Raw genomic sequence first — 72,089 nt, forward strand, 5'->3', positions numbered from 1 at the left:
GTTTTAGCTCGCGAGGTGTGTGCCCAGGTGGCGCTAGATGTGACTTGTTGATTGGGGTGAATAGTTATGAGGTCTTCACATTTCTTGCATCATTGTTAGTGTTATGAAGGTTTGGAATAGGGTTCTAGCTGATATGGGGCTAATTGTCGGTGCTGGATTTGATTATGCGCAGCTATTGTGATCAGAGATGTTGCTATAGGCATATGTGTGATGTGTTACGTCGTGTGGTTGTACCTTGTGGGGGTAGGCATGAGTTGTTTCAGCTGGTTGAGGTTGATGTCGTGCGTTGATGTGGGAATTGGATCTTTGAGAATTGATCGGATGGTGAAAAACAATTGGTTCTAAGGTTTATCAGTGTGGGTGGAAGGAATAATTTTCAGTTGAGATGGTATTGTTGGGCTTGTGTGGATTAGGGTGACGTGGGGTCACCCGCGAGTGTATGCATGGTAAGTTCACTCAGTGATGACTTCAGAATGATTTTTGGCACGTTCGAGGGTGAACGTTTGCTTAAGAGGGGGACGATGTAACGACCCGACCAGTTGTTTTGGGAATTAGCATCCCATTCAGTGGTTTAAGATCTCGAGCAACTTTGAATTATATATTATGATGTGTGTTTGTGGTCGAGTTTGGTTTTCGGATGATTTGGGATTGATTTGGAAGAAGGATTCTTGCTTTAGAAGCTTAAGTGAAAAGAGTCGGCTAGAGTTTTGACTTTCGTGAAAACGACTCCGGACTGGAGTTTTGACGATTTCAATAGCTTCGTATGGTAATTTTGGACTTAAGCGTGTGTCCGAATTTGGATTTAGAGGTATGTAGGTTAAGTTGATGCAATTTGGCAAAAACTGGAAAGTTGAAGGTTTGGAAGGTTGAGAGGTTCGACCATGAGTTGACTTTGTTGATATCGAGTTCGAATTTCGATTTTGGGTGTTGGTATATCTCGATTGTGTCATTTGGAACGTGCATGCAAAATTTGACATCATTCCAGGTTGGTTTGATATATTTCGGCGCGCGTTGTAGAAGTTGAAAGTTCATAAGCTCCTTAAGTTCGATTCGAGGTGCGATTCATAGTTTTGACGTTGTTTGATATGATTTGAGGTCTCGAGCAGGTCCGCGTTACGTTATAAAACTTGTTGGTATGTTTCGACGGGGTCCCGGGGACCTCGGGTGTGTTCTGGATGGGCTACGGGCCATATCCTCCTATTTTTGGAAGGCTATTTGCTGGTGTCTGATGTTCTTCTCTTCGACCACGAAGGTTCAACCACGATCGTGAAGGCTGTTTGACGACTGGTCCTATTTCCTTCTTCGCGTTCGCATGGTATTGTCCGTGATCGTGTAAGTGTAGGTTCTGCTCCATCGCGTTCACATTTGTTATGTCGTGATCTCATAGTGGGTGATCCTGCTGGTAAGGCCAAGTTTATTGTTCTTCGCGTTCGCATCATATGGTTCGCGATCAAGTAAGCAGAGGTCGCTATGAACCGCGTTCGCGTTCCTTTTTCTGCATTCACGTAGTGCTTCTTTGTGGGGCAATGTCATTTCTTCTTTGCGATTGCATGAGTTCTTTCGCGATCGCGTAGTGCATTTTTAGGGCAGTCATTGTTTCTTCTTCGCGATCGCATGTATAATTCCGCGATCGCGATATGCAAATACCTGGGTAGCAGATATTAATTCCCAAATTGGGGGTTTTGTTCCATTTATCATCTTTTGAGCTAGAGACCTCGGATTTGAGCAATTTTTGAGAGGTTCTTCGCGTGTTGGATTGGGATAAGTTTTCTTCACCCGGAATTGATTATATTTCATGATTCCATCTTTATTTTTATCATTACATTAGTGGTTTGAGTTGGGGAAAAATGGAAATTTTGTAAAAACTTTCAAAAGAATTAATATCGGAATTGAAGTTGTCGCCTCTTTCATTGCCATGTTGTCTTTTTCGTAATTGCTTAATCTTAATTGAAGTTATTTTTGTCTTTTCCCGAAATTGCTTAACCTTGATTGAAGTTATTGTTGTCTTTCCCGTAATTACTTAACCTTAGCTAAAGTTGCTATCCCTTTCATTGTTGACTTATCCTTATTTCGGGTCATTGATTCATGCTATCTCTCTTATCGTCGATTTGTACTTATGTGGAATCATTTTTGCACATTATCTCTCCCCTTGTTGAGCTATTCTTGTTGAGACCATTATTCCCTGTTGTGTCTTTCTTTGTGAGCTTGTTCTTTCGTTTCTTTGTGAAGTCCTTGTGTTGATTTACTTGACGTACTCTCGTGTTATTGTTGTTGTTGTTGTACTTAGTGTTGTTTAGCCGAGGACTATATGTGGTTGTGGTATTGAAATGGTTTTGAGGAAAGGTTGTGGCATATGGGCACATGTGGTGAAAGACCTTAAATTGTGTTGTTATGTTTTTGGCACAAGTGATATTGTTGAGAGGATTGTCGGGGTGTTCGCACGTGAGTTGTCCATGCTATTGTTGTTATTATTATTTGCACATACGACGTGACAAGGCGGGCTATATATGTTGGTTTGCGTATGTGGTGAGACAAGGTGGGAATATTATTATGTGCGTGCGGCGAGACAAGGCAGGCATTTACTTTATTGTTGCGCACGTGACAAGAGAAGGTGGGTTATGTCAGGGATGATTTATGATGACCTGTGATGGCCTGGGGGCATTGTTATTGATAATAATTGTGTAGTGGTGTTCCTACCTTGTGTGAGTTATGCATTTTACGTCTTGTTGTGTTGTTTCCTATGTGCCATTCGTTGTCTCTACTCTTAGATGTTGATTCGAGTTGTGATAGGACACTTGCACAAACATACACGTAATTAATCACCCATATCGATTTGAGAAGATGAACCCTGATGTCTATTGATCATTTACATATATTATCGTATACTTGCCTTCTGTGTGAGGGTTATCCTGTTGGCAGATGAGTTATCCGTGCAGTCATGAGTCGTTGTTATTGTTGGCACGTGAGTCGTCTGTGCGGTTGCTAATTGTAATGTGGGCACAAGATGCCAAGAGATTAGGGTTCATGAATTGGGACCCGTGAAATGTGACTATGAGGTGAAGTACCTCGGGAAAGTACTTGAACAAATCTTGTGAGAAAGTGGTTGATCTTATTGAGTGATACTTGTTTTTCCTTACTTGGTTTCATAGGACCTAAACGGTGTTCAGCTTACTCCACGGCGTTATTACCTGTTGTGTCTCGTTGCTAATTGCTGCTTTAGTTTCCTATTACCAGCATTGTTTCATTATTGTTATCATGCTTAGCTTTATATTGATATTGTTCCCTGTTAGTTTCACATTCATACTTGTACAGGTTATTAAGTCTAGTAGGTGTCTTGACTGTCCCTCGTCACTACTCCACCGAGGTTAGTCTTGATACTTACTGGGTACCGCCGTGGTGTACCCATTCTATGCTTTCTGCATATTTTTGTGCAGATCCAGGTACCTCGGAGTTTGTTGATCATTAGCTAGCTGATCGGTCATTGCTGTGGAGACTCAAGATATATCTGTTGTCGCGTTCGCAGGCCTCAGAGTCACCTTCAGAAATTTTTACTTTGTACTTTTTATTTCTATTCCAGAACAGTTGTATTAAGAGATTTTCTAGTATTGTGTGTCAAACCCATGAGACAATTAAGGAAGACTACATAAACAAAATTATAATTCACGTAACAGGTTACAAATGCAATTGAAAAGATATGAGTGAAAACTTTTAGGTGGGCCCATGTTCTATGATAACTGACGAGCGTAAAACACACACTTAAATATGCTCGCTAGTCGAATATAGTATAATATAATATCGTATCCACTGGGATTGGAGTTAAACAGTATTTTCGTAGGTTATAGCTTGGTTTCTATCCAAGATGATCAACAGTTGAGAATTATGTGATTAAAAACTATAGTTAACTAAGAATCTAAAGCTAATTGACGAATGACACTCGAACAAAAGTAAGCAATGAAGATATCAATGGGAGAAAATAGGGATTGATTGGATAAGTGCAAAATAAATTTTTGGGATTTAACTCTAGTTAATTCACTTCTAATGTTCAACCGAGTCTCTCGAATTCACTCAATTATTAGTTCAAACATTTAGTAGAAACTCCTCTCTCGATTAAGTCTCAACCTCACAATATGAACCAATTTAAGCTCAGTGAAAATATGCAAGAATTCGAAGTGGATTGGTCTTTAGGAGAACCTCTCTTGATTATCCTCCTAACTAGGGTTAAACAATAATTCATTTAGCCTCTTTCGATTACTAAGAAGAATTAATGAATTCAACCAATAAGATAATGCAAAGATATCACAAGTATGCCTCTCTCGATTATATGAACATGTGAATATAGATGCAATAATTAAAACACCCAAAACAATTCAATGCATAAAAACTAGAGTTAATATCCATAAACTAATATCAATACACTAAATCCATCAATCCCTAAAGAGAACTACTCCATAGATATGGAGTAATTCATCACAAATAAGTTTAAGTTAAATAAAAACATAAAACAATTCAAACCCTTGTCTTGAGTTATGATTGAACGGTGAAATCCTTGTGCTATTGCTTTTCCCACTTCTCCTTAGCCTCCTTAGGTCTTAGATGTGTCAAAAGTCCCAAAAATACCGTTTTTCCATGTATATATACCAAGTAGGGTCGGGCCCAAACGAACACACCTTCTCCTACGTGAAATAGGACTCTTTCCGGAAGGGAATGTGCGCGGTCGCGCACCTGTAGATGTGCTCGCGCATATGGCCGCGCACTTTGGATGGTCTTCTGCCTCACATGCGCGCCCAGTGCACGATCGCGCACCTGGGTGACATCCTGCTTGATTTTTCGTTTCTCTCATTAAGTGCACTACAGTCCGTTGATCCCCGAACTCGATCCTAACTTAATCCTTGAGCTTTTACTCAGACTTCAAAGCTCCAAAATAGCATGAATTCATGCCACAACATCTACATAGCTTGAAATCACTCCTACAAGGCATAAAATACATAATTCGTGCAAAACACTAATGAATAAGGCTCAAACTCAATTAAAGTGTAGTAAATTAGAGTGCGATAAGCATCTACAACATGCAATTATAGCCTACCATCAATAACTTTTGAGAAATTTCCCTTTTCTATAGTGAAATAGTAAATCTCAGTGGACCCATGTTGCACGTTGACCTGATGTGTTATGATTTGTTGGAGAAAACAAATGAAGAATGTTTAGGCTGGGTGTGGCTGGACCCATGTTGCAAGTGATGATGATGACATAAGCATGGGGATAATTTAGTCGAAGTGCTCAGAAATTTAAACATGAATTACAGTAAAATTCCTATTTGGCCAGTCATATTGCTCCTATTTAAGTAAAATAATCAAATTGCTCTTTGAATTCCAAGCAGGCATGTGTATGGAGTAAAATTGGTTAACAACAACTAGGCGAATGATAGAGTGACGTGTGGCACTAAAGACAGGTGGGATGTGAGTTAGCTAACTATAACCGGATGCAAGCAAGCGATCAGTGCCGACCAAGTTCCGAAGACAGAGCAACCGGTAACAAAGATTCACAGCATTGTCATCGGGTAACATTCATTGGATAGCCGTTAAAGAGAATATCTACATTTAAAGCCAACCGTTATACACCCATCAATGATGATTTTATTCACATACAAGAGGAGCTTGATTTGAGAATCTTGTCTCCCTGAATAAGGCTATAAACAAAAGGAGTAACAACCATTGTAGACACAAGAAACTCTTTATACAAAAAGCTATAATCTATTGTCTTATTACGCTCAATTTGAACACTTGAACATTGCATTCATTCTTGTCATTAGAAAGGCTAAATTCTTAGTCTAACTTGTTTTCTCTTTTAATTTCATTTGATAATCTTATTTTTGTTCTCATTTACTTATCATTTTTGGGTCAAACCTATTCGCTTGTCTATAAACCTCGCTATAAATTCAACTGTACCGTTTTACGGGTAAATATTTTGGTGCCCACTGTGGGGCATAGACAACAGCGTAATTGCTTTGGTCCTTTTGTTTATTACTATAAAGTTTTGACTCTTTTCTTAATAAAAATCAGATATGGTAGCAAATGATGTCAAAAACGCTTATAATATTGGAGCACACTATGAATGGGAAGATGTGTTCCAGTGTGATGATTCAACTGGCGAAACCCGCATAGAATGGGATGAAGAGACCCCAGTTCGTAAGGGACAATATCCTTGGCATGGGGTCCAGACTACCAATGATCCGGAGGATGAGAATTTTGTCGAAACAGCAAGATCTTGAGAGAACAATAAAAGGCGATTATGGATCACCTTTCAAGGCAAGATCGTGTGATGACGGAATTAAAGCAAGCATTATCGGGTGATTTCAGTAACGCTAATGGAAGGGATCTGGTTCCTCCTAGCGTTCTCGCAAATAAGATGGCTCAAAGAACCAATAAAAATACTCCAAGGGATGAAATCGGTTTCGACGAAGCCGGAGGGACCGAAAGAGGATCTGGGAACAACAACTTAAATAATCCATTCAAAACTGAGCTCATGAGATTTATGAGAGAAATGAATGAATGAATGAATGAATGAATGAATGAATGAATGAATGGAGCTAAACACGAAGGAGTTTCATGCTTAGATAGATTAGATCCCAGGCGCGCCACCAGTGTTAAAATGACCAGATTCGAGGAAGTATACGTAGTTGCCATTTAAACCAAGCGCGACACCGATGTTGATCCCAAAGAGGTTTAACATGCCACATATTCTGAAGTATGATGGGATGTCGAACCCACAGGAGCATATCCCAACCTACACCGTGGCAGTAAAAAGAAATGACTTGGCTCAGCATGAGATCGAGTCGATTTTATTAAAAAGGTTTGGTGAGACCCTCACGAGAGGTGCCCTGACAAATCTCTTTTACCTGAGTATTCGATCGATTCTTTTGAAATGTTTGCATATTCATTCATCAAAGCTCATGCTGGAGCAAGAAAGGTCCAGGCTAGAAAAGCGAATATATTCTAAATTTTGCAAGGAGAATCTAAGTTGCTGCGAGAATTCGTGATCCAGTTCTAGAAAGAAAGTATGTTGTTACCAGTGGTTTCGGACAAGTGGGCAGCAGAGGCATTTACAAAGGACCGCAATCCGTCGATTTTCGATGCCTCCCGAAAATCGAAGGAGAGCTTGCTCGAGTTTCAGGCAACCACATGGATAGATGTCTACAATTGCTACGAGTTGAAGATAAGGATAGAAGATGATCAACTTGGCTCTTCAGTGCCCTCCAAGGGACGTGTCACGACCCAATTTCTCTCTCTGTGAACCGTCGTGATGGTACCTAGTCTCTACGACTAGGTAAGCCTAACACTTTGTGGAAATGAAACAAAAGCATGAACATTAACTACTAACAGTGACAAATATCTAATAAGCAACTGAATGCCACTCGGCATATACAATTATCACCTTTGAAATATACCAAACAATTCCAAAACCCGAAAACTTGAAAGTCACAAGCTGCTAAGAAGTCTTAACTGTTCTATACATCATTTCTACAGAAAGAGGAAAAATGAACATAGGGGGATAGATGGGGACTCCGAGGATCTATGGGCGCGAGCAGATGTACTTTGAAGTCACCAATAAGCAGCAGCTGCTGCAACTAGTGATGAGGCTAGTAATATGAACCTAGATCTGCACACGAAAAACATGTGCAGGAAAGGGCGTGAGTACACCACAACGGTACCCAGTAAGTGCCAAGCCTAACCTCGATCGAGTAGTGACGAGATCAGGTCAGGGCCCTACTGGTATAAATATAATGAAATAAGATAGAATGAAATATCGCAGTAAATATAAATACGGAAATCTAACAGAAATAGAATCAATGAAGGACAACAACTCAGAACATAGTGATAACAACAGGGGATCTCCCGAGATACCGTATCGAAGTCCCAAACGTAAATGTACAGGGGGATCTCCCGGAATACCGTTCCATAGTCCCAAAATAAATATGCTGGGGGATCTTCTAGAATACCGTTCTGTAGTCCCAAAATAAATATGCTGAGTAGGGGAATCTCCCGGAATATCGTTCTGTAGTCCCAAAGTAAATATGCAGTACAAGGGGATCTCCCGGATTATCGTTCCGTAGTCCCAAAGTAAATATGCAGCGCAACCAATCGAAACAGTTACAACAATAAATCCTACAGTTTAGACTAAGTTCGAGTCAAGGAAAGTAGGTAATTTCACTAAACATACTGCACAGAGTTCAAATAGGCAGTTAAACAAGTAGGCATGCTATTCTAATCTAAACAGGATAGTTACATATGCTAGTATGTTTCAAATAAGGAGAAAACAAGTTATGATTTAGTGAAAAACGGAGTTTTACAACAAATAGCCCGTGTACGTACGCGTCACCTCACGTACACGGCGCTCACATATCAAACAATACCAAATCTTAAGGGGAGTTCCCCCATGCAAGGTTAGGCAAGCCACTTACCTCGAACCAAGCTCAAATCAATCCGTCATAATGCTCTTTCCACGGATATCCGACTCCAAATGGCTTAAATCTAGCCAAAACCAATTACATAACATAAATATAGCTACAAGAAACTAATCTAGCTAACGAAATCAAAGCTAAGGCAAGAAATTAGAAAAACGCCCAAAAACGTCTCCCCGGGCCCACGTCTCGGAATCGGGTAAAAGTTACCAAATATGAACACCCATTCACTCACGAGATCACTCGTACCAAAATTATCCAAATTCGATGTCTAAATCCCACTCAAAACTCAGAAATTCGGTTGGGGAATTTTTCCCCCATTCTCCCAACTTTCTCACTCAAATTTTTTAATTAAATGAAGAAAACAATAATAGATTAATGAAATATGATCAAAATCAAGTTAGGAATTGTTACCCCAAATCTCTCTCTAAAAATCCCTCAAAGATTCGCCAATTTCCAAGCTCCCAAGTCCAAAAATGGAGAAATGAATCCAACCCTCGAAATTTTCTCTTTTCTGCCCAGCGAACTCGCTCCTACGACCTCATCATCGCACCGGTGGTGCCGCTTCTGCGGCTAGGACTCCGCACCTGTGAGTTTTCATTAAAGTTCCAAAGTCCGCACCTGCGCACTTAAGTCCGCATCAGTGGATGCGCTTCTGCGTCTACATCGTCCGCTTTTGTGGAACCTTGGGTCCTTCTCATATCCACATCTGTGACTACCCTTTCGCAGATGCGGCTCCGCTCCTACGGCTCACTCGTCGCATCTGCGACCACTGACTCCCAGGCCTAAAGGCGCACCTGCGATCCCATCCTCACTTCCGCGGGGCCGCAGGTGCGAAAACACCAGAACCAGCAAAACTTCAGATTATGTTCAAGTCCAAAAATCAACCTGTTGAGCATCCGAAACACACCCGAGGCCCCCGGGACCTCAGCTAAACATACCAACCAAATCCTAAAACACCATACGAACTTAGTCGAGCCTTCAAATCACATCAAACAATGCTAAAATCACGAATCATCTTCCAATTCAAACTTAAAGAACTTAGAATTTCCAAATTCGACAATCGATGTCGAAACCTATCAAACTACGTCCGATTGACCCCAAACTTTGCACACAAGTCATATTCAACCCTACGGACCTATTCCAGCTTCCGAAATTGGAATCCGATCCCGATATCAAAAATTCCATTACCGGTCAAAAATTCCAAAAATTTGATTTTCACCATTTCAAGCCTAAATGAGCTACACACCTCCAAAACACAATCCGGACACGCTCCTAAGCCCAAAATCACCCAATAGAGCTAACGGAACCGACAAAACTCCATTCCGGAGTCATCTTCACATAGTTCCAACTACAGTGCCAATCCTAAGGCTTAAACCTCCATTTAGGGACTAAGTGTCCCAAGCACTTCCAAAAATCAAAATGAAACCTCCTGGCAAGTTACAATAGCAGAAAAAGATACGGAGGAAATCAGTTAATAGGGGATCGAGGCTATAACTCTCAAGATGACCGGCCGGGTCGTCACATCCTCCCCCTCTTAAAACAAGCGTTTGTCCTCGAATGTGTATAGAGACATACCTGAAATTGTGAAAAGATGAGGATAACGGCCCCGCCACTGAACCTTTACTGATGCAATATTCTTTGACCTCAGCTTCCGAACCTGCCTGTCCAAAATAGCCACTGGCTCCTCAACATAGGATAGATCCTTGTCCAACTGGACTGAGATGAAATCCAACATATGGGACGGATCGCCGTGATACCTCCGGTGCATCGAAACATGAAATACCGGATAAACTCCTGCTAGGTTGGGAGGTAAGGCAAGCTCATAAGCAACCTCCCCAACTCGCCGCAATACCTCAAAGGGGCCAATAAACCTTGGGCTCAGTTTGCCCTCTTTCCCAACCGCATAACGCCCTTCATAGGCAAAACCCGAAGCAGGACCCGCTCTCCAACCATGAATGCAACATCGCAAACCTTCCGGTCTGCATAGCCCTTCTGTCTGGGCTGGGCTGTGTGAAGTCTGTCCTGAATAACCTTCACCTTCTCCAAGGCATCCTAAACCAAGTTCGTACCCAATAATCTGGCCTCGCCCGGCTCGAACCAACCCACTGGGGACCGACACCGCCTACCATACAGAACCTCATACGGTGCCATCTGAATACTAGACTAATAACTGTTATTATAGGCAAACTCCGCAAGTGGAAAGAACGGATCCCAAGAACCTCCAAAATCCATCACACATGCACGGAGCATATCCTCAAGAATTTGAATAGTGCACTCGGACTGCCCGTCCGTCTGAGGGTGAAAAGCCGTGCTCAACTCCACCCGAGTACCCAACTCCTGGTGTAAGGCTATCCAGAATCGCGATGTAAACTGCGTGCCCCAGTCAGAGATGATAGATACCGGTACGCCATGAAGTCTGACAATCTCACGAATGTAAATTCGAGCCAGTTGCTTGGAAGAATAGGTAGTAATCACAGGAATGAAATGAGCTAACTTGGTCAGCCTGTCCACAATCACCCAAACTGCATCAAACTTCCACTAAGTCTGTGGGAGTCCAACAACGAAGTCCATAGTGATCCGCTCCCATTTCCACTCTGGAATCTCTATCTTCTGAAGCAACCCACCTGGTCGTTGATGCTTATACTTCACCTGCTGGCAATCTAGACATCTAGCCACATACTCTACTATGTCCTTCTTCATCCTCCTCCACCAATAATGCTGCCTCAGGTCCTGATACATCTTTGCGGCTCCCGGATGAATGGAGTACCGCGAGCTGTGAGCCTCCTGGAGAATCAACTCATGCAAACCGTCCACTTTGGGCACACATAACCTGCCCTGCATCCTCAATGCACCATCCTCCCCTATAGTGACCTCCTTAGCATCACTGTGCTGGATCATGTCCTTAAGGACAAGCAGATGGGGGTCATCATACTGACGCTCCCTGATACGATCATAAAGAGAAGACCGAGAGACCACACAAGCCAATACTCGACTCGGCTCAGAAATATCCAATCTCACAAACTGGCTTGCTAAGGCCTGAACATCCAATGCCATAGGCCTCTCTGCTGCTGGTAGATATACTAAACTCCCCAAACTCTCTGGCCGACGACTCAAAGTATCGACCACCACATTGGCCTTCCCAGAATGGTACAAGATGGTAATGTCATAATCTTTAAGCAGCTCTAACCACCTCCTCTGACGCAAATTAAGATCCTTCTGCTTGAACAGATGCTGCAAACTCCGGTGATCAGTGTAGATCTCACAAGGAACAATAGCTGCTAGCTCAAGGTCGTGGACAGGATATTTCTTTTCATGCACCTTTAGCTGTCTGGACGCATAGGCAATCACCCTACGGTCCTGCATCAACACCGCACCGAGGCCAACTCACGACGCATCATAATAAACTGTATAAGACCCCGAACCTGAAGGCAATACCAATACTAGGGTTGTAGTCAAAGCTGTCTTGATCTTCTGAAAGCTCTCCTCACACTCCTCTGTCCACCTGAACGGAGCACCCTTCTGGGTCACCCTGGTTATAGGTGCTGCAATAGAAGAAAATCCCTCAACAAACCGACAGTAATACCCCGCCAAACCCAGGAAGCTCCGTATCTCTGTCGCTGAGGATGGTCTGGGCCAACTCTGCACTGCTTCCACCTTCTTCGGATCCACCTTGATCCCCTCACTCGACACAATATGACCCAAAAATGCCACGGAATCTAACCATAACTCACATTTTGAGAACTTTGCATATGTCACACCTCCTTTTTCCCGATGGGGTAGGGTAGGGAGTTTTTTCAATTAAAGTGAAATTAATCGAAATGGGATTATTTATTTAATTCAGAGTCGCCACTTGGAATAAGTTATGGTGTCCCAAGTCACCGATTTATTTTAAAATCCCAAATCAAGGAAATTGACTCTATTTATGGTCCTCGAACACATAAGACCGGGTAAGAAATTTTGTTAACCCGGGAGAAGGTGTGAGGCACTCCTGAGTTCCGTAGTTTTAGCACGGTCGTTTAACAATTAATACTTGGCCTAATTATCTGATTTATTACACGTTTTAGACCTATTGTGCATTTTACTCTTTATCGCTTTTAATTATTTACTTAACCGCTTTTTAGTATTTATGGATTTATTGTTTTTTTTAACAAGCTATGATGTCGTACACTTGTCGTTTTGGTACATATTGCGAATCGCGCCACGTGAAATGTACCCGCAGTTTGCAACATGTTAATTTTTATTATTATTTGAAGTTCTGGTCGAGTCACGTGAAATGCACACTCAAATTGGGATTTACGTATCGTGACCATGCAACGGGAACCGTACTCATAGTCTCGATAATTTATTAATCGTGCCTAAAGCAAGCTACGATGTTTATGAATTATTTGTCTTAAACTAATTTGAGATTTGTAAAGCCGTAAGAGTGTGTCATTGTAGAAAAGCATGAAATAGATTAAATTAATTATTCAAGGAGTACAAAAGGGGGCCACTGTATGAGATTAATGGGCCTAGCAGATTTCAAGTTTTGGCCTCAAAGATAAAATAACTTTCTTCATTTGCTTATAGTAACCTCACAACCCCAGTTCCTTCAACGACCCATGTGTCTAGGCCCAAAAATTGGATCTTCACCAGTGACATAATTCTATTTAAACTTGTTTAACAACTTAACTCTATACTTTAGACAATTGATAGCTTAATTTAAAATAAAGATGGAACTACTAAAGCACATTTATTAACACATGAAGGACTAAATAACCAAACAGAGACATAACCTTGCCTAAGCTTCCATTTCAATAAGATTTTTTTTTTATGAACAATCACAACTCACTTATCAATTAGCAAATTTCGTTAAATCATTCATGGATGAACCCTTTTTTAAGAGAACATGCTAATGAACTAAGATAAACATACAAAGAGGAAGCTCAAAATTTGGCAGCATGCTTAACATAAAATAATTTCATTCATTCAAGATATAAATGAACACCAAAAGAAAAAAGAAACAACTCATATCATTAATCAAAACAAAATAAGGAGTGGACCTCAAAAGTTGAATCTGAAACTTTACGGTTTTATAGCTTTGAATCTTAAACACATTCAGACCGCACGCAATACCTCAAACGAAGCATCGAAACTCGTCGGCAACCTCAACTAAAAACTTCATTGTTTCAACTTGGTCTGGATGGTAGTTTTTGGTGTTAAAAGGGCTGTTCTATAGAGGTTTAAGGATTGTTTTTGGGCGGTGAAGCTGCTGATTTTTTCGAAAGAAAGACGAAGAAAGAATGACACGAATAGAAATTCCCTTATCCTAGAAGAAAACAAAATTCTCTCAAATCCCTCCTCCCTCTTTTTTTTTCTCCTTCTCGTTTCTTTTCCTCACATTTCTCTTCTATTTATAGAAAAAAATTCGGAATTTTCAGATTTTATTTTTATTTTTTTTAATTAAAAATATTTCCACTTCCCATTTTTTTTATTTTTTATTTTAAATAATTACCCACTTTCCTTTACTCTTATTTTTTAATTTCTCACTTTTTTTACTTTTAATATATTTAAAATCCCACTTTTTTTACTTTTCTTTTTTTATTTCCCACTTATTTTACTTCTTTTTTTTTTTACTTTCCACTTACTTTTAAGTTTATTATTAAAAAAAATCAGATACCCTTACTTTTATTTTTTAATTCCAACTTTATTTTACTTTTCATTTTTTTAAATTTCCACATTCTTTTACTTTTATTTTTTTAATTTTTCACTTTCTTTTACCTTTTTATTAAACAATTTCCACCTATTTTTACTTTTACTTTTTAATTTTATATTTCTACTTTTACTATTTTTTAATTCCCATCCGAAATTTACAAATAATAATAATAATAATAATAATAATAATAATAATAATAATAATAATAATAATAAATTTATTTATTTTCGGTTTTTTAATTCATTTTATTTAAAAATAAAGATAAAAATAAAAATAAAAATAATACTAATAGTAATAATTGACCTTTTAAATTATTATTAATTTTTACCCTATATATAAAAAAAGTGCAACAAAGCTAATATATATATATATATATATATATATATATATATATATATATATATATATATATATATATATATATATATATATATATATATATATATATATATAAATTTTGAAAATATTTACATAGTAGAAAGTGATAAAAATTCAAATATAGTCAAACATTAGGTGCTCACAGCTGCCCCTCTTTTCTTGGAAACATGAAGAGTTTTTAGGCAAAGACTAGGTGAGCCATGTGATTAATTTTTGACCAAACCATTATTCAAAAGGAAAAGAAATAAAAGATAGGGTGCAACCGAGTCCTAGTTTTGGAAAGCCTACATATCCCGGGTTATAGGGGAATCAGGTCGCGTGTAGTTCAAGGAGAATGGTGGAATGATGAGTTGAGGAGTCGGGTGAGGTTCCGTCGAGGCTCTGGTCCGCTGTCCTGCTATTATATCAAAATAAAAAAAAGAAACTAAACAAGCCTATGAGTTATGAGTTACAAGATTCTTATCTATGAGTCTTCTGAAACTTGATCTTGAGTCTTGACTGGTTCTTCATGCAGACTCTAATCTAAACCTTGATGCTCACTAGTTGTGGGTTCCAGTTCATTGTTCTATAGCTTCTTCTAATCAAACCGGGACTCCAATGCTCGTGGCTTCAGTCATGTCTTGAGCATTCCACATCTTTTCAACTGCTGTTGCATTTCGGATTCACTTTTTTTTTTCTTTTCTTTTATTCTGAATTGAGACTTCTTCTTTTGGTCATCTCGAACCCTGTGCCTCGAGGTAAAACCTACTCAGACACCAAAATAAACAAACAAACGAAATTTTTTGCCCCAGTTTGCACTGGGAAAATTTCGTGAGTTATTGTAACAAAATTCTAATCTACTTCTTTATTGAAAGCAATAAAAGGTCGGGAGTGGTGTACCCCAAAAAATTCCCTTTGTTTGGATGGTGTTCCTTTATTGTCAAAAGTATGTCTCAACTAAGGATTGGTGTACCTTATGTTGGGAAAATATAGCTAGGGAGTGGGATACCCTATATTGGCAAATATATCAGGGAGTGGTGTACCCTGCATTTAAGATCAAATCAACTAGGGAGTGGAGATGTTATGTTTAAAATAAAAATCAACTACGGAATGGAGACCTTATGTTGGAACGGAGATCAGGGAGTGGAGACCCTATGTCTAAAATAACATCAACTAGGGAGTGGATACCCTATATCTCAAATAACATCAACTAGGGAGTGGAGACCCTATGTTGGAAAAGAGACTAGGGAGTGGAGACCCTATGTCTAAATTAACATCAACTAGGGAGTGGAGACCCTATGTTGGAAAGGAGACCAGGGAGTGGAGACCCTATGTCTAAAATAACATCAACTAGGGAGTGGAGACCCTATGTTGGAAAGGAGACTAGGGAGTGGATACCCTATATCTCAAATAACATCAACTAGGGAGTGGAGACCCTATGTTGGAAAAGAGACTAGGGAGTGGAGACCTTATGTCTAAATTAAAATCAACTAGGGAGTGGAGACCCTATGTTGGAAAAGAGACTAGGGAGTGGAGACTCTATGTCCAAAAATCATCAACTAGAGAGTGGAGACCCTATGTCTAAAAATCATCAACTAGGGAGTGGAGACCCTGTGTTGGAAAAGCGACTAGGGGGTGGAGACCCTATGTCTAAATCATCAACTAGGGAGTGGAGACCCTATGTTGGAAAAGGAGACTAGGAAGTGGATACCCTATATCTAAAATAACATCAACTAGAGAGTGGAGACCCTATATTCGAAAAGAGACTAGGGAGTGGAGACCCTATGTCTAAAATAACATCAACTAGGGTGTGGAGACCCTATGTTGGAAAAGAGACTAGGGATTAGAGACCCTATGTCTAAAATAACATCAACTAGGGAGTGGAGACCCTATGTTGGAAAGGAGACTAGGGAGTGGAGATGTTATAGCTAAAATAAAAATCAACTAGGGAGTGGAGACCCTATGTTGGAAAGGAGACTAGGGATTGGATACCCTATATCTCAAATAACATCAACTAGGGAGTGGAGACCCTATGTTGGAAAAGAGACTAGGGAGTGGAGACCCTATGTCTAAATTAACATCAACTATGGAGTGGAGACCCTATGTTAGAAAAGAGACTAGGTAGTGGAGACCCTATGTCTAAAAATCATCAACTAGGGAGTGGAGACCCTATGTTGGAAAAGTGACTAGGGAGTGGAGACCGTATGTCTAAAAAGCATCAACTAGGGAGTGGAGACCCTATGTTGGAAAAGTGACTAGGGAGTGGAGACCCTATGTTGGAAAAGAGACTAGGGAGTAGAGACCCTATGTCTAGAATAACATCAACTAGGGAGTGGAGACCCTATGTTGCAAAAGAGACTATGGAGTAGAGACCCTATGTCTAAAATAACATCAACTAGGGAGTGGAGACCCTATGTTGGAAAAGAGACTAGGGAGTGGAGACCCTATGTCCAAAATAACATCAACTAGGGAGTAGAGACCCTATGTTGGAAAAGAGACTAGTGAGTGGAGACCCTATGTCCAAAAATCATTAACTAGGGAGTGGAGATCCCTTATGTTGGAAAAGAGACTAGGGAGTGGAGACCCTATGTCCAAAAATCATCAATTAGGGAGTGGATACCCTATGTTGGAAAAGTGACTAGGGAGTGGAGACCCTATGTCTAAAAATCATCAACTAGGGAGTGGAGACCCTATGTTAGAAAATCGACTGGGGAGTGGAGACCCTATATCTAAATATATCAACTAGGGAGTAGAGACCCTATACTACCGTGATTTTGAACTTTTTTTTCTTTTCTTTTTTTCTTTTCATCATCATTTTTTTTCTTTTTTATTTCAGAGAATGAGTAAATGCGGGGAAAAAGGTTTTGGAGGAGACTTCCCTTTTGGAGTAGTTGCTGCAAAGCTGTTTCTAGCCTTTGCGCAATTTCGTTTTGGTTGCACCTGCTTCTTGCAAGGTTGCTTTTGGATTGCACCTGTTTCCTATTTTCTTTCAAACAAAAAACAATTTGTCAGTTTGAAACGGTAGTTGGTTTTGTGGCCTTGATTGTTTTAGTCACTTGGTCTCGGTCCTTTCAGGTGCAACTGGTTGTTTCCTGAATATCGATTGCATTTCTAACCTCGGAGAACCTCTGGCTTTTTCGGACTTTGCCATGATAGTTAGTCACGTGGGACTTAACCTTTTCAACTTTTATTTTGCCCTTTGTGGGCATTTGACTTTGAATTTCTTCTTTCAACAATTTTTGATTTCGAAACATCGGCCAACATGGCCAGTTGGAGTCGACTTGATGCCCCTGCCGAGATTGGGTGCCTTTTCTTTTGCATACTGGCTTGTATCAAGTGAGAACCCTGTAAATCAGTCCTGCCTTCCCTTCTGTGTCTTAGTTTCGGAACAGAGTTAAACCGTAAAGGATTCAAAGAAAAGCAAACAATAGAATGGACAAATGAATTTAGACAAGAGGTATCCCTTTCGGGGAAAAGAAAGAAGGACTTATCTGGAGTGTATACGGACTTCAATGAACATGAAATCCCTCTTGGACTAGATGCATGATCTGTGTAAACCGTCTAACTCTCAGAAATTCATCACAACTCTTGCCTTGAGACTGAGAAACTTTGCCCAGGATTGTGTCGATGCCAGTGACTGTGAGGATCCTCTTTTCGATCAGTGGCGCCCTTTGCGAGTTTTCACCAACTAACCTCTCTCATTTCTCTTCTATCCATTGCCTTATAGTGCTCTTTGCGAGTTTTTACTAACAAGACTCTCATTCTAATTTCTTTAGTTCCCATCGCCTTACAGTGCCTGTGAGGGTTTTCACCAACAAGACTCTCTCATTTTATTTCTCTCATTTTGGTTGCATCAGATCCTGTGACTATATCCTCCAATTCTTGAACATTCTCATCGATTGATTGGAAGGACTTTGAAAAAGGTTTGGGTGAAAAGGATTTGGACTGACTTACAACTTTGGAACTTTTCGGGCGAAACCATCGCCAAACCATTATAAATTCTGCCCCAGTTTCAACTTTTGGTGAATGTGGATTTTTATTTTGGTGTGACTGAACCCCAGAGAGAGGCTGCCTACATATCCTTTCGGAATCAAGTCAAACGTAGTTCAAGGACGAGAACTTTGTTTTTGATTCTCGTTTGTTTTGGTTTTCTTTTCTGTTTTGGTTTCTTCTCTTTCTTTTTCCTTTCCTTTTTTCTCTTTTTTTTTTCATTTTTCATTTCATTTTCTTTGTCTTTTCTTCCTTTTTTGTATATTTCTTTTTCTTCTCTTTTCATTTTTTTTTTCATTTTTCATTCAATATTGACTTCCGGGTTCCAATGAGGATAATCAAAGAATGGGAGCTGGCTCAAAAGGGTTTGCAAAGGGTTAAATGGTTGGATAGTGAGAAAGAAAGCCTTATTCATCCCAACCGGAGAACATTAATGCTATATAGAGGATCCAACATAGTACCTTTTGACTACACCTGTGTTGACAGTTGTTTTAGGGACATTTTCTTCGATGTGTCCCAAGTACAATGCTATCTTTTGGCAGTACTCTTGTTCAATGTATGGACCTTTCCAACCTGAAGCCAATTTTCCTTAAGCTTTTCCGATTCTTTATTTTATTTTCTTAAACCTATCTTCATTGCATTCTGATTCTTGATTCATTATTTCGATGTCTGACAGCGTTTTAGGATCGGGGCATGAAGTCCGCAAGCATGCCATGTTATTGAAATCTGCATTTAACAGAACTGAAAAAAGAATAAGAGAAGTGACAAAATTAAGAAAAGAGACATTCCTCGACAATGAAATATTAATTTCATTTGATTTTGTTCTTCTTTTTTTTTTTGATTTCGATTGATTTTTTATTTTGAATTTTAAAGATAGAAGGGTTTACACCAGAAAGTAAGACAATAAAGTAAAACATCCAGATCACACCCTGAGTTAATCCGGACGCAGAAAGGATAGCAAGACTGGCTACTAAGACTCCCATCTGATAGGGAACTTTCAGGCTTGGCGACCATTTTTGGCTTATCCTCTGTCTCGACAAGGGTTGTAAGGGCCTTCAGTGCCGTATCAAATTCCTCATCTCTCCAATTTCTGTTCATCAAAACCTCCGAACCACTCTGAACGGCCTGTGATGTGGCCTTAAAGGCAACATAACCTGAGATTTGGCCCGTTTTTAAACCATTTTCGACCATCTCCCCAATTTTGATAGCCTCGGCGAACGGATTACCCATAACAGACATCATGTTCTGAAAGTAGTTCGCCTCTTGGGCCTGTAGGAAGAACATAACCATTTATGTTTCGTCCATTGGAGGCTTTCCCCTAGCGGCTTGCTCGCGCCATATGACAGCATATTCACAAAACTATTCTGCGGTTTTCTTTGTCAATCTGAACACAGAGTTCTCTTTTTGGATTTTTCACTCTTGCTTTTTTTCTTTCTTTTTTTTTAGTTTTTTTTTTCGCTCTTTTTTTTTTGTTATTTTTGTCACTCTTTTCTTTCTTTTTCTTTCTTCTCTTTTTTTTTCACTCAGATTATTTGATGTCAATGATCGAATCCGATGGGGATTACCTACGTATCATGACACCACATGAATCAGATCTTGCGTAGTTCGGAAATATTAGGAATAAAGTAAATAAACTAACCCTTTTTTTTCTGGATTTTGATTTTTTTTCTTTTTTGTTTTAATTTTTGAAAGACTTATAAAGAAGAAAGAATTTTTTTTTTGATTTCGAATTCTTTGTTTTTTTTTTTTTTTTGAGAATTTTTGAAAAGAAAGAAAATATTATTTTGGATTTTTTTAAATCTTTTTGGGAGAAAGACTTCTAAAGAAAAGGTAAAAAATATTTTTGGATTTTGATTTGATTTGTTTCTTTTTTCAAATGAAAGACTTCTATAAAGAAATAAATTTTTTTTGGTTTTATTTTTTTTTTTTATTTGGAATTTTCTAAGAAAAAACTTCTAAAGAATGAATTAAAGAAAAATATTTTTGGATTTTGACTTTTTTTTTTCAATTTCCAAAAGAAAATCTTTTATAAAAGAAGGCAAAATTTTGGATTTTATGTGTCAAAGAAAAACATATAAAGAAGGAATTAAAGGAAAATATTTTTGAATTTTTGAAAATTGGGGCCGGAACCGATGATGTTTGCCTACGTATCTCACATCCGGTGAGAATCAGACCCGCATAGTTCGGTAAATTTTGATACAACAAGAAAACATGACTTTTGTAAACATTGGCTTATTTTCTTTCTTTTTTAAAAAAAAAAAGAAATTCGGTAGAGTTTCAAAAAAATTTAAATACCTACCTTTCACTCTTATTTTTATTTTATTTTTGATTTTTTGTTTTTCTTTTATTTTCTTTCCCTATTCTAGAAACCGGTCAACATGCAAGCCGAAACAAACATATGCACAAGTAGCACGTAAAAATGCATCAGAATGGTCTTTTATATTGGGTACACCTATCCTAGACGGGCATAACCCGTGTGTTGAGTCCCCAAAGTTAAATGCACGTGATACAAACAAACGTACCTACTAGGGATCCGACATGAGGTTATGTCATTCTAAGTTTAAATCCTGGGTGTATTATTCTAGACCTAGCTTACCCGAGCGGACAACTCGAGCCGAAGTGGGGCAGCGTACCGGGAATACAGAAGCTTCACCAACTTTGCAACTTGTCTGATCCTCGTTCTAAAATTAGAGTATGACTCTAACAGAAAATAAGCCACGCGAAGCGCACGCTTCCTACAAGATTTAGAAGACTCAGAGAGAATAAGGGTTTTCGTAACAGTTTATATACAGTTCACGGCAATATCAAAGCGGTAAAGAGCAGCAATTAGCACATTAGGCTCAAACACGTGAAAAAATCAGATAATAAACAAAACCCAACTATAAAAGTCATCTAAGCTCGAATTCTGAACCCTGAACCAGAAGTTCTGGGTTCGAATCCCCAGCGGAGTCTCCAGAGCTGTCACACCTCCTTTTTCCCGAGGGGGTAGGGGTAGGGAGTTTTTTCAATTAAAGTGACATTAATCGAAATGGGATTATTTATTTAATTCAGAGTCGCCACTTGGAATAAGTTATGGTGTCCCAAGTCACCGATTTATTTTAAAATCCCAAATCAAGGAAATTGACTCTATTTATGGTCCTCGAACACATAAGACCGGGTAAGAAATTCTGTTAACCCGGGAGAAGGTGTGAGGCACTCCTGAGTTCCGTAGTTTTAGCACGGTCGTTTAACAATTAATACTTGACCTAATTATCTGATTTATTACACGTTTTAGACCTATTGTGCATTTTACTCTTTATCGCTTTTAATTATTTACTTAACCGCTTTTTAGTATTTATGGATTTATTGTTTTTTTTAACAAGCTATGATGTCGTACACTTGTCGTTTTGGTACATATTGCGAATCGCGCCACGTGAAATGTACCCGCAGTTTGCAACATGTTAATTTTTATTATTATTTGAAGTTCTGGTCGAGTCACGTGAAATGCACACTCAAATTGGGATTTACGTATCGTGACCATGCAACGGGAACCGTACTCATAATCGCGATAATTTATTAATCGTGCCTAAAGCAAGCTACGATATTTATGAATTATTTGTCTTAAACTAATTTGAGATTTGTAAAGCCATAAGAGTGTGTCATTGTAGAAAAGCATGAAATAGATTAAATTAATTATTCAAGGAATACAAAAGGGGGCCACTGTATGAGTTTAATGGGCCTAGAAGATTTGAAGTTTTGGCCTCAAAGATAAAATAACTTTCTTCATTAGCTTATAGTAACCTCACAATCCCAGTTCCTTTAACGACCCATGTGTCTAGGCCCAAAAATTGGATCTTCACCAGTAACATAATTCTATTTAAACTTGTTTAACAACTTAACTCTATACTTTAGACAATTGATAGCTTAATTTAAAATAAAGATGGAACTACTAAAGCACATTTATTAACACATGAAGGACTAAATAACCAAACAGAGACATAACCTTGCCTAAGCTTCTATTTCAATAAGATCTTTTTTTATGAACAATCACAACTCACTTATCAATTAGCAAATTTCGTTAAATCATTCATGGATGAACCCTTTTTTAAGAGAACATGTTAATGAACTAAGATAAATATACAAAGAGGAATTTCAAAATTTGGCAGCATGCTTAACAGAAAATAATTTCATTCATTCAAGATATAAATGAACACCAAAGAACACCAAAAGAAAAAAGAAACAACTCATATTATTAATCAAAACAAGATAAGGAGTGGACCTCAAAAGTTGAATCTGAAACTTTACAGTTTTATAGCTTTGAATCTTAAACACATTCAGACCGCACACAATACCTCAAACGAAGCATCGAAACTCGCTGGCGACCTCAACTTAAAACTTCACTGTTTCGACTGGGTTTGGATGGTAGTTTCTGGTGTTAAAAGGGTTGTTCTATGGAGGTTTAAGGGTTGTTTTTGGGCGGTGAAGCTGCTGATTTTTTCGAAAGAAAGACGAAGAAAGAATGACCCGAATAAAAATTCCCTTATCCCAGAAGAAGAAAACAAAATTTTCTCAATTCCCTCCTCCCTCTTTTTTTTTCTCCTTCTCCTTTCGTTTCCTCACATTTCTCTTCTATTTATAGAAATATTTTCGTAATTTTCAGATTTTATTTTATTTAATTTCTTTTTTAATTAGAAAAAATTCCACTTCCCATTTTTCTTATTTTTAAAAAAAAAAAAAATTCCCCACTTTCCTTTACTTTTATTTTTTAATTTCTCACTTTTTTTTACTTTTAATATATTTAAAATCCTACTTTTTTTACTTTTCTTTTTTTATTTCCCACTTATGTTACTTTTCTTTTTTTATTTCCCATTTATTTTACCTCTTTTTTTTTCCACTTACTTTTACTTCTTTTTTAAAAATCAGATACCCTTACTTTTATTTTTTAATTCCAACTTTATTTTACTTTTCATTTTTTAAAATTTTCACATTCTTTTACTTTTATTGTTTTAATTTTCCACTTTCTTTTACCTTTTTATTAAATAATTTCCACCTACTTTTACTTTTACTTTTTAATTTTATATTTCTACTTTTACTATTTTTTAATTCCCATCCGAAATTTACAAAATAATAATAATAATAATAATAAATTTATTTATTTTCGGTTTATTAATTCATTTTATTTAAAAATAAAGATAAAAATAAAACTAAAAATAATACTAATAGTAATAATTGACCTTTTAAATTATTATTAATTTTTACCCTATATAAAAAAAATGTAACAAAGCTAAAAAAATATATATTAAATTTCTTAAAATATTTACATAATAGAAGGTGATAAAAATTCAAATATATATATATATAAATTTCTGAAAATATTTACATAGTAGAAGGTGATAAAAATTCAAATATAGTCAAACATTAGGTGCTCACAGCATACAATTTCTTTTCTCTCAAAGTCTGAAGCACTGTCCTCAGGTGTTGCTCATGATCCTCCCGAGTCCGGGAATACACTAGAATGTCGTCAATGAATACGATGATGAAAGAATCAATATAGGGCCGGAACACACTGTGCATCAAGTGCATAAAGGCTGCTGGGGCATTGGTCAGCCCAAATGATATCACAAGGAACTCGTAATGGCCATACCGAGTCCTGAAAGCAGTCTTTGGGATATCTGGCTCCCGAATCTTCAACTGATGATAAACTGATCGCAAGTCAATCTTGGAAAAAATTTTGGCACCTTGTAACTAATCAAATAGGTCATCAATACGAGACAAGGGATACTTGTTCTTCACTGTGACTTTGTTCAACTGGCGATAATCAATACACATATGCATAGAACCATCCTTTTTCTTTACAAACAAGACAGGAGCACCCCAAGGTGACACACTGGGCCGAATGAATCCCTTATCAAGCAACTCCTGCAACTGCTCCTTCAACTGAGGAGGAGCCATACGGTATGGAGGAATAGAGATGGGTTGAGTGCCTGGCAACAAATCAATGCCGAAATTAATATCTCTGTCGAGTGGCATGCCCGGAAGATCAGCCGGAAACATACCTGGGAAATCCCTCACTACTGGAACTGACTCAACTGTAGGGGTATCAATACTGACATCTCTCATTTAAGCTAAATACGCGTCGCATCCCTTCTCAACCATTCGTTGAGCCTTAAGAAATGAAATAACTCTGCGGGGAGTATACTCTAAGGTACCTCTCCACTCTAATCGCGGTAAGCCTGGCATAGCCAGTGTCACGGTCTTAGCGTGACAATCAAGAATAGCATAATGGGGCGACAACCAGTCCATGCCCAAGATAACATCAAAATCTACCATGCTGAGTAATAATAAGTCGGTTCTGGTCTCAAAACCACTAAGAGCAATCAAACACAACCGATACACGCGATCCACAATAAGAGAATATCCCACAGGAGTAGACACATAAACAGGGGAACTCAAAGAATCCCGAAATACGCCCAAATATGGGGCAAACAAAGAGGACACATATGAATACGTAGAGCCTAGGTCAAATAATACCGACACATCTCTATGACAGACTGGAACAATACCTGTAATGATAGAGTCGGAAGCAACTGCCTCTGTACGAGCTGGAAGAGCATAATACCTGGCCTGGCCTCCCCCTCTAGGGTGACCTCGACCTCCCTGACCTCCACCTGGAGCTGGCTGAGCAGGTGGGGCAATAGCTGGTGCTAGAATCGTGGCCTGAGGACCTGGTGGAGCACGTGTTGGATGAGAAGTCTGTGGAGGTGCAACCCTCCTAAGTCTGGGGCAATCCCTCACCATATGGAGGGTGTCTCCACACTCAAAACAACCCCTCAGAGGGCGTGGCTGCTACGAATGACTCGGGTCAGGTCTTCTGGACTGGCCGCTAAAAGCACCCTGAGCAGGAGGCACACTAGATACTGGCGGTGCATAATAAGGCTCATGGGGCCTAGAAGGGGCTTGAACACCACTGGCGGCTGGAAGAGCTGAATGAATGGGGTGACTCACATAAGCCCTACCATGGTGAGCTGCTGGGGAACGAGCTCCAAAACAAGAACCAGTCTCTCGAGACCTCTTGGCCTTTCTCTCCTCTCGGTCCTAGGCAAGCATGCTCTCCAATCTGCTAGCAATACTCACAACCTGTTGGTAAGGAATATTCATCTCCAGCTCCATGACCATACTAATCCTGATACTGGGGTGGAGTCCCTCAATAAACCGTCAAACCCTCTCTCGAACTGTGGCAACCAAGGCCGGTGCATGTCGGGCCAAATCACTGAAGCGGACTGCATACTCCGACACAGTCACAACACCCTAGCACAGCTGCTCAAACTCCGCACGCCATGAGTCCCTGAGGCTCTGAGGAACATACTCTCTCAAAAATATGTCCGAGAACTAAGCCCATGTAAGTGAAGATGCCTCATCCGGACTACTCAACTCATAAGTACGCCACCACTGATAGGCTGCTCCTCTAAGCTGGAAAGTGGTAAAAGAAACCCCACTCATCTCCGCTATGCCCATAGTATGGAGAATACGATGACACTCCTCCAGAAAATCCTGAGCATCATATGTATCCAATCTGCTGAAGGTAGATGGGTGGTACTTCTTGTACCTCTCAAGTCTGAGCTGCTCTGCCTCAGAAGCGGCTGTCCTGGTCTCATGCTGAACCGGGGCTACCGGCGGAATAGGAATGAACTTTGGGGCCTAATCAACCTGGACCCTCTGCTCAAGAGTGTGGGCTGCGGGAGTCTGTGACCTTTCCTCAGCCTGAGATGTAACGGGAGCTAACGCAATTAATCCAGCCTGAGCTAAGGTACTGAACATGCTCATGAACTGGGCTAGAGTCTCCTGGAGGGCTGGTGCAGCAATAGGAACCTCTGGTGCCTGCCCTCCCGCTGGAACTGCTGGGGGATCCTCTGTCGCAGCTCGTGCGGGTGCTCTGGCTGCACCGCGTGGCCGTACTCTACCCCGGCCCCGGCCTCTGGAAGCTCTAGCAGGGGGCGCGGGTGCCTGGTCGTCAGATCCTCCGGTACGGGTCCTCACCATCTGTGAGAAAGAATAGAATAGAGAATTTTTAGAATTTGGTGCCAATAACTCGCACGACAAGGAATCAAAAGAAGTATGTTTATTCCTAACATTTCCATAGCCTCCCAAAGATAAGTACAGACGTCTTCGTACCGATCCGCGATACTCTAATAAACCGGCTTGTGACTCACAACTCCTATGAACCTAGAGCTCTGATACCAACTTGTCACAACCCAATTTCTCCCTCCGTGAACCGTCATAACGGCACCTAGTCTCTACGACTAGGTAAGACTAACACTTTGCGGAAACGAAACAAAAGCATGAACATTAACTACTAACAGTAACAAATATCTAATAAGAAATTGAATGCCACTCGGCATATACAATTATCACCTTTGAAATATACCAAACAATTCCCAAAACCTGGAAACCCGCAAGTCACAAGCTGCTAAGAAGTCTTAATTGTTCTATACATCATTTCTACAGAAAGAGGAAAAATGAACATAGGAGGATAGAGGGGGACTCCGAGGATCTGCGGGTGCGAGCAGATGTACCTTGAATCTCCAATAAGCAGCAGCAACTGCAACTAGTGATGAGGCTGGCAAGATGAACCTGGATCTGCACACGAAAAACATGTTAAGGAAAGGGCGTGAGTACACCACAACGGTACCCAGTAAGTGCCAAGCCTAACCTCGGTCGAGTAGTGACGAGATCAGGTCAGGGCCCTAATGGTATAAATATAATGAAATAAGATAGAATGAAATATTGCAGTAAAAATAAATACGGAAATCTAACAGGAATGGAATCATTGAAGGACAATAGCTCAGAACATAGTGATAACAACAGGGGATCTCCCGAGATACCGTCTCATAGTACCAAACGTAAATGTGCAGGGGGATCTCCTGGAATACCGTTCCGTAGTCCCAAAATAAATATGCTGGGGGATCTCCCGGAATACCGTTCCGTAGTCCCAAAATAAATATGCTGAGCAAGGGTATCTCCCGAAATACCGTTCCGTAGTCCCAAAGTAAATATGCAGTACAGAGGGATCTCCCGGAATACCATTCTATGGTCCCAAAGTAAATATGCAGCGCAACCAATTGAAATAACAGTTACAGCAAGAAATCCTACAGTTTAGACTAAGTTCGAGTCAAGGAAAGCAGGTAAGGCACTAAACATGCTGCATAAAGTTCAAATAGGCAGTTAAACAAGTAGGCATGCTATTCTAGTCTAAACAGGGTAGTTACATATGCTAGTGTGTTTCAAATAGGTACTCGTCACCTCACGTACACGGCGCTCACATATCAAACAGTACCAAATCTTAAGGGGAGTTCCCCCACGCAAGGTTAGGCAAGCCACTTACTTCGAACCAATCTCAAATCAATCTATTACAATGCTTTTTCCACAGATATCCGACTCTGAATGGCTCAAATCTAGTCAAAACCAATTACATAACATAAATATAGCTGCAAGAAACTAATCTAGCTAATGAAATCAAAGGTAAGGCAAGAGATTAGAAAAACACCCAAAAAGGTCTACCCGGGCCCACGTCTAGGAATCGGGTGAAAGTTACCAAATATGAACACCCATTCACTCACGAGATCACTCATACCAAAATTATCCAAATCCGATATCTAAATCCCACTCAAAACTCAGAAATTCGGTTGGGGAACCTTTCCCCCATTCTCCCAACTTTCTCACTCAAATTCCTTAATTAAATGAAGAAAACAACAATAGATTAATGAAATATGATCAAAATCAAGTTAGGAATCGTTACCCCAAATCTCTCTCTGAAAATCCCTCAAAGAATCGCCAATTTTCGAGCTCCTAAGTCCAAAAATAGAGAAATGAATCAAACCATCAAAATTTTCTTTTTTCTGCCCAGCGAACTCGCTCTTCCGACCTCATCATCGCACCTGCAGTACCGCTTCTGCGGCTAGGACTCCGCACCTACGAGTTTTCATTAAAGTTCCAGAGTCCGCACCTGCGCGCCTAAGTCCGCATCTGCATATGCGCTTTTGCGTCTACATCGTCCGCTTCTGCGGAACCTTGGGTCCTTCTCATCTCCGCATCTGCGACTACCCTTCCGCAGATGCGGCTCCGCTCCTCCAACTCACTCGTCGCATCTGCGACCACTGACTCCCAGGCCTAAAGGCGCACCTGCGATCCCAGCCTCGCTTATGCAGGGTCGCACCTGCAGACTTCCCACCGCATGTGCGAAAATACCAAAACTAGCAAAACTTCAGATTATGCTCAAATCTAAATTTCAACCCGTTGGGCATCCGAAACACACCCGAGGCCCCCGAGACCTCAACCAAACATACCAACCAAATCCTAAAACACCATACGAACTTAGTCGAAAAGATCAACTATCATATTAAAACCATGAATGGTAACCACACAAGATTGGTATAAAATTTCAACTATAATAGAACCCCACACTGGCGAGACACAGAAACAGGAATATCAAGAGAATCGCGAGGCATACTCAAGTGTGATGCAAAATATGAGGACACATACAAATAAGTGAAACCCAGATCAAATAATACCAAAGCATCTCTATGACAGACCGAGATAATACCGAAGCATCTCTATCACCATTTGGAGTTATATGTGGCTCAATTGATGTCGCTCTAGCACGAGCATGAGTAGTTGAATGTGCTACTGCACGTGCACCAGATGGACGCTAGCTCTGCCATTGCCCCGGTCTCTACCCCTGGTAGGGGCCACAACCTATGGCTCTTGATCCTGCTCAGTTGCGGCTGAGGTACGCGTTCTCACCATCTATGAGAAAATAAGAGAGTAAAGATTCAAAATTTAGGATAGAACAAAATTGCATGATAGAGAAAGAAAGAAAGTGAAGTTTCCTAATTGTCCCATAGCCTCTCGAAGTTAAGTATAAAGGTCTCCATATCGATCCTCAAGACTCTACTAAACATGCTCATGACTCGTGAGACCTATGCAACCTAGGGCTCTAATACCAAGTTGTCACGACTCAAAATCCCACCAATGGTCGTAATGGCACATAACACGCCGGCTAGGCGAACCAATCACACAATAATTGAACGAAAGATAGAAATGAAGCAATATATATCACATATGACTGAGATCTATAGCATAAATAAGTCTATAACTGGCAAATATGCAAAAATAGTAATACAACCCCTAAAAACTAGCGTCAACGAGTACATAAGCTCTAAGAATGTCAGAATACAACAGTCCAAAATAAGCACAACACTATCTGAAGCAAACAACAGTCTTAAACATGATAAGAAGGTGATTTCGAGGTTTGCGGATGAACGGACTGCACCACCTCAAGTCTCCTGAGCACAACAATGAACTACTCCTTAGCCCTACTAGTGCCAACATCTGGATTTGCACAAAAAAATATGCAGAGGTGTAGTATGAGTATAACCGACCAAATGTACTCAGTAAGTACCAAGAGTAACCTTAGCGAAGTAGTGGCAAGATTGGTCAACTGCACTTACTATCATAACATGAACAGTCCATGAATAAATACAACACAAAAATCTAGGAAAATAACGGATAAGGTGATCAGATACAATTAACAGAGATAATAGCATATTTTCAGATAAAGAATGATAAAAAAAGCTCATACTGGCACACCAAATCAGCATATAAAGATGATATGGTTCACAGAGCATTACTATAAATGCCAAGTACGTAAGTCTATAATGTCTTTGCATGAATAAGACTCTGAGCCATCAACTGACACTTCCCATGTGTCCAATAAACATGCGCACACATGGCCCAAGGTACAAAGGGTGATTACCTGACTCCGGAAGGACGGATCCAAATTCATGTGTTGCACGAATAACTCACGTACTCATAATATCACTCTCATGAACAACTCATGTGCCATAATACTCATCTTATACGGACAACTCGCGTGCCTCAACCTCAGTCCATACAAGAGTTTTCATATACATAGTACGTGCATAAACGCCATAAATAACGTAAATGATGTATATGGACATAAGAGATTTACATGCAAAGACATGTGCATGTGAACAATATGACTACAGTTAGAACAAGTAGGACATGAAGTCACAATTAGCCATTTATTCTCAACAAGGTATCAAACGCCTAAAACATGGTTTCTATCATAATTAAGGAAGCTCACGTAGTCATACAAGAATAACAACAAGTCATAAATAGCATGTTATCTAAATTCAAAGCATTAAAGTAGCCGAAAATCTACCCCGAGCATGAATCGCCCATGGTACTCGCATATACGCTAGCCAACATGCATATACGACGCCCCCAATACATAGCAATTAATCAAATAAGGTCAATTTCCTAAGGAAGATTCCCTCAAGCCAAGTCTAGGCAAGATACTTACCTTTGGAAGCCAAATCAACCCTCCAAAACCGTCTTTGCTTTAAAAATTATCTCCAACCGGCTCAAATCTAACCAAATAATACTCAATAAGGTCAAATAAAATCATAGGACTTGATTTTCAAACAATAAAGCTTCAATCTTTAATCAATTCCCAAAAATCAACAAAAGTCAACTCGGACCAGATGGTCAAGACCCAAGTCTAGGGGAAGATCATGTTTACTTATAACCCTACGAGTCCAAATATATATTTTGTTTTTAAATCCAAGTCCGAATTGATGCTCAAAACCTCAATTTTTACTCTCTTAAGTTGTAGCCAAATAGCCCAAATTCACTTGCTCATTATGTTTTGATGTTAAATCTAGCGATAAATTCATGTATAATACATAGATTTAGGTTAGAATCACTTACCCCAAGCTCCTCAAAATGAGCTCCAAAAGTTGCAAAATGGCTCACAAATGCTTTCAGTTAATCTTTTGGTCTAAAAATACCTTTAATGATTTTTTTGAGCTCAAATACACCCCTAAAACTAAATGGATGGATAAATTTGAATCTTTAGAATAGCCACGTGACATTCCCTAATCCTGCCACGTGTTTTATTTATAATTAAAATTAAACGCGCCCATATCTCAAAAAATCCAACCCACTTTGCCTGGTAACCCGCTTCTTTAAACATAAACCTAGGACCCCATGCTTCAGTTTTTTCAGGCCTTGTATTCAGTTCATGTCAATGATATTTTGAAGCAGTTGCTTCAGTTTGCAGCAGTCTTTCTATCAGTTGTTTATTTAAATTGAAGTTCATTTCAATGGTATTGCATTGCAGCAGTTTCTTTAGGCCTTGATATTGTATTGCAGCAGAGACTTCAGGCCTTGGTATTCAGTACATGTGAATGTGCTGATATTTTAACTGCTTCAGTTTTGAAATGGTGTTGTGAGGGTGTTCAAGTGTCTTTGAAATGGTTAAAGTTGTAAGCTTTAGGTTCTTGAAAAGTTTTGAGTCCTTAGGCTCTCGTCTTTGTTTAATGGATCCATGTAGTTCCGTCTTCTTACATCTCATTTTGTCATTGTAAATTTCAATTCTGTTGCAAAAGACATGAAAAGAATGGATCCATGTAATTAGTTATCGGGACAAGGTATATTTTAGCTTAATTGTTACTTGTGTTAAGTGAAATTTGAGTCAAAATAGCTGCATTTGGTTATACTCCCACTTGCGTCAAAATTTCACCAGCATCTGCGAATTTACTTATGAAATTCCTTATCTAGTCCATAGTAAATATTGCTCATATCATATTGCTAACAAGGATCGTGGGTTTATGTTTTAAAGAAACAGCCAAACAGGTTACAGGATCAAAGCGGGTTGGGTTTTTAAGATATGGCTGGGTGTAATTTTTATTATAAATAATACACGTGACAAGCAAGCTTAGGGAATGCCACATGGCTATTTTAAATATTCAAATTTATCCATCCATGGTCCGTTAGTTTCGGGGATGTATTTGAGCCCAAAAAACATTGAAGATATTTTTAGACCAAAAAGTTAACGGGGCATTTGTGAGCCATCTTCAATACTTTCCGAACAGGATGTAAACCAGCTTCTCTTCATACGCAAAGCAGCACAAGTAACAACTATCGTCGGGTATACATAACCAACAGTAGAACTTTACGAACTGAAGTATGACACAAATTGTCCAAAATCGCAGAAGCCAGCTCAGCTGCAGTAGAACTTTACCTAACTCAAGTATGAGAGAAAATTGTCCAGCTACAATCCTAGAACCCAGCTCAGGTCCCAGCCTTCCGCCGGCCAACACGAGCAACGAAACCAGCCTTGATGGGAGCAACCGATCTTCCAGATCCACACTACAAAAAGTTGAACAGATATTAAAAGCTTGCAACAAAATGAGCAACAATATCCAAATTTTCTACTACATTTCATAATTCCATCTTTTCTTCCCCTCTCAAATGTAGGAAAGAAGAAAAAAGCAAGGGGGATGATGTTCCAAACAACATAAATAAGAAAGCAATTGTTTTGGTCTTATATTCTCTTTCGAATTATAGAGAAATAAGTACATAAGAATCTTGAGCAAGCCCAAACAAATAAAAATTCATTCATATAGGCACCCAGCACGCAAATCAAAATAAACAAAATGGCATATAATCGGACAATGTAGGCAACTTTCACATTTCATCATAAACATTGTAAGAAGTAGCTAAAAAGACCAACATTTGCCTCTTGGAATCCAAGTGATATGACTCATCCCATCTACCCATGGTTTTTAGAAAATAGAAACTACAAAAGACAGACAATTTGTGTCATGATATCTTATTGGGAGATGTGGGGATGGGGGATTTGGGGGGGGGGGGGGGGGCACACAAGTTACAAATCTGTTCATTTTTCTCATGCATTTATGGGTACAAGAGAATAAATCACAAGCTTTCTAGTACAATACCTTCTCACATCTAAGGAAGAAAAGACGGTTCTCCTTTGAAAGAATAGTATCCGGACTTTTACAGCCATTGCAGATGACATACTCATCTGGAAATAAGAGATGCTCAACAAGAGGTTGTAGCAGTTCAATTGAACTTAAAGTGCATAATAAACCACAATTATAGATAGAGCAATGTTTAAGAAAGTTCAGGGAATAAATTGTCCTCCAACAACTGCACACAAATCACAAATGACAACAGGAACTTACTGACATAGCGCCGCAAGATTCCTTCAAAGTTCTTAGGAGCAAATCTTCCCTTGATAACCAATCTTTGCTGTCCATCAAGTGATCCACTTGTTCCCATTTCAGCCAGCAAGAAAGTCATAACATGCTCCGGCTGTCTGTGCATCCTATAGATAGGCATCAATAGCTCAAGAATTTAATGAGGGAAAATACACTAACACATAAATAATGACACCTTCTGCTCCTAGCACATGACATCTAACATGGTTGACACACTACAATAAAATATACGCCATGAGCCAATGCTTTTACTAAACAAACTATGTACCTACACAAAAAATTGTTAGTTATGTCCTCCAAAGTTCTTATTCTCCATATCGAGTATGATTATGATAAATAGATTGAAAACAAAAAACACTTGTTACTACTTACTAGAGGTATACCAAAAGGTCATATCCCTTCGCGACACTTCCTTTGTGCAAATGATATATGCAATGTTTGATCTAACTTCAACTCTTATGATCCAAGCAGTAGTTTCCCTCTAAAAATATATAGAATACAATATAAAGTCAGGAAGTTAAATGTCAAACGGAAGTTATTGCATATCTTTTGGTAATGTCTTCATAACTTTTGGTAATGTCTTTAATTTTGAACCCATAAGGGTAGGTTTGTTTTTATTGTTAACCCACAAAGGTAGGTTTTAATAACCACCCATACTGACATTCAACTTTTATACAAATCTAGAGCACCATGGGTTGTTTCAAACAAACAAGATCCTACCACGTGCTAGAATTTGCACGAACCCTGCCTAACTAAAGAACATTATAGTTATAGCAAATTGTACAGGTCCAAAAACTACTCTGCATCATAGTTTATTATGCATCCTCGGGAATATAACTGTCAGTACAGGGAAGATGCTAAATCACAGAAATCTTAGTAACTGTTGAAATTACCAACTCCTGTGAAGCCACAGTACCAAATCAACATAACGACCCCTGAAGAAAGAACAAACCAAAAAGAGAAAGGCAAAAGAAACACACACAGACAAAAGAAGACACGATCACCAAGATCAATGATACTGAACATAGAATGTTCAGCCAAAATGAAAGAAATGGCAAAAAGCTACTCAGCCAAAAAATAGAAGGGGAAAAGTGAAGAAAGTTTTGGGAAGAGAAAAAGATCTTACGTCTTGCAAAGATCCATGAAATTCACAAAAACAGTTTTCTTTGTTCCTTCACGAAGAACTTGAGGAGGCCTCATAACTGTCCTACGCCTATCTCCAGCAAGCTCGGGATTATTCTCACGGAGAATGTTGAATACTCGGCCCAAAAGCTGCAGGAACAGAAGTAATCTGTGAAAATCCCTCTAGGTTGCTAAACAGGTATTTAGAGAAGAATACAAGGCAACAACCAAATACCTCCTCGTATTCATAATCTCGATCACTTCCTTCCCAAGGATAATGATGTAGAACAATTCCTTCAGCTTCTTCATCATCTCCAAAATGATCTAGTAGAAGAGAATGGAGTATATCTCAGATGCCATTGAAAAGTTGTAAATTGTCAAATCAAGAAACGTATGACAAAATCTTACCATCCACATCATCAGCCACGTTTTCCTTCTCGTCGCTCAGGAGGTCAGTGTGTGCCTGCAAAAATTCCAAATGGTACCACACTTAATGCAAATGATCAACAATATTACTCCTGTGGTTTTCTATACTCAAGGAATTCCACAAAAACCTTTTGTGGAAGCAATAACGCTCAACTCCAAAGTAACTATTTTTCGTCAATTTCAATATTGAAGAGGGGACAAAAAAACAGAAGAATGCTAGCACAAATCACTTTTACTTGATGAAATAACAAGATATCAGAAAATATTTCCTTTCATTAGTCCCACCTTTTCTAGCTTCAACCACGACTACATATGATAGTCTCTAAGTGTAAACAAAAACTTTTGTTTTCGTGGACACCAGGCCATTATGTGATTTCAAGAGTTCCTTTCAGAAAGTGCCTTAGTGCCATAAAAGTAGGAAGAAGGGTGCAAAATACAACTAAATTTAATTGGTTCCACCTTGGAAAGAGAAAAAACTAACCGGTTTCTTCTTCTTCTTTTTACCAGAAAATGCAGTCTCAAGTCCCTCAGAAACTGCATAGTAACAGATGAGAAAGACAAATCAAATTCAAGACCTCCCATTTTCTATACTAGCCCTAATTCTTTGAATTGTATATTCTTTGTATGAAAAGAAGAGAGTGGCAAAGGGTTGGCATGGTCACCGTTACATCACCTCTCTTGAGATAGAGGAAAAATTTGGACTAATTAGAAATTCTTGATATCAACGTACCAGATAAACTTTCAGTTTTCTCAGCCAAGCTATCAACCAAGTCATCTGCAGGATCTTGAATTACAACCTTCTTCTTTTTCTTCTTTTTTGTAGGATCAAAAGGAGCAATCTGTAAAAGAATAGTACATACAGAGATGGAAGATAGAGAAATAGTAAGTAATCACAGAGAGAAAAATTTCAGTATGATCTTAGCAAAACATTGAACTTGAACATGGAACATCCTTATCCACCCATCTGCTTATTTATCTATTGTGAGGGGTGAGCGAGAAGGGAGGTATGTGTTTTCTGGGACAAAACATTTGGAGGAAAAAAAAAGTAGAAAATGGAATCACTCTCCCACTCCCACACAGCACGCTTCCCTCCTGATCCTAATCATTCAATCAAATTATATCAATTAAACAAAACATTCAAAATTGAAATAATAAGAAATGATGAAAGTGGTACATCAGTCACGGTTTTCAGATTCTATAAGTTTTGTGTCTCTTCCTGGAATGTCATAAACATACAATGAAGAGTTGGATTTACCTAGTATTAAAAAAATTGATTACCTAGTATTTGTTTTGCTTTCCGGTAAAGGTAATTTACACAGCATTCATGTAGCCAAACTAGACTAGGGCATTACTTTATTTTGCTTCATAGTCAGGCACTTCTACAGAAACCAAACACCAACAGATTGAAGCTTGAAAGTCATCGGAAAAAAAAATCAGCTTCTCTATCTCATGAGATTATAATACTTGAAGATGACAGAAAATCGTCAACTGAATATCAAGTCCATAACTAGAGGATATAACACACTCGTGTACTCTGGGAGTAAAGTCTTCTAATACGTTTCTCAAAAGTAAGGAAAAGATAAAAGTTCTTTTATATCTTTAAACAGAAGTATCAACTAAGCCCTACACCTCGAACTCCACACTGGTGGATGTGTATACATCGCAACCCCCCATCAACCATCACCACTTGCCCTTCTACTACTACAACAACAACAACAACAACAACAACAAAAAAACCCAGTTTGATCTCATAAATGGGGTCTTGGGAGGGTAGTGTGTGCGCACACCTTACCCCTACCTCATAGAGACTTGCCCTTCTACTACGTTATAGAAAATTTAAAAAATTAAAAAAAAAAGTTTCTGCTTCTTCGTATGACCGCAGCAAAAAGAAGCTGTATGTCTGCTCTTTCTGTAACATCCACTATCAGATTATCCTGAGTCTGGCATCACACACCAAACGAAGGCCCAGTCTTCAGTAGTAAATTAGCATTAAGGGTAATATGAATCTTTTTACACAAAAAACTCATATTGGCTGCTATTCAGTCCCGTTACTCACCAAGAATAAAAAAATGCAAATATAAGAAAAGCCATTAGATTTGAAGATGTCCACAACTTGCCACTATAGCTAAAGAAACCAGCAGAAAGAAAAACACTTTTGAGTTTTGACAAGATGGGAATTGAGATGAGCCAAGAATAATAACATGACAATGTAATCAAGACAATTATTATGTTATCACAAAAAAAGATAATGCAACTCGAACCTCTAATATAATGTTCTAATAAACCTTAGTGGCATTACTAAGATAGTGAAATACCAAACAGCAAAATAGAAAGAGAGAAATAAACTTACATCAGCAACCTCATCCTGCAACTCCCCCTTCATCTCCTTTTGATATTCTTCTTCAGCCATAATTTCAACTACCATCCAACCAATATTAATAACAAAAACAACAATAAATCTTATTTTTAAATAAAAAAATAAAAAAGCAGCTCCTAAAAAGTACTTTAAGAACAAAATGCAGCTCCTCAAAATAAATCTTACTCCCAATTGGTTACTATCAGCACTTAACACAGAAACCCTAACCGAAGAAATGTATAGGAAGCAACTGTGGACAAAATTTATGGGTGATAAAAGAGGAATAACCTAGAAGACAAAATCAGACGAATGAAAAGCTACCTTCTTCAGTTTTGCTTCTGCCGAAAAAATGGAATGCTATGTCAATTTTTTTGCTGTAGGTATTTGATGCTTAAACACAAACCTCTATTGCCCTGAGTAGTCTGGGCTACTTATTTTTAAGATTTGGACCGAAAGAAAGCCCTTAGTTTAGGCATGATACAAATTAAAAGGTAGCCACTCTTAGGGCTGTTGTTTAAAATATAGTCACGTTTGCAACATAGTTGTAAATAATCACTAACTTAAAAATACAGTAGAAACATGCTTTTTTGAAAGTTTAAGAAACTCAAATCTTGTAGTTCAATTTCCTGAACCTCAAGGAAAACTATCTAACTTGAGGAAAATTGCTTGAACTTTGAGAAAAAGTGCTTAATTATGGCAGTTTGACTTTCAAGAAAATTGTATGCATAAAGTTTGTACTCACTATTAAAAAATAATATTTCGTAATCTTGTCTATGAGATTCACTCCTTTTCTTGTTTGGTCAAAAAAGAATAGTAGAACAAATACAACAAGTACCTTTTTTTTAAGTTGTGACTATTTTTTAATTATTTTAAAAATATTATTTATATCCAAATAGCAGTCCTAAAAGTGAATATCCATGAAAATTACCCAATGAATTTGGAAACTCCAAGCTTCAACCCTTAAAATAACTCCGAATTGAAGATTTTTTTTTCTTACTTTCACTTTTCTCTCTAGCAAATATGGACACATCGGCCCCTATCTCCAAATTAGATTTTAGTGTTTTCGTTATTATTCTAAAATTTTAAATTTTAAAATATATGTTAACTACATTGCAAAATAATGAACTTTATTATATCACAGGTTTACTCTCCCTCCCTTCCTACCTACCTCCCTCTCTCTCTCTCTCTCTCTCTCTCTCTCTCTCTCTTTCTTCACTGCCCTAACGACAACATTGTCGTTAGGCCATTGTTGCGTCCCTCCACCAACATAGCCACCGGCGCCGCCAATCAGGTAAGAATTTTTTTTCCTCTTCGCCTTCTTTTTCTCTTTCCCTTTCCCTCTCTCATTCTTCTTCTTGCTTCTCTTTCTGTCTTCCTCTTCCTCTTCCTCTTCCTCTTCCTCTTCCTCTACTCCTTTCTTCCCCCGATTCTCTTGCCCCTTTCTAACCGAAATCTGGTGCTGGTGAAATAGTCAGCGGCGTCTCCGATCACCTACTCCCCCTGCTTTTCTCTCTCCCTCCCTCTTTATTCCCCTTTCTTCGGGTGTGTCTGGGTGAACTACATCAGGGCAAGGCCAACACATGCTTTTTCTAGTGAAAATTCGGACACGCGACGGAGCGTGACTACCCTTACAAACAAAGTTTCATCGAGTGAGCATCCCCCCTAGTGGTTGTCCCTTTAGGTCCATCAGACCCATCTGCGTCCAGCCCGTTTCGACGTGCCCTAGGTCCCACCTTCGGCGACTACTGGTTACAGTGATTACTTCAAGGATAACATCGCCTTGGAAGCCAGGTTATATCTTTCTTGCTCAGTATTTGCGGTTTCACCGGTTCATTCTTTTTTGATTGTTGGTTTCTTGCCTTGTTCTTTGCAGTTTTTCACGATTGTAGTTATTTAGCGGCTTAATTCTCGTCATTTTTTTTTGACTTGTTCGTATCTGATTAGTAGTTGTTGCTTTGCCTGCCATAGTTGCTCGTTCGGATTTGTTTCATATAGTTGGTAATTACTTAGTTATTCATATTGGTTCATAATTATTTGGTTGCTCTATTATAGCGACTAAGTGCCCTTGTTTAAATTTTGTTCTGGCCTGCTTTATTCACTGCCTATCGCCTTTCCTTATTAGTGCCTCTAGTTTTAGTTATATTTGATATTCGACTTAAAGTATTATTTATATGCATGTTGCCTCGTATTTTTCTCATATTTTATGAAATTTGGATGTGTAATGTAATAATTTATTCTAATTCGTGATATTTTTATGTGTAGGAGTCATCCGGAGGCAATGTGGGACGAAAGCGCACGAGTTGAAGCAAAAAGTGAACAAAAGAAGAAAATAGCCCAGTGTAGTGCCCAGGCTAGCGCGTCGCACTGCCTAGGGCGCAGATTACATATGTGAATTTTTTGGGCAACAGCACAGTGCCAGGACTAGCGCGACGCGCTACCCTGGACGTTGGATGATGGGATTTTTTTTTATTTCGCTCGGGACAAGGTTTTTCGGCCCTACACACCCCAACTTGTATAAAAAGAAGTCTAAACCTATTTTGGAGGGGGAGATGTCACTTTGAGAGGAAAACACACACACGGAATACTCGGGAGCAAGGATTCTTAGTTTTTCTTCATCTTTCTTAGTATTTTCAACCATTCAACACTTATGAAATTGTTTAACCTTTATCAAGAGTGGCTAAAACCCATAAGTTCTGGGGTTGTGATTTAGCCATGAATATTGTTGTTTGAAGTTGACTTTACTTTGATTATAGTTCGCTAATATATGATTATTTCTTCAATTCTGTGATTAATTGCTTAATTGTCTGGCCAACAGTTAGGTTCTATTTACTATCTATGTTATACTTGGGAAAGCTACGTCTATATTAGAGAAGAATTGAAGAGGGAGTGATCTTAACTCTAAGTGAGGGTGAATTTGTGGTTAGGATAGGAATATACCTAGTTACTATGCTTAATTAAATATTGTGATTTTTATGCGTTCTTAATAGATTGATTCTATAGGAATATATGTGTTAATCTATTTTGAATAGGCGAGTAGTAATTCAGGAGAATACTACGAGAGCAATTACTTGATTAATGAGCAATCATGAAAGAATTGTATGAAAGGGAGAGTTAATTAGAACACAATAGTATTGGTAAATCGATCACAACCCTGGAATGTTCATCTTACTAAATTCTCAACAACCATTTTCATCTTGATTATTAGTTACTTGTTACATTTATTGATTAGTTATAATCACACCATTAAACTCTGATTGACTCAACTAAATAACAATCTTGGTAAAATTAGTAGGTAGTTAACAGAAGTCTATGTGGATTTGATACTCGACTTATCACTTTATTACTTGTACGATCATGTATACTTGCATGTGCATTTGGGAGCAACAAGTTTTTGGCGTCGTTTCTGGGGACTTGAATATTGACTAATTTACTAGCTTTTACTTTTGTTGTCTATTTCGTCAAGTCTGACGTTTCTTATTGGTTGCTCTGCTCCCAGGAACTTCAATTGAATGCAAAGGGTCAGGAGCCACGATAGACTTCAAGGCTTTGACCCCGAACCCGAGAGAATAATTCATAGGAGGTGAGAGAAGCAAGGGACATAGATAATCTTCAGACACTTGTTCAACTACTTGTGGACATGACAGACGAGCAACATATGGCGGTTTAGGAGGTGGCGATGCCTAGCATTGTTGATGTCACCTCCAACATTGTAAAGCCCAGAATCACTAGGCACTTTGAGCTTAGGCAGAGCATGATCCAGGTGCTATATGTAAACGGGTAATTTATGGGTCTTCCACATGAGGATCCACAGCAACACACTCTGAACTTCTTGGAGATTAGTGATACTTATATCACCAATGGAGTCACTCCGGACTATGTGAGGCTCACACTGTTCCCGTTCTCTTTGTTGGGCGAAGCAAAAAGGTGGTTAAAGGTGGAACCAGCTAACTCTATTACATCATGGAATGATCTAGCTAGAAATATTTTGGCAAGGTTCTGTAACGACCCGGCCGGTCGTTTTAAGTATTACAATCCTATTTCCCCATTTACTTCTCATATTTTACTTTACAGTTGTTGTGTGACTTTCCGGGGCAATTGGTTCGCGTCCGGTGAGGTTTTGGAATGAATCGGAACACTTAGTTCCAAGGTTTAAAGCTTAAGTTAAAATAGTAATCGGATGTCGACTTATGTGTAAACGACCTCGGAATTTAATTCTGATGATTCCAATAGCTACGTATGATAATTTTGGACTTAGGAGCGTGTCCGAAAAATTATTTGGAGATCCGTAGTGGAATTAGGCTTGAAATGCCAAAAGTTGAATTTTTGGGAAGTTTGACCGGGGGGTTGACTTTTTGATATTGGGATCGAAATCTGATTCTGAAAATATTAATAGGTCTGTTATATCATTTATGACTTGTGTGCAAAATTTGAGGTCAATCGGACGTGAATTGATAGGTTCCGGAGTCGTTTGTAGAAACTAAAAATTTCAAAGTTCATTAGGCTTGAATTGGAGTGTAATTCATGGTTTTAGCATTGTTTGAGCTGATTTGAGGGTTCGTCTAAGTTCGTATGATGTTTTAGGACTTGTTGGTATATTTGGTTGAGGTCTCGAGGGGCTCGGGTGAGTTTTGGATGGTTAACGGATCATTTTTGGCCTTGGTAAGATTGCTGATATTTGTTGCTGCATTTTTCGGATTTTCTCTTTCGCGTTTGCGAGTGGGCCCTCGCGTTCGCGAAGAGGAATTTCAAGTAGGCAGGATTTACTCTTTTGCGTTCGCGAGTGGGCCTTCGCGTTCGCGAAGAGGAGCTGGGTTGTGCATCGCGTTCGCGTTTGGGTATCGCGTTCGCGAAGGGAAAAATAGTGGGCATGGGTTTTTGCCTTCGCATTCACAAAGGGGAGCTCGCATTCGCGAAGAAGGGCTCTCTAAAGCATCGCGTTCGCGAGCAGTGTCTCGCGTTCATGAAAAGCAAATGTTGGGCAGCACATTTTGTGCTTCGCGAACGCAAGGGACCTGTCGCGTTCGCGAAGAAGAGAGGTCTGGACAAAAAGTTTAAGTTTAGAAAATGGGACTTAACGATTTTTAATGATTTGGAGCTCGGATTGAGGCGATATTTGGGTAATTTTCAGAGGAAACAACGGGGTAAGTGTTCTTAACTCATTATTGGTTAAATTACCCGAATCCATGGTTGTTTTTATCATTTAATTGGTGAATTTAGTTGGAAAAGTTTGAAAACTCTCTTAGTTTAAATTGAGAATTTGAAGGCCGAGTTGTGGTCGGATTTGAGTAATTTTGGTATGGTTGGACTTGTGGTTGAATGGGGGTTCGTATTTTGTGAGTTTTATCGGATTCCGAGAAGTGGGCCCCACGAGTAATTTTTGGGGCGTAATTTCGGATTTTTGGAAAATTTTAGTATTTTGATATGGAATTAATTCCTATAATTTTTGTGAGCTGAATCAAATTGATTGTGACTAGATTCGAGCCATTTGGAAGTTGATACGCGCAGAATGGAATTTCTGGAGCATTGCTTAGCTTGCTCGACATTGGATTTGGCTTGTTCGAGGTAACTAACTCTTCTAATCTTGGAGTTGAGGGTATGAACCCTGAATATATGTATTTCGTAAATTGTTGGGAGGTGACGCACATGCTAGGTGACGGGTGTGTGGGCGTGCACTATAGAAATTGTGACATAATTGTTTATGTGAAATTTTATAGTTAAATGATCTTGGCATTTTCCATGCGATTTTATGAGTTAAAGAAATTGAGCTGAAAAGCATATTAAAAATCATGTTGAGGCTATGTGCCAGTATTATTGGGACCCACAGAGGTCATATTGTTGTGAAATATTTATTTTAAATTGAAAATTCTTACTCAGTCATATTCATTTCATTGTATATCATATTTCAGTCTCTGTTATTATTTATTGATACATCACATCATCATTTTTGGGCTATTCTCATGACATTGTGAGCCCATGAGAGAGAGACTGGAGAGATTGATGACTGAGGGAGGCCGAGGGCCTGATTGTGAGGATATTTTTGGGATCGGGCTGCACGCCACAGCAGGCCATGTTGGCTTTATATATATTATTACTATTATATGGATCGGGGCTGCCCGCCTGCAGCAGGCCTTATTCGCTTATTATTGCACGTGAGTTGGCCGTGCAGCACGTGAGTTGGCCGTGCGGATCCTTATATTATTATTGCACGTGAGTTGGTCGTACAGCACGTGAGTTGGCCGTGTAGCACGTGATTTGGCCGTGCGGATCCTTATATTATTATTGCACGTGAGTTGGTCGTGCAGCACGTGAGTTGGCCGTGCGGATCCAAATATTTATATTATGGCACGTGAGTTGTTCGTGCAGCACGTGGGTTGTCCGTGCTTATAGCGCTTGGGCTGTAGGAGCCCCTCATGAGTCTATACACCCCCAGTGAGCGCAGTCGACTATAAACAGGGATCAGGCTGCACGCCGCATCAGGTATTGTATAGCGCTGAGTGATTGAGTATGCTGAGCGCAATGAGAGAGAATGCGAGACAATGAGATTGAGTACTCTGAGAGAGTGTGAGTACATGAGTGCAATCTCTGAGATACATTGCATTGACACGCACACATGACATATATGCATAAAGATGTGTTTTCCTCATGCTGTACGGTATCACATTATTCATGATTTCTCACACATGTTGACAGATGGGCGTAGTGATGCATTTGTTTTACACTGGTTATCTGGGAAAGAAAATGAGATATTTTATTTATTATTGAAAGGATTTTGGAAAAATTAATGTTCTCAAATTATTCATATTTTTGGCAACTTCGGCAAACGATTTGGGTTTTTACTGATGTATTTGAAATAAAGAACTACTATTTTTGAAATCATTATTTGGCTGAGTATTTTATCCCTGAGTTATTTCTGGTATTATTTTCTTTATGTTGTTATGGATTGTTGTGGACTATTGGTTTTGGACCCGGCCTTGGTGGAAGCTCGTCACTATTTTCAACCTACGGCTAGGTTTGTTACTTACTCAGTACATGGGATCGGTTGTACTGATACTACACTTCTGCGCATTGCGTGCAGATGTTGGTTGTTGTTGTTGTTGTGCTCGATGGTTGCGGGATTTGAAGATGTACTTGCATTCCTGTTGTAGCTGCCTCTTATTTAGGGTAGCCTTAGATTTATAAAAGCTCTGTTTATGTATTATTCAAACAGACTATGTATTTATTTCATTTCCGCCTTGTATACTATATTCTTAGAAGCTCATGTTTGTACTGTCAATTCTTGGGGAATGTATAAGGTTAAGATAATTATTTACTTAAATTGCTTTAATAATTATTATTAGAATTGGATAATTGAAAGTTGGCTTACCTAGCGGGTTGGGTTAGGTGCCATCATGACTAGTTGGATTTTGGGTCATGGCAAGGTGGTATCAGAGCTCTAGGTTCATAGGTTCTACAAGTCATGAGCAAGTGTCTAGTAGAGTCTTGCGGATCGGTATGATGACGTCCATACTTATCTTCGAGAGGCTACAGGGCATTTAGGATATATATATTTCCCATCTTTCTTTCCTTATCGTGTGAGATTGATTCAGCTTAAAATATAACTCTTTGAATTCCTTTCACGTATTCGTATGCGCACATGAGCGCTCGGTATCAGCTGTGTATCGTCGGCTTGTGATTTCAGGGATGATGTGCGAGATGTGTATTCTATGTTTTGGTGATGGGCCAGTCTAGAGGACTTGAGGCCATGGTTAGACCGTAGCTTGATCTCGGTAGGTTCAGTTGTAACCTGTACAATTGAACTCATATGTCCGGTAATGACCCTACAGTGGAATTTGTCGCTCGATGAGCGGTGGAATGGCTTTGTGATGAGTATGATGTAACTGCGGGATGTGTTAAGATGATTTGAATGTGACGAGAAGTGTTTCCTTGAAATGTAAAGAAAGGCCATTGGGTGCTTGATTTTCGTTTTGACGTGACATACAGTCTCGAGTGTGAATGTTTTGAAGGATCTTTCACGGTTGTTAAATTTTGGGACAAATTAAATTATCATGTCTGGTTAGTGAGTTTGGACTCAGATAGACTAAGTGATTGCATAGTAATTATGACTGCGAAAGAGTATATCAAGATACCAATTTGAGGTTAAGCAGGTGGGTTATTCCCTGCGGAGTAATCTACGTAGGAGTATTCCTTATGATGTGAGTGGAGAGTTTCTTTTCTGCCAGTGGGGCATATGTGTGGAGATTTGAATTTTAATCTGGCCGAAAAAGTTGACTTGAGTGTCAAGAGAATGATTGCGAGCTTAGTGAATGATTTGGAGTATTTTTATGGTTGGCGTTGTATGAGCTTGAGAAGAATTTTTCGTTGAATTGACGGAAGTATTAGGGCAGTAGTAGAGTATGGATATTGTGAGTTATGGAGTGATTAAATTTATGGCTTTGAGACAAGTGGGGGAGCCTGCTGCAGACAGCTTAATTTCATGGTTATATATTAAATTTTAGTTTTGGTCTGAGGCATACTTGTGGGTTAGCTATGACTTGCAGAAGTTGAGATCGAGGATGACCCAAATAAGAAAATTTCTGGTTAAGGATTATATTGCACGTATGAGTAAATGAAATTCGAGGGATGAGTGAGTTGTTATTGGTGAATGATGTCGTGCGCACGAAATATGAATTTGATATGTATGTTAAAGTAGAGTTACTTCTTTGAGTATTGTGGTGCTAATGGGGCACGTGTCTTTGGGCCCATTTGGGCGGTGCAATTAGATTTGAGCAAAGTGGGTGACTCCCGAGAAAATTCTAGTGGGTTTGAGAATTATATATAACAATTGAGAATGTTTTCAGACTTGTGTAGGGATAAAATTCGAGATTTGCATTCGATGGTGCCTGGACTTGTGAAAATTCTATATAACTATGGATTCTACATTTTTGTATAAGGAAGGTAAGAAGAACAATTTCAAATTCACATAAGGTATTTTCAGAGTGAGTGTTATAGTTGTGGTATTTTTGAAGGTGCTTAAGAAGAATACAGTTGCTTATGGGTCGTAGGGCATTGTGGTTCTATGCTAAGGTTTGTAGGGTAAGTTGTGGTTAAAGATCGTGGTATTTTAGCAAGAAGAAGTATCAATCTGAAGACAAATTCGAAAGGGACTCGGAGAAAATAGGACAATTAGGTAGTAGGTTGGATCAGTATGGTAATGGATATGATCGGTTCTTTGGGTGTTTATGATGTGAGGGTTTTCTACAGGTGCTTTGTGGCAATACACCTGGACTTGGTGACCTGTGTGGCTTGGTCGAGTTAGAGGAATTTAGTTTTAAGGGCTTGGTTATGTGTAAATGGATTCCAAAGTATTCTTGATGGTTTCTACCGGTGTGGAGAACGTGTTGTGTATTGTGATTTCCTCTTGGAAAGAAGCAAGAGAAAGGTTTCTAACTAAAATGACATGTAAATTATTGGTGACTCAAAGTTGATAATAAGATTCTTGTGCTTTTCACATGATGGCAAGATAGATGTTATGTGTTGTACGAAAGCTAGATTTTTGTGTACAAGGTGGTAGTACAGTCTTGAAGAGAAGTTAACGAATGTTGGACGACATGGACGGTTTCAAATAACTAAACGAATACTATTACTACTTGGTGTTGTATGAGAAAAGGGCGGACTTTAGAAGGCGCATTGTATTTTGACTTACGGATGTATAAATTAGTATTGCGGTACTCACATGGTTGATAGACTGCTGATATTCAAATTTTGTCAAGTGGCACGGAAGAACTTTTAAAGTATTTCTCGTGGGATGATCGTGTATGAGAGAGGTGTTAGGCATTCGGGCGGTGGAGATGGAATCAAATATGGTGATTCGCGTGTTCTATGGATTTGGAGACTGAGAATTCCCACAAGTAGATTGTTTCGTGGTTGTGGACCGTAAAAACATAGCCAAGGTTAGTCAGAAGATAGTATGTGTGGTGGTTCAATTATTATGGACCTTCGGAGGGCTATTTGTCTATTTGTGGGTGACCAGAGTTGGTTTGGGGGTCCATAGGTAGGCCCAATTAAGATGTGTATTCTACACCGAGCAGGAATCGTTGGCTCCATAATGCTATTGTTGAGGGATGTGTCATTCGGTTGATGTTGAACTTATTCGTGTTTTGAAATGATGTGTGAGTTACTCCTTTATGCTGCGAGGAGTTGTGATTCATTGGTTATGTGCACAGATGGTGCGGTTCTATTTAAGCTTTATAGCGGAATTTGAGCGTATTTGGGTATTGCATGATCGATTGCGTAATGGTTAGGTTCTTTCAGGTTTTGTGTGGCATTTTTGTCATTTACCTCTCCGTCGTTATTGATTTTTGAGCAGGGTGACTCGAGGTATATGTTATGGACTAGCGGTTGGATGGGGTCACGCATTGCAGCGGAGTTATGTTAAGGTATGAACCTTGTGTTAGGATCGGGTGATGGTTCTACGGTGTATGATGAATTTTCAGCATTTCGTTGTGGCGGTACTTGTTAATCTGGCGGGGCAGTTCTCTCATTTGAGTCATTTTCCATGACTGGGTACATTTGAATAGTTGTGTATTAGTGCACGGATGGCACGAGTTGTGGCTCTGAGTTATATTGGTGCGGTATGTCTGTGGAACAGTTATGTTTAGTAATATAAGGTCATTGGACCTGAAATGGGTACTATCAGGATTGATTCGGTATATTCAGGAGTATAATATTGAAAGTCGGCTCAAAAAGCGATTATGGTTCTGGTTGGGACAAGAGAGCTCCGTGACTTGTTGATATGATAAGTAGTCATTAAATTTCGCGTGTTTCTTTTACTATCAACAGTGTACGAAGGTTTTGGGATGAGTTTTGGTTCGATGTGTGTTTAATACTAGTATTTGGTTGGTTTTGGAGTAGTCATTGTGGTCAGGAATGGTGCTATGAGCATGCGAGTTGTGTAATATGTTAGGTGATTGTGTCCATGGTTATGGTTATGGTTATGGTTATGGCTTGATACAGCTTGTTCAAACTCATACAGAGTGTAAATGTAAGATTCGTGTCTTGAAAGAAATTCTAAAGGTTAGAAATTAAATTCCAAGGTTTATGGGCTAGAGTTAAATTAATGATTTCAGTTGGATTGTGTTATCAAGCCTATATGGAATAGGGTGACGTGGGTTCACCCCCGGGTACGTGTGTGGTAAGATGGAACAGTGATTTGATGGCTTGGAAATAACTCTTGACACGTTCGAGGACGAACGTATGTTTAAGTGGGGGAGAATGTAACGACCCAGCCGGTCATTTTGAGTATTACAACCCCGTTTCCCCATTTGCTTCTCAAATTGTACTTTATAGTGGTTGTGTGACTTGCCGAGGCAATTGGTTCGAGTCCGGTGAGGTTTTGGAATGAATTGGAACACGTAGTTCCAAGGTTTAAAGCTTAAGTTAAAATAGTGACCGAATATTGACTTATGTGTAAACGACCTCGGAATTTAATTCTGATGATTCCAATAGCTCCGTATGGTATTTTTGGACTTAGGAGCATGTCCGGAAAATTATTTGGAGGTCCGTAGTGGAATTAGGCTTGAAATGCCGAAAGTTAAATTTTTGGGAAGTTTGACAGGGGGTTGACTTTTTGATATCGGAGCCGAAATCCGATTCTAAAATTTTTAATAGGTATGTTATGTCATTTATGTCTTGTGTGCAGAATTTGAGGTCAATCGGACGTGAATTGATAGGTTCCGGAGTCGTTTGTAGAAACTAGAAATTTCAAAGTTCATTAGGCTTGAATTGGGGTGTAATTCATGATTTTAGCGTTGTTTGAGGTGATTTGAGGGTTCGACTAAGTCCGTATGATGTTTTAGGACTTGTTGGTATATTTGGTTGAGGTCCCGAGGGACTCGGGTGAGTTTTGGATGGTTAACGGATCATTTTTGGCCTTGGTGGGATTGCTGATATCTGTTGCTGCATTTTTCGGATTTTCTCTTTCGCGTTAGCGAGTGGGCCCTCGCTTTCGCGAAGAGGAATTTCAAGCAGGCAGAATTTACTCTTTCGCATTCGTGAGTGGGCCCTCGCGTTCGCGAAGAGGAGCTGGGTTGTGCATCGTGTTCGCATTTGGGTATCGCGTTCGCGAAGGGAAAAATAGTGGGCATGAGTTTTTGCCTTCGCGTTCGCGAAGAAAGGATCTCTAAAGCATCGCGTTCACGAGCAGTGTCTCGCGTTCGCGAAGAGCAAATGTTGGGCAACACATTTTGTGCTTCGCGAACGCGAGGGACCTGTCGTGTTCGCGAAGAAGAGAGGTCTGAACAGAAAGTTTAAGTTCAGAAATTTTAACGATTTTGAGCTAGGATTGAGGCGATGTTTGGGTGATTTTTAGAGGAAACAACGGGGTAAATGTTCTTAACTCATTATTGGTTAAATTATCCGAATCCATGGTTGTTTTTATCATTTAATTGGTGAATTAATTTGGAAAAGTTTGAAAACTCTCTTAGTTTAAATTGAGGATTTGAAGGCCGAGTTGTTGTCGGATTTGAGTAATTTTTGTATGGTTGGACTTGTGGTTGAATGGGGGTTCGTATTTTGTGAGTTTTATCGGATTCCGAGAAGTGGGCCCCACGAGTAATTTTTGGGGCGTAATTTCGGATTTTTGGAAAATTTTAGTATTTTGATATGGAATTAATTCCTATAATTTTTGTGAGCTGAATCAAATTGATTGTGACTAGATTCGAGCCATTTGGAAGTTGATACGCGCAGAATGGAATTTCTGGAGCATTGCTTAGCTTGCTCGACATTGGATTTGGCTTGTTCGAGGTAAGTAACTCTTCTAATCTTGGAGTTGAGGGTATGAACCCTGAATATATGTATTTCGTAAATTGTTGGGAGGTGACGCACATGCTAGGTGACGGGCGTGTGGGCGTGCACTATAGAAATTGTGACATAATTATTTATGTGAAATTTTGTAGTTAAATGATCTTGGCATTTTCCATGCGATTTTATGAGTTAAAGAAATTGAGCTGAAAAGTATATTAAAAATCATGTTGAGGCTATGTGCCAGTATTATTGGGACCCACAGAGGTCATATTATTGTGAAATATTTATTTTAAATTGAAAATTCTTACTCAGTTATATTCATTTCATTGCATATCATATCTCAGTCTGTGTTGTTATTTATTGATACATCATATCATTATTTTTGGGCTATTCTCATGACATTGTGAGCCCATGAGAGAGAGACTGGAGAGATTGATGACTGAGGGAGGCCAGGGCCTGATTGTGAGGATATTTTTGGGATCGGGCTGCACGTCGCAGCAGGCCATGTTGGCTTTATATATCTTATTACTATTATATGGATCGGGGCTGTCCGCCTACAGCAGGCCTTATTGGCTTATTATTGCACGTGAGTTGGCCCTGCGGATCCTTATATTATTATTGCACGTGAGTTGGACGTGCAATACGTGAGTTGGCCGTGCAACACGTGAGTTGGCCGTGCAACACGTGAGGCAGATCCTTATATTATTATTGCACGTGAGTTGGCCGTGCAGCACGTGAGTTGGCCATGTGGATCCAGATATTTATATTATGGCACGTGAGTTGTCCGTGCAACACGTGAGTTGTCCGTGCTTATAGGGCTTGGGCTGTATGAGCCCCTCATGAGTCTGTACACCCCCAGTGAGCGCAGTCGACTATAAACAAGGATCGGGCTGCACGCCGCATCAGGTATTGTATAGCGCTAAGTGATTGAGTGTGCTGAGCACAGTGAGAGAGAATGCGAGACAATGAGATTGAGTACTCTGAGAGAGTGTGAGTACATGAGTGCAATCTCTGAGATACATTGCATTGACATGCACACATGACATATATGCATAGAGATGTGTTTTCCTCATGTTGTACGATATCACATTATTCATGATTTCTCACACATGTTGACAGATGGGCATAGTGATGCAGTTGTTTTACACTTGTTATCTGGGAAATAAAATGAGATATTTTATTTATTATTGAAAGGATTTTGGAAAAATTAATGTTCTCAAATTATTCATATTTTTGGCAACTTCGGCAAACGATTTGGGTTTTCACTGATGTATTTGAAAGAGAGAACTACTATTTTTGAAATCATTATTTGGCTGAGTATTTTATACCTGAGTTATTTATGGTATTATTTGCTGTATGTTGTTATGGATTGTTGTGGACTATTGGTTTTGGACCCGACCTTGGTGGAAGCTCGTCACTACTTTCAACCTACGGCTAGGTTTGTTATTTACTTAGTACATGGGGTCAGTTGTACTGATACTACACTTCTGCACATTGCGTGCAGATATTGGCTGTTGTTGTTAATGTGCTCGATGGTTGCGGGATTTGAAGATGTACCATGCGTTCCTGTTGTAGCTGCCTCTTGTTCAGGGTAGCCTTAGATTTATAAAAGCTCTGTTTATGTATTATTCAAATAGACTATGTATTTATTTTATTTTCGCTTTGTATACTCTATTCTTAGAAGCTCATGATTTGTACTGCTAGTTCTTGGGGAATGTATAAGGTTAAGATAATTATTTACTTAAATTGCTTTAATAATTGTTATTGGAATTGGATAATTGAAAGTTGGCTTACCTAGCGGGTTGGGTTAGGTGTCATCACGACTAGTTGGATTTTGGGTCGTGACAGGTTCTTCCCTTCAGGCAAAACTGCAAAGATCAAAAGTGAGATAGTCGCCTTTAAATAGAATTCGGGTGAATATTGACGAGCGCAAAACACACACTTAAATTTTGCTCGCTAGTCAAATATAGTATAGTATAATATCTTATTCATGTGGATTGGATTTAAACAGTATTCTCATAGTTTCTAGCTTGGTTGCTATCCAAGATGATCAACAATTGAGATTTATATGATTTCTAACTAAAATTAACTAAGAGTCTAAAGCTATTGACTAATGACAATCGAAACAAAGAAGGTTATCAGTGAGGGAAAATAGGGATTGATAGGATAGGTGCAAGATAATTGTTTGGGATCTAACTCTAGATAATTCACTTCTAATGTTCAAGTGAGTCTTTCGAATTCACTCAATTATTAGTTCAAACGTTCCGGTAAAACTCCTCTCTCGATTAAGTATTAACCTCTCTAGATGAACCAATTTAAGCATGTTAAGATATGCAAGAATGCGTAGTGGATTGGTCTTTAGAAAAACCTCTTTCGATTATTATCCTAACTAGGTTTAATCATTGATTCAACTAGGCTCTTTCGATTACTAAGAAGAATTAATGAACTCAACCAACAATATAATGCAAAGATATCACAAGTTATGCCTCTCTCGATTACATGAACAAGTGAATATAGATGCAACAGTTAAATCAACCAAAAATGCTTCAATACATAAACCTTGAGTTATAATCCACAAACAATCATCAATACACCAAATCCATCAAACCCTAAAGGGAACCACTCCATAGATATAGAGAAATTCATCACAAATAAAGTTAAAGTAGAGAAAAGCATAAATTCAATCCAAACTCGGGTCTTGAGTGAGGAAGGAATGATGAAATCTTTGTGCTTTTGCTTCCAACTCCTCCTTAGCCTCCTTAGGTAGAATATGTGTCAAAAGTCCAGAAAATAACGGTTTTTCATGTATTTATACCAAGTAGAGTCGGGCCCAAATGAAATCACCTATTCCTAGCCGAATGGAAGTTGACCCAAATGGGCGACGCGCCATGCAGGGCATTAGTGGAGAAATCCAAAGAGCTTAACAATTCAACAGGCATCAAAAATATATTGCTGCATCGAACTATGCCTCGCACCTTGCGTCGCACTAGCGTAAATTTCTCAGAGTACGGCTCAAATCTTGCGTTTTGACGTCCAGACTTGGTCCTCGCCCCCCGGACATGATCCCAGGTTAATCCCTTGGGCTTTACTCAGACTTCAAAGCTCTAAATCGCACGAATTTATTCCATAATATCTACATAGCTCGGAATCACTCCTACAAAGCAATAAACACAAAATAAGTGCAAAACACTACCAATTAAAGCTCAAACACGAATAAAGTACAATAAGTGACTAAAATACGTAATTATAGACTACTATCAAATATTTATATTCAGCTTAGGAGAGGTTCAAGGGGATGCTTAGAGATTGTCCTCATCACAACCAGACTAATGAAATGTTGGCTCATACCTTCATTGAAGGGCTACATCCAGAAATAAAATTTGTGGTCGATGCTGCAGCGGGAGGTCAAGTGTTGGAGAAAAGATTTGATGAGATTTATGCATTATTGAACAAATTCTCCAAAATTAACCCTGACTGGAAAGGAGAGATGGGTAGACAGACAGTTCAAAAATATGCAGGGGTCCTCGAGTTAGACGCCATTTCTGCATTATCAGCACAAGTTACCACATTGGCCACCAAGTCAGCAAGATGACCTTAGTTATCAATAAGCAACAAGCTCAGCCAGTGCAACAGGTTTACACATTTTGTGAAGTATGCGAAGAGGGTTACACGAGCAATCTATGCGTAGCAAATCCAGAGTCTGTATGTTTTGTGGGTAATGCAAATCGAGTTCAGGCAATTCAGTATGGGGACACTTATAATCCAAATTGGAGGAACCACCAAAATTTCTCCTAGGGTGGAAATCAGGGTGCTCAAAATCAGTTCAAACCACAAGGTCAATATCAACAGTTTTGCCCACCACAAGCTGATCAGTCTGCAAATCCGATGGATAATATTGAGGAGATGCTCAAGAAAATTATGGCTGATAATTAGAGTCATGCTACTGCTATTCGAAATTTAGAGTGACAAATGGGGCAACTTGCTAGTTCCCAAAATATTCGGTCAGCTAGGGCCCTTCCTAGTGATACTAAGCCTAATCCTAAGGCTCAAGTCAATGCGGTTATCTTGAGAAATGGAAGAGTATTAGAAGAAGCTCCAAAGAAAAAGAAGTATACGGCTAGGCCTAAAGGAGAATTAGTTCCTAAGCCAGTTGAGGAGACTGAGAAAGAGAGCGAAGGATCAAAGCCAGTAATTGTTACAAGGCCACCACCTCCGTTTACACAAAGGTTGTAAAAGCAAAAAGATGATGCTAAGTACAAGAGTTTCTTAGATATTCTGAGCCAAGTGCGTGTGAATTTGCCGTTGGTGGAAATTTTGCAGTAAGTGCCTAAATATGCAAAGTATCTCAAAGATATTGTGGCAAACAAGCGAAGACATAAAGAGTTTGAAACATTTGCACTTACTAAAGAGTGTAGTGCTTGAGTTCAGAGTATACTTTATCCTAAGTTGAAGGATCCTGGGAGTTTCACAATTCCTCTGTTTCTTGGGAAACAAGAAGTTGGTAGAGCCCTGTGTGATTTAGGGGCTAGTAGAAATTTGGTGCCATCACGTTTGTTCAAGCAACTAGAATTGGTGGTCCTTAGACCGACTACAATCACTTTACAGTTGACAGATAGGTCACTAGTGATGACAGAAGGAATTATTGAGCATGTGTTAGTTCGAGTGGAAAAGTTTATTCTTCATGCTGAGTTTATTGTTCTTGATTACGAGGTAGATGAGGAAGTGCCCATTATTTTGGGGCGACCGTTCTTATCTACTGGTGGAGTGATTATTGATGTGAGGGAAGGGAAGTTGAAGATGAGAGTTGATAATGAGGAAATCACTTTTAATGTGTATAAGGCATTTAAGCTCCCTAAGCATTTATGAGGACTTGTACATGATTACTGTGGTAGAATTGAAGGTATAAAGCAGAGTCCTTATGTGAATAGTGATCCAGATGAGGAGACTGAGTTAGAGGAGATGGTGTTGCAAGCTGAGTGTGTAAAGATGATTCAGAAAAGAGCCAGAGATGAAAGGGGAGACCTTCCTAGAACGTGCAAAAAGGCTAGACTTAATGGGAGAAAGAAGAAGTGAAAGCGCCTAGCCTGAGTAGAGAAGTAGAGTCGTGCCACAACTGTAAATAAGGCGCTTGTTGGGAGGAAACCCAACCTGTATTTTATTTTTCTATATTTTTTATAGTGTCATATTTTGTTTTGTTTTTGTTTTGCAAATTAGGGAAAGTCTGAGAACCCGAAGGTGAAGCTGAGGAGCATGTTTGAGCTTAAGTGTGGGGTCGTCCCGACCCTTAATATTGAGGATCATGTGCTAGTTAGGCCCTAGAGGGTCTCATGGAGTATTTCTCATCCTTTTTTAAATATTTTTCTCTGTGATCATACATCAAGGACTATGCATAACATAAGTGTGTGGTGGGAAAATTACTCTCCGAGTGTAATTGCATAAAACAAATTCTCTTTTTTTCTAGAACCCGTAGTTAGAAGTATTTTAGTTTAGAGTAATAGAGATTTATTGGGAAAAAAAGAAAATATAGAAAACCAATTTTGTTTTAGAAAAAGATTGGACTTTTCCCGGCGATGGATCTCTTGGACAACTTTCTTGAGTGATTAAGGTCCGATTAAAAATACCAAAAATATTTTCTTTTGCTTTTATTAGGATAGTTAGATAGTAATTCCTTTGGTTTTTCTTTGGCACCGGTTCTTTTTCAAGGGTGTAACTTGAACCTAATATTTTGGTTTTATCTTTTTAGGAGTAGGATAGGAAGACAACTGAGTTGCTCTAGATACTTGTTGACATGTTTGGTGCTGGCACATTAGGCTATGGAGTGCGCTCTGTCTTCCTGTTATATTTGATTTGAAATGTGATACCTAAGTGAAATAAATAGCTATGTTGTGACGCTTGTTCTTAGTTATTTGACTTGTATGTCACCTAGTGCATTATTGCTTAAAATTCTCAACTATATGTGCTTGCTTGACTTGAGAGTTGAACAGAACCGTCCTGATTAAGTCGTGTGCAATATGTGTGTAAGAATTCGTGATATTCTGTGCTATCCTATGTAGTCTAGAACTTTCCCTGTGTGTTAGTCAAAGCGAAATCTTTAAGTTGTGCTAGTCTAGGAAATGGCGTACGCAGTTCTTTGCTTGATCATAAGATGTGCTTTTCACTTACAAATGAAAATTTTCCGTTGTTAGACCCCTTGAGCCTATAGACCTTTTCCTTGTCACCCACATTAGAAGTCGTATCCCTATTTTATTTTTAACTTGAGCTTGTTGAACCTTTACCTCTGAAGACACTTAGTCGCAAAAAGAATAAAGGTGAGATATTGGAAAATAGCTTTCGAGTGGAACTATGAAAGTGCCCAAAGGTGTACTAAAATTATGAAAGACCATTAGCTGAGAACTTTAATGTAAGGAGTGTGTTCAGAAGAAAAAAAAAGGAAAGAAAAAAAAAAGACAAATAAAATCGACAGAATTGAGAAAAATGTTGATATGCCAAAAAGAGAACTCATACCTCCTAATCTTACTAATTCATGTTGGTGGGGATGTAGAAGTGCTTAATTGAAAAAGGGTTATGTTATGTGTGGTTTGTGGCAAGTGAATTAGTTGAGAAAATATGTGCTCAATTTGTGAGTGTAGTGTATTAAGATGCTTAAGAGGGTTAGTCACTATTCCTAAATTTATCCTACCTGTCCCTTAGCCTACATTACGACTCGAAAAGACCTAATTGATCCTAGACTTGGCTAGCTCAGATTAGTAGAGATGTACACTACAAGCAAGCCTATGGTACGACCAAGTGATGCACATGAACTTCTTTGCGAGAGCGAGTGATTTTTGTTCACTTGTGTGATGTCCTTAAATTATGTTCATAGTTATATTTGAATGTGTGGACTATTGTTATATTCACTCTCTTGTTTGTTGGTAAGGGCACATGGTCTCATGATGGATTGGTAATGCTGTTAACTTCTCTTGTTGGGTGAGTGCGCGAGTTGAGGTTGCTTAGTGGTAACGAGTCGGCTCTTGAGGTAGGGTGGTCATGGGTAGGTTGTTGGAATTGGTTGAATTAAATTGCTTATACTTGTGCATGTTGAAAATGGGAAAAATGTGAATTTTGTATCCTCATGTTTGATTGCCGGTATCGACCATAGTCAAAGGTAGAGTGTATGATTGAAAAAATTGAGTTGCTCCTCCATAGTTGATATGTAAGTTGTTGGGGTGTAGTTGATGGTTCCAATTCTCGAGGGCGAGAAAGAGTTTAAGTGCGGGGTGTTGATATTTGGCTTAAAGAATGTGTATTTATTTGCATGGCACCTCGTATTTTGCTCATCTTTTTTTGGAATTTGGATGCGTAATGTAATAATTTATTCTAATTCTTGGTATTTTTATGTGTAGAAGTCACCCGGAGGCAATGTGGGATGAAAGCGCATGAGTTAAGGCGAAAAGAGAACAAAATAAGAAAATAGCCTAGTGTAGTGCCCAGGCCAGTGCGTCGCGCTGCCTAGGGCGCAGATTACATCTGTGAATATTTTGGGCAACAGCCCAGCTCCAAGGCTAGCTCGATGCGCTACCCTGGACGCTGGGTGACGAGATTTTTTCCCACTTCGTAACGGGATCTCTTTGACGGCTTTCTTGAGGGATTAAGGTCCGATTAAAAATACCAAAAAAAAATTCTTTTGCTTTTATTAGGATAGTCAGATAGCAATTCCCTTGGTTTTTCTTTTGGCACCGGTTCTTTTCCAAGGGTGTAGCTTGAATGGTATTTTGGTTTTACCTTTTTAGGAGTAGGATAGGAAGAAAACTTAGTTGCTCTAGATACATGTTGACATGTTTGGTGCTGGCACATTAGGCTATGGCTTGCGCTCTGTCTTCCTATTATATTTGATTTGTAATATGATGCCTAAGTGAAATAAATAGCCTATGCTATGACGCTTGTTCTCAGTTGTTTGACTTGTATGTCACCTAGTGCATTATTGCTTAAAATTCTCAAGTATATATGTTTGCTTGACTTAAGAGTTGAACAGAACTGCCCTGATTGAGTCTTGTACAATGTGTGTGTAAGGATTCGTGATATTTTATGCTATCCTGTGTAGTCTAGAACTTGCCCTGTCTGTTAGTCAAAGAAAAATCTTTAAGTTGTGCTAGTCTAGGAGATGAAGTAGGCAATTATTTGCTTGATCATAAGATGTTCTTGTCACTTACAAATGAAAATTTTCCGTTGTTAGCCCCTTTGAGCCTATAGACCTTTTCCTTGGCACCCACATTACAAGCTGTATCCCTATTTTGTTCTTAACTTGAGCTTGTTAAACCTTTACTTCCGAAGGCTCTTAGTCGCTAAAAGAAGAAAGGTGATAGATTGGGAAGTAGATTTCGAATGGAACCATGGAAGGGCCCAAATGTGCATTAAAATTATGAAAGACCACTAGCTGAGAACTTTAATGTAAGGAGTGTGTTCAGAAAAAAAAAAAGAAAAAAAAAGACAAATAAAAAAGAGAGAATTGAGAAAAATGTTGATATGCCTAAAAGGGAACTCATACCTCCTAATCTTACTAATTCGTGCTAGTGGGGATGTAGAAGTGCTTAATTGAAAGAAGGGCTACGTTATGTATGGTTTGTGGCAAGTGAATCGGTTGAGAAAAATATTTGCTCGATTTGTGAGTGTAGTGTATTAAGGTGCTTATGAGGGTTAGTCATTATTCCTAAATATATCCTACCTGTCCCTTAGCCTACATTACGACCCGGAAAGACCTAATTGATCCTAGACTTAGCTAGCTCAGATTTGTAGAGAGGTATACTACGGGCAAGTCTATGGTATAACCACATGATGCACATGAACTTCTTTGCGATAGCGAGTGACTTTTGTTCACTTGTTTGATGTCCTTAAATTATGTTCAAAGTTATATTTGAATGTGTGGATTATTGTTATATTCACTCTCTTGTTTGTTGGTAAGGGCACATGGTCTCATGATGGATTGGTAATATTGTTAACTTCTCTTGTTGGGTGAGTGCGTGAGGTGAGGGTGCTTAGTGGTAACGAGTTGGCTCTTGAGGTAGGGTGGTCATGGGTAGGTTGTTGGAATTGGTTGAATTAAATTGCTTATACTTGGGCATGTTGAAAATGGGAAGAATGTGAATTTCGTATCCTCATGTTTGATTGCCGGTATCGACCATAGTCAAAGGTAGAGTGTATGATTGAAAAAATTTAGTTGCTCCTCCATAGTTGATATGTAAGTTGTTGGGGTGTAGTTGATGGTTCCATTTCTCGTGGGGTGTTGATATTAGGCTTAGATTATGTGTATTTATATGCATGTCGCCTCGCATTTTGCTCATATTTTGTCGAATTTGGATGTGTAATGAAATAATTTATTTCAATTCATGGTATTTGTATCTGCATGAGTCACCCGGAGGAAATGTGGACGAAAGCACACGTGTTGAAGCAAAAAAAGAACAAAAGAAGAAAATAACCTAGTGTAGTGCCCAGGCCAGCGCGTCGCGCTGCCTGGGGCGCAGATTACAGATATGAATTTTTTGGGCAACAACCTAGCACCAGAGCTAACACTACTCTACCCTGGACGCTGGGTGATGGGAGTTTTTCCCACTTCGTTCGGGACATGGTTTTTCAGCCCTACACACCCCCAAATCGTATAAAAAGAAATCTAAACCTATTTTGGAGGGGGAGACACCACTTTGAAAAGGAAAACTGTAACGACCCAGCTGGTCGTTTTGCGTATTGCAGACTTCTTCTATTTTCATTTGTGGTTATGTGACTTACCGTGGTGGTTGGTTTGGTTCCGGGCATATTTCGGAGTGAATTGGGACACTTAGTCCCAAGGTTGGAAGCTTAAGTTAGAAGAGTTGACCAGAGTTTGAATTTTCTGTAAACGACTGCAGAATGGAGTTTTGATGGTTCCGATAGCTTCATATGGCGATTTTGGACTTAGGCGCATGTCCGGATGTTGTTTTGGAGGCTCATGGATTAATTTGGGGATTTTTAGCAAAAGATGGAAAGTTGAAGGTTTGGAAGGTTTAGAAGTTTGACCGAGAGTTGACTTTATTGATATTGGGTTCGGATTTTGGTTTCGGGAGTTGGAATAGGTCCATTGTATCATTTGGGACTTGCATGCAAAAGTTGAGCTCATTTGGAATTGGTTTGATATGATCCGACATTAGTTTTAGAAGTTGGAAGTTCATTAGGCTTGAATCGATGTGCGATTTGTGGTTTGGTGTTGTTTGATGTGATTTGAGACTTCGAGCGAGTTCGTATTGTGTTTTAGGACTTTTTGGGATGTTTGGATGGGGTTAGGGGGGCTCGGGGGAGTTTCGGATGGTTAAGGAAACAACTTTTGGACTTAAAGCATTGCTGAAGGCTGGTGACTTCTGGTGAAATCGCATTTTCGGTGGGCTTGGCCACAGATGAGGAGCCGTAGGTGCGACTGGAGGTTCGCAGAAGCGTAGTTGGGGGCTCCAGGGAAAAGTCTGCATATGCGGACAATGGCCTGCAGATGCGAAAGGTGAGATGGGCAGGGGAGTCCGCAAAAGCGGACATAGGTGCGCAGAAGCGCGTCCGCATGTGCGAGGTCATGTCCGCAGAAGTGAAATGTAGCTTGATGGGCTTGTGTCACAGAAGCGGAAGGGTTTTCGCATGTGTGGACCCATAGATGCGAGAAATTGGCCATAGAAGCGGTAGGTCGGGATTTTAAGTTAGTTTCATAGAAGCGTGGATTTAACCACAAAAGCGGTATCGCAGATGCGAGTTTAAGGTACGCAAAAGCGAAAATGCTAGACATAATATTAAAATCGAAGGGTTTCATTGTTTTCTCATTTTTGGAATTGTGGAACTCGGTCTACGGCAATTTTTGGAGTATTTCTCATCCCTATTGAAGAGGTAAGTGATGTTTATTCGATTTTGGTATTAGATATTGATTACCCATTAATTTTTACACCTAGTTTATGTGTGTTTGAGGTGAAATTTGGAGATTTTGGACTATGTTATTGGAGAGTTATGAGGCGAGTAGACCAGCTGGCACAACACCACTTACTTGGTCCTAGTTCTTCGATTTTTTCTTGAGAGAGTTTATTCCACATACCTATAGGGACGAGTTGTGCATTGAGTTTGAGTAGCTGCTCCATGGGAGTATGACTATGTCCTAATATGCTATGAGGTTTACAGAGTTATATCGTCATGCAACTTACTTGGTTTCCACAGATAGAGAGGGAGTCCGTAGATTTATTCAGGGAACTCGCCTACAACCTCAGATTTGGGATAGCACGGGAGTTTGAGACTAAGATTGCATTTCATCAGGTTGTGGAAATTGCTAGGAGGTTAGAGTGTATCTACGGGCAGGAGAGGGAGAATAGGGAGTCTAAGAAGACTCGTGGTTTTGGAGGATTTAGTGGCCCCTACTCTACGGGCAAGGTACGTCATGGAAGAGGTCATCACAGTCGACCAGCACACCCTACTCTTCTGGTTTCCCGCAGTGCTCCAGCTAGCCATGGGTTCCTATAGTGGTTATTCCAATCGTCTAGGGTAGACTTAGTACCAGCAACCACGCCCACAGAGAGGTTGTTTTTAGTGTGGTGATACTAGCCACATTGTGAGAGATTGTCCTAGACTTTGGATAAGTGGACCTCGGTAGGGTACTCAGGCTATGGTTTTTTCTCCAGTTGCTACTCCACCTACGTAGCCAGCTAGATGTGGAGGAAGGGCGGGTAGAGGCCATCCTAGAGGGGAAGGCCAAGCTCATTGTTATACTTTCCCTGGTAGGACTGAGGCAGTTGCATCAGATACAGTTATTACAGGTATCGTTTCGGTCTATCATAGAGATGCATTAGTTTTATTTGAGCCAGGTTCTACCTATTCGTATATGTCATCCTACTTTGCTTCATATTTGGATATGTCTCATGATTCTCTAGATACTCCTGTTTATGTGTCTACACACCCTGGGGATTCTATTATAGTGGGCCGTGTCTATCATTCTTTTTTGGTCACTATTGGGGGCTACGAGACTAGGGTTGACCTTCTATTTCTTAATATAGTGGATTTTGATGTGATTTTGGGCATGGATTAGTTATCTTTATATCACGCTATTCTTGATTGTCACGCTAAGACCGTGACATTAGCTATGCCGGGGTTGCCGAGGTTGGAGTGGAGAGGTTCCTTGGGTCATTTTCCTAGTAAAGTGGTGTCTTTTCTAAAGGCTCAATGGATGGTTGAGAAGGACCAGATATGCCACCAGATAGGGTTATTAATTTTGGTATGGACTTGGCACTGGGAACTCAGCCCATATCTATTCCACTATATCTCATGGCTCTAGCAGAGTTGAAGGAATTGAAGGAACAGTTGCAGGAATTGCTACATAAAGGTTTCATCAGGCATAGTGTTTCACCTTGGGGTTCGCCGTTTCTATTTGTGAAAAGAAAGACGGTTCCATGAGAATGTGCATTGAATAGAGGCAATTAAGCAAGGTTACCATAAAAATCAAGTATCCACTACCTCGTATTATTGATTTATTTGATCAGCTTCAATGTGCTAGAGTATTCTCAAAGATTGACTTGAGATCTGGCTACCATCAGTTGAAGATCAAGGCTTCGAACATTCCTAAGACGGCCTTCAGGACTCGTTATGGGCATTATGAGTTCTTGGTGATGTCTTTTGGGCTAACCAATGCCCAACAACTTTCATATATTTGATGAATATCGTGTTCCAGCCTTATTTTTATTTCTTCATCATTGTGTTTATTGATGATATATTGGTTTATTCTCGCACCCGGGAGGAGCATGAGCAACATTTGAGGATCATGCTCCAGACTTTGAGGGAGAAGAAGCTATATGCTAAGCTCTCCAAGTGCGACTTCTAGTTAGAATCTGTGGCTTTCTTGGGTTATGTGGTATCTAGTGAGGGGATTAATGTGGATCCAAAGAAGATTGAGGCAGTTCAGAGTTGGCCCAGACCTTCTATTGCTACTCAGATCAGGAGTTTCCTAAGGTTGGCTGGGAATTTTTGCCACTTTGTGGAGGGATTTTCATTTATCACAGCCCCATTACCTACACCGACTCCGAATGGTGCCCTATTCAGGTGGTCTAATAAGTGTGAGGATATATTTCAGAAGCTCAAGACTGCCTTGACTACAACTCCAATTCTGGTTTTACCTTCGGGATCGCGTTCATATACAGTCTATTATGATGTTTCGCGAATTGGCACAAGTTATGTGCTGATGCAGGATGGTAGGGTGATTGCCTATACTTTGCGTCAGTTGAAGACCCATGAGAAGGACTAACAGGTACATGATTTGGAGTTAGCAGCTATTGTACACGTGCTCAAGATTTGGAGGCACTACATATATTGCATGTCTAGTAAGGTGTATACTTATCATCATAGTCTCCAATATCTATTCAAGCAAAAGGATTTGAACTTAAGGCAATATAGGTGGTTGGGAGCTATTGAAGGACTATGATTTCACCATTATTTACCATCCGGGAAGGTCAATGTGGTGACCGATGCCTTGAGTAGGGAGGCAGAGAGTATGTGGAGTCTTGCTTTTATTCCAGCTGGGGAGAGTCCATTGGCTATGGATGTTCAGGCTTTGGCCAACAGGTTCATGAGATTGGATATTTCGGACCCTAGTAGAGTCCCTGCTTGTGTTGTGTCACAGTCATCCTTGTTTGAGTGCATCAAGGAACGTCAATATAATGATCCCCACTTGCTTGTCCTTAAGGACATAGTGCATCAAGGTGATGCTAAGGAGATGACTATTGGAGATGATGGGGGTATTGAGGCTTCAGGATGGGATTTGTGTTCCCAATGTCGATGGCTTGGGAGAGTAGATTCTTAAGGAGGCTCATAGCTCACGACATTCTATTCACCCAGTTTCTACGAAGATGTACCGTGTTTTGAAGTAGCATTACTGGTGGAAAGGATGAAGAAAGACATTGTTGAGCATGTTGCACGATGTTTGAACTATTACCACGTTAAGTATAAGCATCAGAGTCCAGGTGGTCTGCTTCAGAGGCTAGATATACCGAAGTGGAAGTGAGAGCGTATCGCTATGGATTTTATGGTTGGTCTGCCACGGATGCCTCAGCCCAAGATTCTTTGCCCAAGCCAGCATTGGACAACATACACCGTACCTTCTCCAGTAAAGTCCGGTTCATACATTTAATATTTTACAGGTTATTATGGACAGACTGACCAAGTCCGCACATTTCATTCCGTTCATGACTTCCTACACTTTTGAGCAGTTAGCTTGGATTTATCTTAGAGGGCTTATTCACTTGTATGGTGTGCGTGTGTCTATTATCTAGATCGAGGCACTCAGTTTAAATCGTATTTTTGGAGAGCCGTGCAGCGTGAGTTGGGCACACATGTTTAGTTGAGTACGATATTTCATCCCCGGACAGACGGGCAGTACGAGCATACCATTCAGATCTTAGAGGACATGTTGAGATCTTGTGTCATTGATTTCGGGGGCCAGTGAGATCAGTTTCTATCGCTAGCAGAGTTCTACAACAACAGTTACCAGTCGAGTATCCCGATGGCTCTGTATGAGGCCTTATATGGGAAGCGATGTCATTCTCAGATTGGTTGGTTTGAGCCTGGAGAGGCTAGGTTGTTGGGTAGTGATTTGGTTCATGATGCTTTGGAGAAGGTGAAATTGATTTTGGAGTGGCTTCGTACAACACAGCCTATCCAAAAGATTTATGATGATAGAAAGGCTCGTGATGTGGCATACATGGTGGGTAAGAAGGTTCTACTCCGAGTTTCGCCCATGAAGGGTGTGATAAGGTTCGGGAAGAAGGGCAAGTTGAGCCCTTAGTAAATTGGTCCTTCGAGGTGTAGGAGAGAGTTGGAGAGGTGGCCTATAGACTTGCTTTTCCACCCAGCTTATTAGAAGTCATCCGATGTTCCATGTTTCCATGCTTGAGAAGTACTATGAGGATCCGTCACATGAGTTGGATTTTAGTTCGGTGTAGTTAGACAGGGATTTGACTTATGTTGAGGAGCTAGTGGCCATTTTGGATAGGTAGCAGAAGCTGAGGTTGACGGATTGTAAGGCCCCGTAAAACTTTGCCAAGGGATTCAAGGTTTCGTGGTGACGAGGTTGGCTTACGTGTTTAAGGATTGTAGAAATTCTTCACGGCGAGCAAGCTCGCCGCGGTACAGACTTTTGGGTTGAAGAATGCACTGAGGAGTTGATGGAAATTTTTGGCTGAAGAAGACGATTATGCGGTCAGTTTCGCGACCGCAGAATCATTCCGCGTGCCACATAATCATCGAAGAGTTGAGCAGAGAATTTGTTGAATTTTGAAGGTTACTCTGCGGTCCATTATGCAATCGCATAGTTGTTTCACGGTCCGCACATCCGTCACAGATTTGGTATGAAGAATTTTAGAGAATGATTCTGCGGTCCACTCTGCGGCCGCATAAATGGTCTGCGGACCGCAGACCGGTCACAGACCTGTCCAGACCATTCCAATTTTTGGGCGTCACTTTTGCGGTCAATTTTGTGGACCGCATATCTGTTCTGCGGTCAATTCTGCAACTGCAGACCTGAGTTCGGAGGGTCCATTTTTCCTATTTTTATAACCCGACCCCATTTCAATAAATAGCCTTTAGGGCTTATTTTGGAATGATTGTCTAATGATTTTAGAGAGAGGTAAGAGCATTTTAGAGAGAGAATGAGGAAACCTAGCATTCTAATCACCCATTCTTGAACCAATCTTCAAGAATCAAGGAAGCCAATCAATATATTATCATCTATTCTGGTAAGTCCTACTCCTAAGCTTTCATGCAAGAGGTTATGAGTTCAAGTATATTGTAGCGGTTGGAAATAGGCTATGCATGTGACAATAGGTTGTAGTATGTGGGGTTAATGAACTAGTTTGGGTAGTTTCTTATTGAAATTGGTTGAGGGAGGAAGGGATTACCATTGTAGAGCTTTGTAGTCCATTTTGCATACTAGGTGTTTGACAAAATTTCTAAGATAGTTACACCATGAGAATCCTTCTAATTATTATCCGATTTTCGCTATCTTCCTATAGATTGTTATTGCTAGAAGTGTTGGGATGTTGTAGTAACTTAAGGAAAGCTAAAATAAGGTATGTTGGCCCAGCTCCTCTTTTAGAATTGAACCCACCAATGGCCTTGTAAGTCTCGTGTTGCTCATTATAAAATGATTATTCTAAATAAGCCTTGTGTCAAAAGATATATGTGTTCAATTTGTAACGTTCTTGTTATGTTGAGTTACTATTTGAGAAGGTGATTAAGCATGGGATGTGTGTTAATAGGTTATGATTTGAAAACATGATTCTAATGAAAACTAGCATGTCGAATTGTGTAAGAAATCACGTGTGCCTAAGACCTTTAATTTGGTTAGTTGCTCAAATGTGTATTTAAAGTCTTGAGTAGAAATGCCTTATTGTTGATAATCTATAAGGATGCTTGAAAGTGAAAGAAGTGGGTTGGAGATATAAAGTATGGCCAACGTGCCAAGAATGAAAGTTATACTTGTGGCCAATGGTGTCGAGGAAATGAAATGATGTGAGAAAGGTTATGAAATAGGCCTTGATTCAACTGTTCCAAACTGACTTCGAAAATAGATTTTCCTAAAAGCTTATGTACCCAAGTTATGCCCAAATGTGACTGTTTTAACTAATGTTATGCTTTGTAAGTATTTCCAATGTGTTTTGAGCTCTTATATCTTCATGAGTTGAAATTGTGTAATGCCCTTTTGGGAAAAAGTATTTCAAGAATAAATGATGTGTTACTCGTTTATGATTTTAACTTGTGCTTTGATTGCCAATCATTTTACTCCATTTCTTGGAAAGAAATCCATTGTGTTTAAAGTCTTCGTTACTAATAAACCTAAAGTTCTGATTTCCAGAATATTCTATTTGTTAATATTTATGATGATGATCCATGAAAGTAAGGAATGAAAATGTGGAATATGAAATATGGTCAATGTGCCACAGATGAAGAATCATAAGTATGGCCAAGAGAGCCAAGGAAATAACGATGTTGTGAATGGTTGAAAGTACTAATGAAGATATATATAGTGTGAAAGATAATGAGGTGAATATAAAATATATTTGTACTTTGTGTTCCTTGTGTGCAAAAACAAAAGGTTTTTGGGAGTATCATTAGCAAACCGAGGAAGGGTGGGTCATAAGGCCCACACCCGAAACTACACGTGCCGGTGTAGGGGTGGATTGTGATTATTTCCCTTATTTGGGATGAGATTGAAATATTGATGTGATTGTGATTATTCCCCTTAATTGGGATGATATTGATATTAGCTGTGAATTGGAAAGTCAACCCACACGACATATGTGGGAAGGCGGCCAAGCCGATCGGGTGAAGATCGGATGCCATGTTGCGCACATGGTGGTACAACTCTTGGCAACACCTTTTTTTGCATCACATGTCAACCCACATTGTTCGTGGGGAGATCGCCTAGCCGATCGGGCGTGATCGGACTCCATGCTAAAAACACGATGGTATATCAGTGCTAATGATCTCCCAACCAAAAAATATATATATTATTTTTATATTTTGAAAATTGTTATGTTTTAACTGGGCATTTGGATATTGTTGATTGTGACTTGCTGTTTCTATGGTTTTCCCTTTCTTATATTGGCATTCTATTTTTAATGAGGACATTTAGCTTTACAACTAGTACTATTCTACATGTACTAACGTCCCTTTTGCCGGGGGCGCTGCATCTTCAATGGATGCAGGTGGTTCATCAGCGGGCAACTTTGGTCCTCGTTAGCAGTCACTCTCTATTCAGCAGGTTTTTGGTGAGCCCTATTCTATTCCGGGCTTTATGACATTTGACGTTGTATTTTGTGCTTTGAGGTATAGCCGGGGCCTTGTCGCCGTCATTTACATTCTTCACTTCTGTTGTACTTAGAGGCTCCGTAAACAGGTTGTGGGTGGTATTTGATGTTGGGAATTGAACTAGAAATGTTGGTATTTGGCAAACATATTTTTCATTATATCTATAAACTTGTAATATTTTTGGGAATCATAAATGAATATCCTTTGAGTAATGGAAAAAGAATGTGGAACACTTGACTCTTCTCATGTCTATGACTTGTATTGATTCTTATGTTGTTAATAGGCAAGGTTAGGTAGAAGGCATCTAGCAGGCTTGCTTAACTGGGGTATCTCGGTTGAGCACCGGTCGCGCTCCTCGAGGTCGAGGTGTGACAAGGATATTGCTTCGATGAAGGTTTAGTGAGAGGTCCACCGATTGAGGTAGCGAATTGGATGACCGATCATGATATGCGGAGAAGATACCCTCATCTTTTTTATATCCCAGGTATGATTCTAAACCCGTTCTAGGATGAATGTTTGTTAAAAGGGGGAGAATGTAATGATCCGGTCGGTCGTTTTCTATATTTGACCCTCGTTTCCCCATTTGATGCCCCCTGTATGTGTATTTGTTATTATGTGACTTGCGGGGATGATTCTTTTGGTTTCTGGAAGGTTTTTGGATTGAATTGGAACACTTAATTCCAAGGATAGAAACTTAAGTTATAAGAGTTTATTGGGTTTGACTTTTGTGTAATCGACCACAAAATGGTGTTTTGATAGTTCCAATAGGTTTATATGGTGATTTTAGTCTTATATGTATGTACGGATTTGGATTTGGAGGTTCCTAGGTTGTTTTGGCTCTAATTGGCAAAAGTTAAAAATTCGAAGGTTCAGAAGGTTCACAAGTTTGACCGGGAATTGACTTTGAGGCTATCAGATTTGGATTGTTGTTCCGGAAGTTGGAATAAGTTCTATATGTCATTTGGAACTTGTGAGCATCATTTGAGGTTATTCCGAGTTGGTTAGACGTGGTTCGGCGTGAGTTTTGAAAGTTGAAAGTGGATTAGTTCATTAAGTTTGAATTGAGGTGCGATTTATGGTTTTGATGTTATTTTGTGTGAGTTGAGACCTCGAGTAGGTCCGTGTTATGTTTTGGGACTGGTTGGTACGATTGGACGGGGTCTCGAGGGGTTCGGGAGTGTTTCAAATGGATTTCAGATCATTTTGGTGAAGTTTGGAACTGCTGAAATTGCTGATGTCTGGTCCGATCGCGAAGGCTGTTTTAGGGCAGTGTCATTTTGCTCTTCACATTCGCGATGGGAGTATCACGTTCGTGGAGCTTGCTCGGACAATTGTCACGACCCCAAATTCACATCTTAGGATGTCGTGATGGCACCTAGTCTCTAAGACTAGGTAAGCCTAACATACATTAATATTTAGAAAAAATAACAATTTAGATATCAACTTAAACTGGAAATCCATCATAAAAAAACCCAAACGGTACAACAGTCAAATGATTTCCAAAATCGGTGGAACTGAGTCATAAGCTCTAACAGAAGTACACTTAGAATATCTAAATAAAATATTGTTTTTGAACTAAAAATAGACAGTAGTACAACCAAAAGAAGAAGGTGACTCCGAGGCCTGCGAGCGTCAATCAGATATACCTTGAAGTCTCCAAAGAAACTGATCATCACTGGCGTCCGGCTCAAGAGGATATACCCGGATTTGCAAAAAAATGTTCAAAAGTGTAGCGTGAATACACCATAACGGTACCTAGTAAGTATCAAACCTAACCTTGGTAGAGTAGTGACGAGGCCAAGTCAAGACACCTACTATACAAAGAAAACCTGAACAAAATATAATATAATCTAATAATAGAAGATGAAGGAAATTAAAGGACAATAAAGCAATTTATTAATACAAGGCTAGCAACGCAAATAAAGCAACAAGTGACAACACGAGAGTGCATGTGATAAAGACAACAAGTAACCAATTACAATCAAAAATGCGAAAGGAAAAAAATAAGGAAAACAAGAACAACAACCGTTCGAATCATCAAGCCTTTCCAATATGGAATGTACAACAAGAATCATACCGAGGTACCACACCTCATATTCAAATTTCATAAGTCGCAATCACAGTCTTCCTTATATCGCCGTGCTAGCCTTGCATTTATTCTTAAAACATTTTCCCAGAAATAACTACACGCGCTTTAGCTCCCTTATCTCACCGCGTGGCTTCAAGTAATTCCCTTACTAGCAACACGCGTATAAATCCCACCTTATCTCACCACATTCACATCAATCCCTTTCCTTATACCTCCATATGCGCATCAATATAACAACATAATAATCAACTCGCACCACACGTGCCCATATGCCATAACATTGCCAAAATCAACAATACCGATGTTACCACAACATGTAGCCCAAGGCTCAACCACAATGCATACAAAAATCTTGATAGCAACAAAGGAATGACAAACAACTCAACAAGAAAAGATATCTCAACCATTAACAACTTCAACCTCAATGTTTTAATAGCTTTCACAACTACGACTTCAATAACTTAACAATGAAGATATTCCCACGAAATTGCAACTTCTAATTCAAGTATATGACATAAGCTTGAAAATGAAAGAGATAGCATGAGATAGAGACTAAGGCAAAATACATGAGAATAACTCAACAATGGAAGGAATGGCATATAACAACTACTACAAGTAAATGCACATAAGAGTACCTTGACGATGGAAACTAAAATATGTAATGACAATTCCAATTAAAGCATGTGTGAATAAATTACCAACGAAAGATAGAACAAATAATAATAACGTCAATTAAGTGCTTATAAGTAACCTAAGAGTCAAAATTGGTCAAATACCACATATAATCCTGTGTACACACTCGTCACCTCATGTACACGTCTTCCACATAATTCGAATAGTACAAACAACCCAAATCCTAAGGGGTAGTTCCCCCATACAAAGTTAGACAAGATACTAATCTCAAACAAGCTAGATCAATCCACTAACAATCCTTTTTCACGCGAATCCAACTCCGGACGGATCGAATCTAGCCAAATAACTTAATATCATAAATAAAAATCATAGGAAATAATTCCGGATAATAAAGAATCAATCTTTAATGAAAATAAAAAAGTCAACTCAAAAAGTCAAACCCGGGCTCGCATCTCGGAACCCGGCCAAACTCACAAATTCCGAACACCTATTCAATTACGAGTCCAACCATACCAAAATCATCCAATTTCTCCAATTTTATACTTTAGGAAAGTTTTGACAAAGCCCTTCCAATTTCTCCAATTCAAATCACTAATTTAATGATAAAAACAAAGATGGAATCATGAATAATGGACAAATCTGACTTAAAAACACTTACCCCGATCCAAAGCTTGAAAATCCACTCCAAAATCACACAAAATCGAGCTCTCTAACTCAAGATGTGATAAATGAAATAAAACCCTCGTCCAAGCCTTAATCTGCCCAGGTATTCTGTATATGAGGACCATCAATCGCATATGCGGAAAAATCATCGCAGATGCGGCCTCACTAAAGACTAAGCAAATTCCACCGATGTGGACCAACAACCGCACCTGCAATCCTTCAACAACAGCCCAAATTTCGCTTCTATGGACAAATTTCCGCTTCTAAGGTTATGCATCTGCGCGTCCTTATCCGCATATGCGGACCCAACTCACCTAGTCCAAACTCGCATCTAAGACCAAGTAGCCTCTTCTGCAGCGCCGCACCTGCGACCTAACTATCACAGGTGCGAATGCACCTGTTCGCAGCAGGCTTCAGTAAATCCTTCAAGTCTCCAATTGGTTCGAACTCAACATGATACACACACCGGGGCCCTCGAGACCCCGTCCGAACATATCATTAAGTCCCAAAACATAACGCGAACCTACTCAAGGCCTCAAATCACATCATCGAAACCACGAATCGCACCTCAATTCAAGCCTAATGAACTCACGAACATTTCCAAATTCAAAACT

General features: G+C 39.4%; 2 protein-coding genes and 1 long non-coding RNA gene across 5 annotated transcripts; 1 reads left to right on the top strand and 2 right to left on the bottom strand.

Moving 5' to 3' along the window:
- Positions 1-29,587: 29,587 nt before the first annotated feature.
- Positions 29,588-31,259, bottom strand: LOC104120760 (uncharacterized). Its single transcript, XR_691731.2, has 2 exons — positions 30,862-31,259; positions 29,588-29,867 (listed from the first exon to the last, which is right to left on the bottom strand). It is a non-coding gene; the product is annotated as an uncharacterized lncRNA (long non-coding RNA).
- Positions 31,260-32,277: 1,018 nt separating this feature from the next.
- LOC104120759 (eukaryotic translation initiation factor 2 subunit beta-like) lies at positions 32,278-37,954 on the bottom strand. Of its 3 annotated transcripts, none has more exons than XM_009632592.4 (10): positions 37,809-37,954; positions 37,482-37,549; positions 35,862-35,970; positions 35,613-35,665; positions 35,114-35,168; positions 34,941-35,029; positions 34,710-34,855; positions 33,548-33,690; positions 33,302-33,387; positions 32,278-32,711 (listed from the first exon to the last, which is right to left on the bottom strand). In XM_009632592.4, exons 2-10 carry the CDS (start codon positions 37,539-37,541, stop codon positions 32,634-32,636), a joined length of 819 nt encoding a protein of 272 aa, XP_009630887.1. In that variant the 5' UTR covers positions 37,542-37,549; positions 37,809-37,954; the 3' UTR covers positions 32,278-32,633. The 3 variants fall into 3 exon arrangements, with proteins under 3 accessions (XP_009630887.1, XP_009630888.1, XP_009630890.1); XM_009632593.4 differs by lacking the exon at positions 37,809-37,954 and adding an exon at positions 37,776-37,800; XM_009632595.4 differs by lacking the exon at positions 33,302-33,387.
- A 16,282-nt stretch (positions 37,955-54,236) lies between these two features.
- LOC138895931 (uncharacterized) lies at positions 54,237-55,340 on the top strand. Its single transcript, XM_070180693.1, has 4 exons — positions 54,237-54,493; positions 54,538-54,586; positions 54,696-55,099; positions 55,160-55,340. The coding sequence occupies exons 1-4, from the start codon at positions 54,237-54,239 to the stop codon at positions 55,338-55,340; spliced, it is 891 nt and encodes a 296-aa protein (XP_070036794.1).
- The last annotated feature ends 16,749 nt before the right edge of the window (positions 55,341-72,089 follow it).

This window comes from Nicotiana tomentosiformis, chromosome 7 (assembly GCF_000390325.3).
Source record: "Nicotiana tomentosiformis chromosome 7, ASM39032v3, whole genome shotgun sequence".
Taxonomy (NCBI): Eukaryota; Viridiplantae; Streptophyta; class Magnoliopsida; order Solanales; family Solanaceae; genus Nicotiana; species Nicotiana tomentosiformis.

Coding starts and splice junctions, on each gene's coding strand:
- LOC104120759 (XM_009632592.4), bottom strand. CDS start 37,541: ATGGCTGAAGAAGAATATCAAAAGGAGATGAAGGGGGAGTTGCAGGAT. Junction 35,666..35,861: donor GAAAACTGAAAGTTTATCTG/GTACGTTGATAT, acceptor GTTACTATGCAG/TTTCTGAGGGACTTGAGACT. Junction 33,691..34,709: donor TTCATGGATCTTTGCAAGAC/GTAAGATCTTTT, acceptor GCCTATCTATAG/GATGCACAGACAGCCGGAGC.
- LOC138895931 (XM_070180693.1), top strand. CDS start 54,237: ATGGGGCAACTTGCTAGTTCCCAAAATATTCGGTCAGCTAGGGCCCTT. Junction 54,494..54,537: donor CCACCTCCGTTTACACAAAG/GTTGTAAAAGCA, acceptor AGAGTTTCTTAG/ATATTCTGAGCCAAGTGCGT. Junction 54,587..54,695: donor CCGTTGGTGGAAATTTTGCA/GTAAGTGCCTAA, acceptor GCTTGAGTTCAG/AGTATACTTTATCCTAAGTT.